At 43.2% G+C, this 72,089-nt stretch overlaps 1 protein-coding gene across 1 annotated transcript; it reads right to left on the reverse strand.

Moving 5' to 3' along the window:
* Positions 1-9,868: 9,868 nt before the first annotated feature.
* On the reverse strand, positions 9,869-39,986 carry TMEM254 (transmembrane protein 254). The gene is made up of 4 exons (XM_040320597.1): positions 39,803-39,986; positions 34,360-34,463; positions 23,256-23,315; positions 9,869-10,467 (listed from the first exon to the last, which is right to left on the reverse strand). Exons 1-4 carry the CDS (start codon positions 39,893-39,895, stop codon positions 10,350-10,352), a joined length of 375 nt encoding a protein of 124 aa, XP_040176531.1. The 5' UTR covers positions 39,896-39,986; the 3' UTR covers positions 9,869-10,349.
* Positions 39,987-72,089: the final 32,103 nt, after the last annotated feature.

Genomic DNA, 72,089 nt, shown 5'->3' on the forward strand with positions numbered 1-72,089 from the left:
ACGGAAAGAAAAGAAAAAATGAATACGGATAGGGTAGGCCTGGTGACTACCTATGGTACACACTGGAACTACCTAAAACAAACCTTAGGCAAACACTGGCATTTGCTTATGCTGGAAAACAGATTGAAACAAATACTGGGCTTTCGCCCTAATTTGATAGCTAAACGTGCACCCACTATTGGTGACACGCTAGTTCATAGCGAATACACTCGAAAAGACACAAAGGGCCAAACTACACTATCGTTTGCTAAACATATTGGAGGGATGCACCCATGTGGACATTGCTCAATATGTAAGCATGTCATGAAAACAAATTAATTCAAAGACTCCTCTGGGAAACATACGTACAGAATTAAACCTTTTGTGAATTGCTCTACCACCTTCATTATCTACCAAATTATCTGCCCATGTGGCAAGATCTATGTAGGTAAAATCATCAGGGAGTTTAGGAAAAGAATGGGTGAGCATATATCAAGTATAACCACTGAGGATGATACATCACCTGTGGCTATGCACTTCATGGACCATCATAAATCAGTGGCTACAGGAATGCAATGCATGGTGATTCACAAATTAGAATTATCCAATAGAAGGGGAGATTGGGACAAAATTCTACAGCAAAAGAAAGCAAAATGGATATTTCTCTTAGATACCATGACCCCCAAGGGGTTAAACAGTGACTCATCCTTACAGTGTTTTCTGTAAGATGTCTCCCTCCCTTCTCTCTTTTTCCGCCTCCCCGCATCCCTCCTCCAACCCTCCTTTCCCATAAGATGTATATCTGGTCAGCACAAAAACAATTTTGACACGCTCCATATGTGGGACTCTATGAGGAATCAGATGGGAGTTATTGCCTCATACGGATGGAAAGAGGGACCTGGGGATGAGGATAGACATAAATGCACACTCCTATACAAGTATAGCATACTTTGATGAAAAAGTGCTAGTGTATGCATGGGCATGACCTAGCACAGCTTGTGATATGTACATATGCTGCCTTGACTTCTATGTAAAAGATCCCATGCGATCGGATATGCATACCTCAACCACACTTAAAGCGGAAGTAAACCCATTCTTTTAACAGTTTCAAAAAACAGTTACATTTCCGGCACATGCCGGGAATGTAACACTCCCATTGGCTGCGCTCTCAACCAAACTGTTAAATCATCCAATGGCTGGTGTCATAACTGATCACATGTGCAGCATCATGGCAGTTGTAGATCAAACCGAGGCCAAGATGGCCACTTCCTTGGCTGTAAATGATGGGAGGGTTTACTTCCACTTTAAATACTGCTCTAAGCTTTATATACACTATACATACAGTCTGGATCTATATGCAATGTAGCCTATCCACACCTTCGCCTATGTCTCATATATATATTTTGACTGTGTCCCGTTTTTAGTGGACAACAGCAATATATATAACTATTTTGAATATTTGCTGGTATTTTGCGCTCTGCGATTTATCACAAAGAAAATTGGAAGGTATATGGACTCGCTGTATTGCTGATCCAATGTGGAAAATGCATAGACCATTTAGGGCTTAAAATTGTGTTACCCTCTGATACATCCATGCGATTAGATATGCATACTTCAACCAGACTTAAATATTGCACAAAGCTTTATATACACTGTACATATAGGCCTAGATTCACGTACGGCCGCGCTACGTTGCGCGGGCGTAGCGTATCGTATTTACGCTACGCCGCCGCAACTTAGAGAGGCAAGTGCCGTATTCACAAAGCACTTGCGTCCTAAGTTATGGCGGCATAGCGTAAATGGGCCGGCGTAAGCGCACGTAATTCAAAGTAGGCTGGTAGGGGGCGTGTTGTATTTAAATGAGGATTGACCCCATGTAGATGCATGGCCGAACGAACGGCGCATGCGTGCGCACGCTCAGTATCACGTCATATTTACGCCCAAAGATACGTCGGCTCAATGCCTGTGACGTGAACATAACTTAAGCACAGCCCTATTCGCGTACGACTTATGCAAACGACGTAAAAAGATACGCTTGTTCTGACGTCCATAATTTTCTTGGGCTGCACCACCCGGAGACATGCTTTAACTTTAAGCCTGCGTATGTCTTACGTAAACGGCGTAACTAATTGCGACGGGCGTACGTACGTTTGTGAATCGGCGTATCTTGCTCATTTACATATTCAACGTGGAAATCAAGGAAGCGCCACCTAGCGGCCAGTGTAATTATTGCAACCCAAGATACGACAGCGTAGGAGACTTACGCCGCTCGTATCTTGGCCAAATCTATGCGTAACTGATTCTATGAATCAGGCGCATAGATACGACGGCGGCCATTCGGACTTACAACGGCGCATAGATACGCCGTCGTAAGTCTTTGTGAATCTGGGCCATAGTCTGAATCGATATGCAATATAGCCCATGCACGCCTTCGCCTATTTCTCATAGATACATTCTGACAGTGGCCCGTTCAGTGGACAACAGCAATATATACAACTACTTTGAATATTTGCTGGTATCTTGTGCCCTGGGGTCAATCACAAAGTGAAAATTGGAAGGTGTATGGACTGGCTATATTGCTGACCCAATGTGGAAAATGCATGGACCATTTAGGGTTTAAAACTGTCTATGCGACTATCTATGCGATTGGAGATGCATACTTCAACCAAAATATTGCGCCAGGCTTCATATACACTGTACATACAGTCTGGATCTATATGCAGTGTAGCCTATGTACACCTTCACCTATGTCCCATAGATACATTCTGACAGTGTCCCGTTTAGTGGACAACAGCAAGATATACAACTATTTTGAATATTTGCTGGTATCTTGTGCGGTTAATCGCAGAGTGAAAACTGGAGGGTGTATGGACTGGCTATATTACTGACCCAATGTGGAAAATGCATAGACCAGTTAGGGTTTAAATTGTCTATGCGATTATCCATGCGATTGGATATGCATACTTCAATCAAACTTAACCACTTCCGGACCGCCGCATGTACATATACGTCGGCAGAATGGCACAGACAGGCACATTGGCGTACCTGTACGTCCCTGCCTAGACGTGGGTCGGGGGTCCGATAGGGACACCCCCCGGTACATGCGGCGGTTCCCGTGGCTTCAGGAGCGTACCGGGACGAGGGCGCGGCTATTCGTTTCTAGCCGCCCCCTCGCGATCGCTCCCCGGAGCTGAAGAACGGGGAGAGCCGTATGTAAACACAGCTTCCCCGTGCTTCACTGTGGTGGCTGCATCGATCGAGTGATCCCTTTTATAGGGAGACTCGATCGATGACGTCAGACCTACAGCCACACCCCCCTACAGTTGTAAACACACACTAGGTGAACCCTAACTCCTACAGCGCCCCCTGTGGTTAACTCCCAAACTGCAACTGTCATTTTCACAATAAACAATGCAATTTAAAGCGGAGTTCCGGCCACAATTTCACTTTTTAAATATAAATACTCCTGTAATACACAAGCTTAATGTATTCTAGTAAAGTTAGTCTGTAAACTAAGGTCCGTTTTGTTAGGTTGTTACAGCATTTAGACACTTTATAAAATAGAAATTGACTGGGGCCATCTTAAGTGTGGGCATCATGAAGCCAGACTGTATGACTTCCTGGATTTCAGCCTTGCAGATCTCGCACATGCTCAGTGCTGCACAAGCAGTGTAATGGACAGTACAGGTGCTGAAACCTGATCTGAAACCTAAGTCACATGATTCTTTGAGACTGGGGAGTGCACAGACTCCTGGAAAGTTACACCCACTACATTCCCAGGAGTCTGTGCTGTTTAGGTTAGGAAGCTTAAGCACCTAGATGCAGGAAGTGGGAAGATTAACTATTCTGCCTAGCAACAACACTTTGAAGGCATCTAAAAAAAAAAATGTTTCTTAAAGGACTAATGACATTCTTTTAAAACTACTGATGTAATGTTATATTTATGGGTGGAACTCCACTTTAAATGCATTTTTTGCTGTAAAAATGACAATGGTCCCAAAAATGTGTCAAAATTGTCCGAAGTGTCCGCTATAATGTCGCAGTCACGAAAAAAAATCGCTGATCGCCGCCATTAGTAGTAAAAAAAATAAAAATAATAAAACTATCCCCTATTTTGTAAACGCTATAAATTTTGCGCAAACCAATCGATAAACGCTTATTGCGATTTTTTGTTTACCAAAAATAGGTAGAAGAATACGTATTGGCCTAAACTGAGGAAAAAAAAATTATATATGTTTTTGGGGGATATTTATTATAGCAAAAAGTAAAAAATATTGATTTTTTTTCAAAATTGTCGCTCTATTTTTGTTTATAGCGCAAAAAATAAAAACCGCAGAGGTGATCAAATACCACCAAAAGAAAGCTCTATTTGTGGGGAAAAAAGGACGCCAATTTTGTTTGGGAGCCACGTCGCATGACCGCGCAATTGTCTGTTAAAGCGACGCAGTGCCGAATTGTAAAAACCCCTTGGGTCATTTAGCAGCATATTGGTCCGGTCCTTAAGTGGTTAAATATTGTGTCAAGCTTTATATACATTGTACATACAGTCTGAATCCATATGCAATGTAGCCTATGCACACCTTCGCCTGTCTCGTAGATATTGTGCTTTGCGGTTAATCGCAGAGTGAAAATTGGAAGGTGTATGGACTGGCTATATTGCTGATCCAATGTGGAAAATGCATAGACCAATTAGGGTTTTAAAATTGCATTACCCTCTGATATGTTTAAGATCATAAGATATGTGTCATAAGGGTGTATGAATGTATGATGTGAATGTACTCCATTAGGGAGAAGTTTTTTTATATTTTGTGTAGGGCAGTACACGCCAACACTGTCTTTGTTTTTAAATGGAAACTCTAAATAATAAAAATTCTGAGCACCATGTAATTCACAGGAAATGGTTAACAGGAACATAGGTCGGCAACACCTGAGTGTTATCCAGGTTGATTATAGGTAGCTCTAGCTCCCCTTTTTAAGGAGTGCAGCTCCCCAGTTCTGATGAAGTTCTGAGAGTAGCGGAACCCCCTATACATGTCTAAGCCTTGCTACCTTTCCCTTTGTTAGCTCGGTGACATTTGCACCTTGAGCTTTGTATGCAGCCATTAGAAGGATATCCTATGGAGACATGAACAATACATAGTGACTACAACTGCCATGCTCTGCATTGAGCTACTTTTTGAACTGGAGACTGAAGATTTATTATCCTATTCTGGACATTGGCACTACCAACTATCACTAGAGACACTGGACATCTATCACTGTCCTTCACTGGATATAAGATCTTACTATCACCTCTCCGGACAAGCACTTTTATAATGAGCAGCGCTTCAGGTACTATGGAGATATACGGATGGATGGTTTGGCTGCCCTTGACCCCTTGAGCAAACGTGATTATAGACTGGATGGAATAGCTACAATCTCGAGCTATCATTTGACAGCAAACAGTGAGTAAATCTTGTGTTACACTGTTGTGAAACATCGTTGCTAATACTGTCACTTACAACCATTTGTCTAATCACTAATTGCCTATCCAAACCTGTAAGCTGCAAAAGCAACACCAGGAACCACTTCAAGGACATGCTTGCCTAAGCAACCCAATGGACTATATCCACACTTTATGGGAATCCGTTCAGATATCTATCAGTGGTAACATTGTTGCACTCTCATTAAGTGCATCTCAGGTGAAATTGATTGTGTAGAAAAACTATAACTACAGTGCCTCTGCTATCTCTTCAATGTCTCCCTAATAACTTTCAATTAATGAAACCAGATTCACATGGAAGCTACATATGTTTCTAAACGGTGATCTTCATGAGAGACTTCCTCAGCTATTTCAGGCTCACGGTCCCTCTGGTTTTGTTAGTATTGATTACTTGGTTGGTCACCAGTCCTAGTGGAGGGGTATATTACCATATTACAGGAGAATTTTTCATGTCCTTCCTTTGGTTTCCCTCTTTGCTGCGTTCCCTCACATAGATAGTGGTAACTTTTACCTGTCATTTCAGGAAACCACTGTCCTGTGTGGGAACTATTAGGGATATATTGTATTAGCAATTGGGCTTTTTTATGTGGGGGGGGAGGAGATCTGTGTATTGTGTGAAGGGTGGGTGCGCTATTTATTTACTCTGACCCTCCTTCGGGAGGATCGAGTATTCCCTCATTCTAGTTACCAGTATATGCCGGTCTGTGGGGGGGGGGGTGTCCATTAGGGAATTATCTGGGTAGGTCCACCTATTTTTAGGGGACCCATTTTGTATGCCTGATACATGCGTGTTCTTTTTTGAGATATTTTGTTTCAATAAACTTGTAGTTAACTCTTTAGGGTGTGCAGCAGTCTGTCTCTTTTTTTTATTTTTGTTATATTGTACTTTTTGATTGCACCCCCCCGATAATATCGGTGAGTACTGCACTATTCTTAGGTGGGATTCCCATATTCTCCCCTTTTTTCCTATGATCTCTTGCACTCCCTGGATCTGCCTGCTTGTCTCAAGCTTACTAATATGCCTGACTTGGCGGTTATTTGAATAAAGGTAAAATAGGCTGCTTACCGTATTTATCGCGGTATAACGCGCTCCCGCGTATGCCGCGCAACCCTAAAGTGGCCCCGAATCCTGTGGAATTTTTTTTTTGTACTTAGTTTTGGTGTCTTGCGCGGCGTCGTCGGGTCCGGCGTACGTCTGCGGCTTCGGGTGTCCGCTTCGTCGGGTCCGGCGTCCTTCTGCGGCTTCGGGTGTCCTCTTCGTCGGGTCCGAGGTCCGTCTGCGGGCTTCGGGTGTCCTCTTCGTGGGGTCCGTCTGCGGGCTTCGGGTGTCCTCTTCGTCGGGTCCGGCGTCCTTCTGCGGCGTCCTCCCCGCTCGTTTCCTGCGCCGAGTTTGAATACTGCGCCAACATATACAGAGCGCAGTACACTCATGTATTGTCGGGCAGGCTCGGCAACAGTCCTGGACGTGAGCGCGGAAGGAGCCGAGACTGGCCGACTATACCCGAGTGTACTGCGCTCGGTATATGTCGGCGCAGTAACCAAAACTCGGCGCGGGTATCGGCGTATACCGCGCACCCACGATTTTTGCCCTGATTTTCAGGGCAAAAAAGTGCGCGGTATACGCCGATAAATACGGTACTCTGCAAGTGAAGTTTCACTTTGCAAGGACATTTTCCCCAGAGCTTAGTAAATATGGCGATATTTCACTTTGCAAACGACGTTAAAAGAGGAGCTCCAGGCTCCCCAAAAAAATGTAAAGTCAGTAGCTACAAATACCGTAGCTGCTGACTTTTAATATAAGCACACTTACCTGTCCAGGGATCCAGCAATGTCCTCAACCAAGTAAATTCTTCAAATGGCTTCAGGCATCAGCATTTTAAGTCAGGGAAACGAACTGTGAAACTTTGCGGCTTCATAGTTTGCTACTGTGCATGAACGAGACTCACTGCGCTTTGTGAATGGTCCTGCAGTATTCTGGGAGGTGTCCAAGAAGGCTGCAGGGAGGGGGGCGAACTTCTGGCAAAGATTACTGCTGCATATCTAACCAGAAGTGGGATTGGGTACCTGTCAAAACCAGATACCCGCCCCCCCCAAAATGTGCCAAATGTGGCATTGAAAGGGGGGGTGCAAACAAGTGGAACTTCCCTTTTTGAGTGAAGTTCTGCTTTAAGAATGATACTTTCCTCATTATGGGTATCCTTAAAGCGGCATTTCAATCAAACCCCAACTAAGCTTAAATCTATTCCCACATCTATTCAAATAATTTTTCATCTATACTGAAAAAAAAGATGTCTATACTTACCTATTCTGAAGGCGCTCTGGTTCAGTCATATGACCGGCTTTTAATACCAGCTTCAGTGTAGTGGAGAGGCAGCAACAATGACTGGGGGATGATGTCAGCTATAGGCTTACTATGGGGCAGCTGTTATTGTCTGTCCCTCCTCTACATTGAAGCCAGTACTGGAAGCCGCTCATGTGGAAAACCGGAGCAGCTTCAGAATAGGCAAGTATTGGCATCATTCTTTTACAGCAGTGGTTCTCAACCTTTTAGTGCCGTGACCCCTTGATAAAATTTCCCAAGTTGTGGGGACCCCTAACAGTAAAATTTTCATAGCGTGGGTTGTCCGCACCCAAGGCAAGACAAGTAATTTGCGCCCCTAACCCACAGAAATTTAGCGCTCCCTGAGTCCCCTCCACTCGTACAGTATTAAAACCTCATATGGTACATTTTAGGATGTATCACTCTTTCTTTGTTCTCCTCTTTTTATCTCTCGCTATCCTAATTTCTTGTTTTTTCCCCTCATCCCTCTCTCCAGCCGTCCTTCTGCTGTTTTTTTCTATTATTCTTTCTCTCCCTTATTCGTTCTTCCTACCCCTCTTTTCCTCTCCCTTCCATGTATTCTCTATTTTAATTCCTTCTCTTACTCCTTAGTGGGTGGGATCAGTGGCAATGCTGGGGGGAGTTCTGATCAGCCAACTTGGGTGCTCTTGATCAAGGTCATCTGCTGATCTGAGAACTGTAGTGGGGACTTTTAATGGCAACTATAATCACAGGTAGTGTTGCCCAGTGTGTCTCCGACTTTGTGGTGTCTCGTAGCAGTGACACCTATGCTGAAATCAGGAGATAGGGTCTCCTCCAGCCCCTCCCACCTCACAATCCTCACCAGTCAGCGGACCTCTAGTCTCTGCCCCCCAGCCATGCCGTGAACTGAATGGGCGGCTGCAAAGAGGCTGAGTGGGCGGCCTTGTGCTCCAGGAACATCCCAGCTGGGTGGCCACAGGCTCCAGAGACAGCTGCAAGAAGGCTGGGTGAGTGGTGCGGGCTTCAGGAACAGCCCAGGATTTAGTGACCCCTGGCAAATCATCATTTGACCCCCAGGTTGAGAACCACTGTTTTACAGGATAGATGTAATAGTCTTAGAATAGAGGTGGGAGTAGATTTAGGCCTAGTTAGGGTACGAGTGATATTCCACTTTAAAGAATATGTAAACCCAACATTTCATATTCCTGATTAGTGCCTGCTGTACCATATACTTGTATGAAAAAGTCTCCTGTTCTCTTTGTATTGCTTCCTTTGTGTGAAATCCCTGGTGTTCCTCCCAGTCCTTCTTCTTTTCTATTTAAAACTAACCACACTATGGACAGCATGGTCAGTTTTTTAGCTATGCTGGGATCACCTTGGGACCGATTTTTCTAAAACTGGAGAGTGCAAAATCTCTGCTTAAAAACCAATAAGCTTTCAGTGTTATTTTTTTTTGTCAAAGCTTAATTGAACAAGCTGAAGTTAGAAGCTGATTGGCTACCATGCACAGCTGCACCAGATTTTGAACTCTCCGGTTTTAGTAAACCGATCCCACAGTGCTCTCCTCCAATGATCAGACTTGTCCTGACACACAAACCTCATTCACAGCCTTTCAGTGTCCTGCTGTTTCTCCTCCCCCAGCTCTTTTGCAGCTGAGTACACAGGGAATGTGATCACTTAAAAAGAAAAAAAGGAGGTGTTTATAAAAAAATGTTTTATATCTATAGATAAATGTTTTGCCTTTCATTTCTATTTTAAACAGAAGGGGTTGTAAGGGTTTACAATCACTTGAAATTATTTAGGCACTACTGCCAGTGAGGATTAAGGCTGGGTTCACGTATGTGCGGCTGCAGGTTCTTGCCTGGGGTTCGCGCATTTCTGTTCACTGGTTCAGGTGCGATTCAGGTCTGCATTTTTGCCTGAATTTGCACCTGAACCGGACCCAAACACGCACAAGACCCTTTTTCAATCAGGATAGTGACTGCCCTGGACATGTGTGAACCAGCTCCATTGAGAGGCGGTCACACTCACATGTCTTTTAAAATAAGGGCTTTGCAGGCACGAAGATCAAGCATTACAAAATATAAAGGCATTAGATACTATAATGAACACAATGTTTTATAACCCTTTATTTAATGAATTGTAGTGTCCAGTTTAAAGCCTGCTGTGTAAATGGCTTTTTTTACTTGTATTGAACGCCTTAAAACAGAAAAGAAACTAAAATGTACAATAAGTTTGTACTGTATGTGTTTTCAATAACATGCTTACTGTCTCACTACAAGTCAGGTTTACTAAAAGGTGACCATTGTGGGTCATTTATTTTGTCTTCGATGATTTCCTTGGTAACATCATAGTTAAACAGGTTCTACCTAATTCATACTTTGACTTAAAATTTTCCCTATACATTTCCTGCTTGTGGTTTCTGAGGATAAACGGAGTCTGTATTATTAAAAAAGAGCCAGTGCACAAGAGTCTTTCAATTGATTTAAAAATCCCTGCAGCTTAAAGGTTTTTCATGAACATATACAACAGGTCAATCCAGGAAATCCATGGAAGCATGCTCGCCATACTGTCCTTTCATCTGCTCTAGCGTCGCTTCTTCACCGGCTTGTACGCAATAAGCAGAGAGAGAGAAGCGATTCCGAAAAGGAAGGTCTGGAGGACCCAATGTCTTCTGGCTGCCGAGTTTGTGATTCCTTTCGCACTGGAAAAAGTGTGTCATGGATTAATACACAGCATATAACCTTTCAAAGGCAAATGGAACTTGCAGTGTAATTAAGAATAAAAACACGACTTGCATTTTACAGATCATAATTGGTAAAAGCTGTATACTTTTCAAAGATGTCAAGACAGTTTACTCACAGATCTCTGGATGACTGAACAAATCTGCATTTGATTCTTCAGAATCCCATTTAAGACAGGAACCCTTTCAGAAACAGATCTTTATCTAAACCAGGGGTGTCCAAACTTTTTTTAAAGAGGGACAGATTTGATGATGTGAACATGCGTGAGGGCCGACCATTTTGCCTGACATTCTTTGACCCATTAAAATGCGGTCTAAGTGTGTTCGTCCCAGCACTAATACACTGCCCAAAAATAATTCCTCTGCCTTTGTGGCTGTGTGTGGTGAAGAGATGAGCTTGGGTGTGTTATTTGGATATACCGTATTTATGGGCGTATACGATGCACCTTCACTTTAAGAGGGAAGTTTCAGGAAAAAATCTTAAATTTTAAATAAAGAACTGTGAAGCAAAATAAGGGTTGGTGCCCACCTGCAGCACCCCAGTTGCCCAGAATGCAGCAGCACCCCAGTTGCCCAGAATGCAGCAGCACCCCAGTTGTCTATAATGCAGCAGCACCCCCGTTGTCTATAATGCAGCAGCACCCCCGTTGTCTATAATGCAGCAGCACCCCCGTTGTCTATAATGCAGCAGCACCCCCGTTGTCTATAATGCAGCAGCACCCCCGTTGTCTATAATGCAGCAGCACCCCCGTTGTCTATAATGCAGCAGTACCCCGTTTTCTATAATGCAGCAGTACCCCGTTATCTATAATGCAGCAGTACCCCCGTTGTCCAGAATGCTGCAGCACCCCCGTTGCCCTGAATGAGGCAGCAGCACCCCCGTTGCCCTGAATGAGGCAGCAGCACCCCCGTTGCCATAAATGCCATACCCCATTGACACGAATGCAGACTCACCATTGCCATCAGTGCAGCCTGATTCATTTCCATCTGCAGCCTTGGAAGAGACAGGGAGGGGGCGGGACGAGCTCCAACAAACATACAGGACAAACTTTTGTTTTCTCGGCGGCCTCTTTATTAGAAAGTCCCACCTCCTATGATGGACAGAACAGTCGTCCAATGGCAGGGACGGGGCTTCCTTTTATAGAGGTCGCCTTGTAAACAGGAAATACTCCTGTACGGCACCTGTCCCGCCCATTCTTTCCAGCAGCGTTATAGCTTTCTAGAGCAGCTGTCAGAGAGCTGCCTGCGGTGACTGTTGCCTAGCTGCTTGTATATCTTTTGTGGCCCCTGGCGCTTGGGGATTCGTTGGGGGCCACAAAAGATATACATGTCAAAATGACCAGGCAGGCCATCTGAAACCGGAACGCGGGCCGGACTTTGGACAACTCAAAATCATAGTCCTTATGGTTATGAGGGGGTACATGACTTGGTCCCTGCCAAAATACAATACAGTAATTGCAACACAAGTTGCTGAGATCAGAGTAAATGGTACATTTAGGCCCCCCCAAAAAAAAATGCTTAACACATGGCAGTCAGTTTGTCTTTCAATTCAAATTAAGTGAAAGGTTTGTTTGTTTTACACTTACAGGAAAGAGTTCTTGTTCAAATTTTCTGGAACTCATTTTTCCCTAGTATATTTCATACAGATTACTAAAACTGGAATGCATCTTGGTATATTTCAATTCCGTTTCATAACAAATTATAGAAACAACAAACCATATGTGCTGTGCTGGATATTTATACAGAAATCGCATGTTATAACAGAGAACGGGTCACAATACCTCCAGATTTAGTTAAATCACTGAATCACACAGAACATCGATTCATTTTAATCACATTGGGTTGCTATGGTGTTAACAAACATAATTATTATATGCAAACTAAAAAGATTGCATTAAAAAAAAAAAATTATGTTGTGGGGTCAACAAATGGTGTTTAAAAAAATCCATTCACAGAGCATAGTGCCATCTGGTGGATAAAATAGATATTCCAAACTTTAAACAAAAGAAGCCTTCAAACACAAACACTGAGCATCATATTCAAATAAAAACCAGCTCCCACTAAGCAATATTAGGAACCTTATTATACACATACACATAGGTGTAGTGGATAGCACTCTCGCCTAGCAGTAAAAATGGTTGCTGGTTTGAATCCTGACCGATACTACCTGCCTGGAGTTTGCATGTTCTCCCTGTGCCTGCGTGGGTTTCCTCCGGATACTCCGGTTTCCTCCTACACTCCAAAAGACATGCTTGTAGGTTAAATGGATCCTGTCTAAATTGGCCCTAGTATGTGTATGTATGAGAGTTATTGGCCCTAGTATGTGTATGTATGAGAGTTAGGGACCCAAGATTGTAAGCTCCTTGAGGGCAGGGACTGATGGGAATCTATATGTAAAGCGCTGCGTAAATTGACGGCACTATACAAGCACCTGGAATAATAATAATATATATACACACACACACCCATAAAAACAGTCTGGCATTTAACAAAGAATTATGAGCTTGGAGACATCTGCAGGTCCCCTAAGCCGCCAGGATCCATTGTGCTGTAGAATGGGTTCTAATTAGGCTCTAATTATTGTGCCATATCCTTCAATGCAGCACAGTGGTGTAGTGGTTAGCGCTTTCACCTAGCGGTAAAAAAGGTTGCTGGTTCAAATCCGGATCATGACACTATCTGCCTGGAGTTTGCATGTTCTCCCTGTGTCTGCATGGGTTTGCTCCAGTTTCCTCCCACACTCTAAAGACATGCTGGTAGGTTAATCAGATCCTGTCCAAATTGGTCCCTAGTATATGTATGTATGTATGTATGTATGAATGTGTGTTTGGGACCTTAGGTTGTAAGCTCATTGAGGGTAGGGACTGATGTGACTGTACATTGTATATGTAAAGCGCTGCGTAAATTGACGACACCATGCAAGTACCTGAAATAATAATAATATGCAAATACTTTAGAAGATAAAGGGTAAAGACTGGCTGGACCTTTTGAGGCACTACAAATTCTTTAAAAAAAAATTATATATATATATATATATATATATATATATATATATATATATATATATATATAATTATATATTTTTTTTGTCTAAAGAATTGTATTGTGCTTCATAGGGGTTGTTAGGGGTTGTTATATATATATATAACAACCCCTAACAACCCCTAACAACCCCTATGAAGCACAATACAATTCTTTAGAAAAATGACATACAAAAGAACAATGTAGTTGGGAAGTTATTAACCCATAACAATTTATAGCTATGATCTGTTTCAAGAAGTCCATCCAGCCACCTTTGACGGTTATAAACAGGCAAGCTTGGGCTCAATACGTTTCCTGGATTATAAGGCACCCACTTCATCAGGAGTGTTTGGAGTCAATACTATGAAAATATAAAGATTTAGCATTTAACCACTTAAGACCCGGACCAAAATGCAGGTAAAGGACAAGGCCCCTTTTTGCGATTCGGCACTGCATCGCTTTAACTGACAATTGCGTGGTCGTGCGACGTGGCTCCCAAACAAAATTGGCGTCTTTTTTTTCCCCACAAATAGAGCTTTCTTTTGGTGGTATTTGATCACCTCTGCGGTTTTTATTTTTTGCGCTATAAACAAAAATAGAGCGACAATTTTGAAAAAAATGCAATATTTTTTACTTTTTGCTATAATAAATATCCCCCAAAAATATATATATATAAAAAAAAAATTTTTCCTCAGTTTAAGCCGATACGTATTCTTCTACCTATTTTTGGTATATATAAAAAAAAAAAATTGCAATAAGCGTTTATCGATTGGTTTGCGCAAAATTTATAGCGTTTACAAAATAGGGATAGGGATAGTTCTATTGCATTTTTATTAACTATTTTATTTTTTTTTTTATTTTTTTTACTACTAATGGCGGCAAACAGCGTTTTTTTTTTTTTTTTTTTTTTTTCTCGTGACTGCGACATTATGGCGGACACTTTTGACACATTTTTGTGAACCATTGTCATTTTCACAGCAAAAAAATGCATTGTTTACTGTGAAAATGACAATTGCAGTTTGGGAGTTAACCACAAAGGGGCGCTGAAGGGGTTATGTGTGACCTCATATGTGTTTCTAACTGTAGGGGGGTGTGGCTGTAGGTGTGACATAATCGATTGTGTTTTCCTATAAAAGGGAACACGCGATCCATGACAGCGCAACAGTGAAGAACGGGGAAGCTGTGTTTACACAAAGCTCTCCCCGTTCTTCAGCTACGGGGACTGATCGCGGAACTCCAGCAGCAATCGGGTCCGCGAGTCCCCGCAGAGCTTCGGACTGGGGTCGCGGGCGCGCGCCCACGGCTGGGTATTTAACAATCACGTACAGGTACGTGATTGTGCCCAGCCGTGCCATTCTGTCGACGTATATCGGCGTTAGGCGGTCCTTAAGTGGTTAAAGAATTCATATATCACACAATAAATGCAAAATCTAAAAGTGATAATAAATGCAAAATTTAAAAGTGATAAAAGATGCATCAGGTGCAAGGAGAATCCAAAAATTGCCTAACTGACACTTTGTAATTTTGTACTAAGCTTATATGTCGCCTTATAGGCGATACAAGCTTATCATTACTACTATAGGACCAGATTCACAGATATCTGCGGCGGCGTAACGTATCCCCTTTACGTTACACCGCCGCAAGTTTTCAGCGCAAGTGCCTGATTCACCAAGCACTTGCGTGTAAACTTACGGCGGTGTAACGTAAAGCCGTCCGGCGCAAGCCCGCCTAATTCAAATGGGGCGTGTACAATTTAAATTAGGCGCGTTCCCGCGCTGAACGTTCTGCACATGCTCCGCGTGAAAATTTCCCGACGTGCTTTGCGCGAAATTACGGCGCCTCGACGTATTTTTTGAATGGCGACGTGTGTTGCGTCGTTTCGTATCTTACGTAAAAAAAAATTGAAATTCGACACGGGAACGACGGCCATACTTTAACATTGCTGTTCTAAATGTAAGCCGTGAAAAAGCAGGCCTAAGTTTGTGACGGGAAAAACCGACTAGCGACGACGTAAGAGATTGCAACGAACGCGCGCATCTTCGTGGATCGCCGTAATCAGCTAATTTGCATACCTGATGCTGGAAAACGACACGAACTCCACCCAGCGGCCGCCGGAAAATTACACCTAGGATCCGAAGGCGTACAAAGCCGTACGCCTGTCGGATCTTAGCCAAAAGCCGTCGTATCTTTTTTGTGAATTACAAATAAAGATACGACGCGGCAAATTTGAAAATACGCCGGAGTATCAGTAGATACTCCGGCGTATTTCCTCTGTGAATCTGGCCCATAATATATAAGATCATGTTTCTGAAACAGGCTTTTAGTTACCCACATAAAATGTGCCACAGGCCATAAAGATAGACCATTCTGACTGTGGCGCATTTCACGTGGTGTCTGGATAATTGGAACATTGGTCTATGCCCATGGTTAAGTATGTAATTTCCTGGAAAAAAAAAACGATAGAGCAGGGGTTGACAAATTTGCTTGGAATCTAGGAGCCAGCTAAAAAAGTTAGGAGCCAGAAAACGCACCCCGTCCCGATGAGCTTGCGCGCAGAAGCGAACACATACGTGAGCAGCACCCGCATATGTAAATGGTGTTCAAACCACACATGTGAGGTATCGCCGCGATTGGTAGAGCGAGAGCAATAATTCTAGCCCTAGACCTCCTCTGTTACTCAAAACATGCAACCTGTAGAATTTTTTAAACGTCGCCTATGAAGATTTTAAAGGGTAAAAGTTTGTCGGCATTCCACGAGCGGACGCAATTTTGAAGCGTGACATGTTGGGTATAAATTTACTCGGCGTAACATTATATTTCATAATATAAAAAAAAATGGGGATAACTTTACTGTTGTCTTTATTTTTTTATTAAAATTTTTTTAATTTTTTCCCAAAAAAGTGCGCTTGTAAGACCGCTGCGCAAATACGGCGTGACAAAGTATTGCAACAATCGCCATTTTATTCTCTAGGGTGTTAGGATAAAAAATATATAATGTTTGGGGGTTATAATTAGAGGGAAGAAGATGGCAGTGAAAAATGACATTAGAATTGCTGTTTAACTTGTAATGCTTAACTTGTAATACCAACGGCCACCACCAGATGGCGCCAGCTCACATCTGGTGGTAATAACTTGTAATACCAACGGCTCACCACCAGATGGCGCCAGCTCACAAAAAAAAAAAAACTTTTTTTTTTTTTTTTTTTTGCCCACCTTCCAAGCCAATTTGCCAGGACACTATTTCTAGTCGCCATGGCGACCTGGCGCCCGGGATTTGTCGATCCCTGCGATAGAGTAATAACTTGTTAAACATTGTTCTTTAGTTTTACATTTTTCTAAGGACATTTGTGCTTAATAATTTTATATAAATAAAATTTGTTATAGTTTTTAAAGAAATAATTTGTGAATTTGTAGTGCCTCAAAAGTCCAGCTAATCTTTACCGTTATCTTCTAAAGTCCTTGTGCTATAGCTGTAACTCACGCAGACACTAGAAGTGGCAAATGTGTGGTTAAGCACTTGCTAAAAAGGACTGTGATTTTTAAATGCAGAGCTACACAACAATCGAATCAATTAAATATAAAAAGGTCTAAAGCCAGCCATAGATGGTTCGAATCTCAGCTGTTTTAGCAGGGAGCAGCGGGATTTGAACCATCTATGGGCAGGCTGATTGTAGAGTGAGAGGATCAGCAACAACCACTGATCCGTGTGTTCTGATCATGTCCAGTGCTGCTGTCAGAATATAGTGTCCTGGCATTGGGATTAATTGGGATTCCTCCATTCAAGATTGTGCTGAGGTTTATACAAGTCTGAAACTCTTGATTGTGAGAGCAAATCAAGGCATTTTTTGGGGGGAATAAGAAAACTTGTTTTATTTAACCATCTCCATAAGGTTTTACCCTTTTCATGATGATGGTATTTGGGCATTCCTAGTCAGTACTGACAATTGCACAGTCATGCAACACTGTACCCAACTGAAAATGTTCACACAAATGGAGCTTTCTTTTGGTGGTATATGATCACCACAGGTTTTATTTTCTAATATATAAACAAAAACAAGGACAACATTTTTGTAAAACATAAAAAAAAAAAACACAATTTTCTAAATTTTATTATAAAACATATCCAATAAAAAAAATTCTGTTACATGTCTTTGGTAAAAAAAAATCCCAACAAGTGTATATTGATGGAAAGTTATTTACGCAGCTATAGACGCTATACTACAATGGCAGTGATCAGCGATTTATAGTACTATGATAAGGTGGCGGACACTGGCTGAAAGGGTCACCAACTGACACTAATACTGTACACTGACACTGTATTAATGAAGGGATTAACATCTAGAGGCAATCAAGGGGTTAAGGTCGGCAGGTGGTTAAGCTCCTCCTACTGTTAGCATAATTTGGCCACACCCAGTGTTCACCATGGCACACTGCGTGCGCTGCATTACTGCTCTGCTTATGGCAGGCATGTCCAAAGTTCGGCCCAGGGGCCAATTTCGGCCCCCGTTCCAGTTTAATGTGGCCCCCCTGGTAATTTGGATATATACTGTATTTATCGGTGCTGCTTTGGAGGGGACAGGAAGGGGCGGGGAATGAGTTCTGTCAAATTACATACAGGAGAATCTCCTGTTTACTCTGCAGCATCTGTAATAGAAAGTCTTGTCTCCTGGGTTGCCATTGGACAACTCCTCTGTCTATCATAGGAGGCGGAACATTGTATTAACCAGTTAAGCCCCGGACCAATATGCAGCCTAAAGACCCAAGGTGTTTTTACAGTTCGGGACTGCGTCGCTTTAACAGACAATTGCGCGGTCGTGCGACGTGGCTCCCAAACAAAATTGGCGTCCTTTTTCCCCCCACAAATAGAGCTTTCTTTTGGTGGTATTTGATCACATCTGCGGTTTTTAGTTTTTGCGCTATAAACAAAAATAGAGCGACAATTTTGAAAAAAATGCAATATTTTTTACTTTTTGCTGTAATAAATATCCCCCAAAAACATATATAAAAACATTTTTTTTCCTCAGTTTAGGCCGATACGTATTCTTCTACCTATTTTTAGTAAAAAAAAAATCGCAATAAGCGTTTATCGATTGATTTGCGCAAAATTTATAGTGTTTACAAAATAGGGGATAGTTTTATTGCATTTTTATTAATTTTTTTTTTTTACTACTAATGGCGGCGATCAGCAATTTTTTTTCGTGACTGCGACATTATGGCGGACACTTCGGACAATTTTGACACATTTTTGGGACCATTGTCATTTTCACAGCAAAAAATGCATTTAAATTGCATTCTTTATTGTGAAAATGACAGTTGCAGTTTGGGAGTTAACCACAGGTGGCGCTGTAGGAGTTAGGGTGCACCTAGTATGTGTTTACAACTGTAGGGGGGGTGTGGCTGTAGGAATGACGTCATCGATCGTGTCTTCCCTATAAAGGGAATGACGCGATCGATGCGCCGCCATAGTGAAGGACGGGGAAGCCGTGTTTACATACGGCTCTCCCCGTTCTTCAGCTCCGGGGAGCGATCGCGACGGAGCGGCTATAAACAAATAGCCGCGCCGTGGTCCCGGATCGCTCCCCGAGCGGACCCGACCTCCGCATGTAGCGGGGGGGTCCCGATCGGACCCCCCACCCGCTAATAGGCGAGGACGTACGTGTACGCCCATGTGCCTGTACGTGCCATATTGTGGACGTATATGTACATGCGGGGGTCGGGAACTGGTTAAAGAGGCTGCTGTGTAAACAGGAGATTCTACTGTATTTAATCTGTTGGCGCTTGTCCCGCCTCCCCTGCGAGGCTGCAGATGGGCATCGATCAGGCTGCATTCATGGCAATGGCAAGGCTGGTTTTATGGCAATGGCAAGGCTGCATTGATGGGCAATGACCCTTATTTTGCTTCACAGTTCTTTATTTACATTTTTTTCCTGAAACTTCCCTCCTAATGTTAAGGTGCGTGTTATATGCCAATAAATACATTATATCCAAATAATACGCCTGAGCTCATCTCTTCACCACACACAGCAAGAGAATTCTTGTTGGGCAGTGTATTAGTGCTTGGGCAAATACACTTAGACCAAATATTTTAATGGTTCAAAGAATGTCAGCAAAATTTTCGGCCCTTACGCATGTTCACTTCATCAAATCTGGCCCTCTTTGAAAAAAGTTTGGCCACCCCTGGCTTAGGGTGTCCAAAAGGTTCCCCAGGTCTTTTACAATCCTAAAAATACCAGTGGCTGACAGTAATGCCTTGTACACACGGTCGGAATATCCGATGAAAAAATTCCGTCTGACTTTTTTCTTCATCGGATATTCCGACCGTGTGTGGGCCCCATCTGACTTTTTTTTCCGTCGGAGTTTAGAAATAGAACATGTTTTATTTTTTTCCGATGAAAATTCCGATCGTCTGTGTGGAACTCCGATGAAGAAAAAAAACATGCATGCTCAGAATCAAGTCGAGGAATGCTCGGAAGCATTAAACTTAATTTTTCTCAGCTCGTCGTAGTGATTTACGTCACCGCGTTTTGGATGGTCAGAATTTGGTCTGACAGTGTGTATGCAAGACAGCTTGAACGGAATTCCGACGTAAAATTCCATCGAATTTTATCCCATCGAAAATTCCGATCGTGTGTACAGGGCATAAGACTCTTTAGATGAAACAAACTGTAGAAAACACTGATGTGCTGGAAAGATGGGGACATGCAGGTACACGGTCTTGATGTCTACCGAAGCTCGAAAGTCTCTCTGGTAAAGGGAGGCAATGACAAACCTGGTGGGTTTCATACAGAATTTCTAAGCTCCAAGATGAGGTGGATGCCCACTTTTCGGTTTTGAAATTGTTTACTGAATAGAGAAGAAGCCCCGAAACCAGGAACTGGGGCAACGACACCTTGATCCAGAAGGCTTGATAGAGATTTGCTAATTTGTGCTGTAACATAGGAAGGGTTGAGATGAGAACCCGAGGAGGGGTCAGAGAACAAAACTCTGGTTTGTAGTCCTTGGATACCACCTCCCATACCCAGGCATGTGAGATTCAAGCAGTCCTAGTGTTTGCAAAGTTAAACAAGCATCCCCCACTCTGGAACATGAGAGCACACCTTCATGCTGGGGAAGGTTTGTCTGAAGATTTACAGTACATAGCTTATAGACTTTGAGGTGCAGACTCTGCAAGTGGACAGAAAATTAGGCTTGGGGGGGTCTGGACATAGATGATATGGGAGTAGAGAAATGAAAGCGACGTTTCTTACCCGGCAGAGGCAGACCAATGCAGGAAATGAGACTGTACACCTTTCAGCCCATCATAACTGTAGGGTAAAGCTACAATTATTTTCCTCAAAGGTTCAATAACCAAGGGATACACCTTAGCAGTGGCAAGATCTGCTTTAGGGACTTTGACCAGTCAGGCAAAATGTGCCAAAATAACACCATAGTAGAGATGGGGTGAATAGCAGGGCTGTCTAACAAGAAAAAGAGCTCTACAGAGGGCATCCAACTGTTTATCCCTTAACGAAAGGTTCATTCTCCACTGGTATGGTAGTCACGCTGTAAAAAAAAAATTGGCATGTCCCAACGGTGTGCCACCTTAAGTCCTCTTAAAACAGGTTGAAGGCTAATAAGCACTTGAGGGAGCAAACATCCAGTTTCCATTCTTCATAGAAGACTAGGTATAGCAGATGCAATGGGAGGGTTTTCAGACTTGTAAAAGCAACATGGTTATGGTCTATTTTGAGGTGTGCAGCTCATGAACAAGAGGGAGCAATAGCAGAGGACTGAGACTTCCCAGAGGCAAGCTCATCAAGTAAAGTTGATTTGGGCCAAAAAGTTTTTTATTACTCTGGAAAAACCTTAGTTGAGAAGGCATACACCGGCGACACTCAGCAGAGCTAAGGAAGACTCTGTCCATAGGGCAGACTCTAGTAACAGAGGGCAAAATGAAAACAGACATCAGCTAAATAGGTAGGTGCACTGTAAATAGCCCCAGGGCCAACAGTAGAGTGTGGATTGGGGACACCATGTACAGTGGGGATGCCTTCTTTATCACCTATCCCTCTGTGTCTAGAATCAAGGGTATGAGGCAAGGTCTCGGGTACTCCTGAAACCCAGAGAGCTGGTAGCAGGTGAGGATCAAAGGTGACCAAAGTCACTGTAGGTACACAACAGGAACCAACCAGAGATTGAAGTTCCACATGGCTTTTTGCAAAGTAGGAGCAGAAGCAGGGAGATGCTCTCTAAACATTGTATGGTGAGAGAGTGCAGACACTCCACCAAGTGGATGACTTCAGCAGCTCACAGACCCTATGCGGAACCCAATGCCTGGAGGTCTATGCTATTCCAACAAAGTCCAGTCCAGCATGGTCCGGATGTGGCAAACCAAAGGCCAGGCTGAGGCTGAGGCTGAAAAGGCTATCTGCAATTGGAGAGACCAGCTTTGGCAGCAATGTAGAAAAGCCTTATTTAAAGAAACAAACAATTTTGAAAGATATAAAAAAAAGTGCTAGTTTTTTTTTTTTTTTTTTTTTTAATATTATAGGTTAGTCTGCTGATAGTAGGAGGGGTTATCTTGAGCTGGCCTAAAGTATTTGCCAATGTCCAATCCTCCTGTATGCAACAGTATAACCAGAAGGTGAAAGACTCTTTGTGCCTCGTAAATGAAGTATAGGCCTCCAATGATTTAAGGCATTTAAAAAAAAAAAAAAAAAGAAGTATAGAGGGGTACCACCATCATCCTAATAACAGTAGTCGACATGAAAGCTTAGGGGCACCTCCACTATGCCCCCAGCAGGGAAAATTGACTCCCGGTACCCAAATATTACAAAAACCTAAAATAATGTAATTGTATTGATACAAAAATGAGATATAGATATATATACACATACACATCTTTAAAGCATATATTGCTCCAAGCAAAAACATAATGTCCTCAGGTAGACCTAAGGGCATACAATATAATTATAATGTACACTGGATCCTCTACATGTTTTGCAGCAACAGCGGCTTCTTCAGGAAGATTTATATAGAGATCATCTAAAACAGAACAACAGAACATCACATCCATTTAGCAAAACTCATAAAAAGGGGAATAAGGAAAGGGGGAGGGAGATTATCATTAAATTGCTTACCCAGGAGAAACCAACATTCGATGGCAGCGATAAGGGGCACCCGAAGATACTACTTGTTCTGTTATAGATGATCTATATACAATTCCTCCTGAAGAAATGGTTGTTGCCACGAAACATGTAGAGGATCCAATGTACATCAAAGAGAAATTATATTGTATGCTCTTAGATCTACCTAGGACATTATATAACCGGTTTGGAACATTATATGCTTTGAAGAGGTTGCCCTAAATGTTTATTTTATACACGTCTTTTACAATATTTTTGTATAAATATAATGTCATTATTTTTATTATATTTTTTGTATTTCTTAGGTACTGAGATAGTCAATTTTCCCTGCTGGGGGCACAGTGGGGGTGCCCCTAAGCTTTCATGTCATCTCTCTGTCCCTCATACTATATATTTTAGTTTTGGGCTAACCGTAAATGTAACCACAGAAAAAATAAAATTAATAGTTTTAGTGGCATATTTATAAAGCAATGAATGTGACATTCACCAAACATTAACTGTAAGTGAATCAGTCACTGAAATGTAAACCACATTCACCAGAAAGACACAACAGATAAGCTGAGAAGTGAAAACCATTGTAAAATAAAAGTAGTATATACTAACCTGCAGAGTCGTAAACTATAAGCAGCTTCAGCGACATGTATTAACCACGCCACCCAGAACCTGGCAAGATAAAAATTGATAAAATAGAACGGATTTACTTATTGCAAGCAGCATGTAAATCTAATACTTCTAGCATAAGCAACAGAAGGAAGGGGGTGTTACGGTTCATGACTGGCTGCCCAAACGTCAATGGCTCTTTTTGGTGATATCAGATTAATACGTTGATGCATTTAATGATACAGATGGACTCAAAGGTTCCTAGCAAAGCATTTGCGATTTCTCTCCAGTTTTACACTTACCTTTTTTTTTTTTTTTTTTTTTTTTTTTTTGCTGACTTTTTAAAGCAGTTGTAAAGAAAAAAAAAAAAACAATTTCCTAAAATAAAAATAAAAGATGGTATACTTACCTGCTGCTCTGTGCAATGGTACTGCGCAGAGTGGCCCTGGTACTCCTCTTCTGGGGTCCTCTGTTGGTGCTCTTGGCTCCTCCTCTTCTCTGTGCACCACCATAGGGAGTTGCTTCCTATGGGGACTCATGTGCTGACTCGCTCCCGAGCCGGACTGAGTGTCTATTGACACACACAGCACGGCTCAGCCCTGCTCTCTAATAGATTGACAGCAATCCTGCCGATGCCTCTCTGTCCTGTAAACTCAGGAAGAGAGAGTGAGGACCCCTGATTAATTTATAAAGCGAGGGGGCGATACTTGTACTGAAAACAAAGACCGAAAATTTGGAGAAAAAATAATTAAACTTTGCATTTTGCAAACAGATGATTTTTCTCCTTCACTGATGTGCACTGATGAGGCTGCACTGATAGGCGACAATGATAGGTGACACGGATTGGCAGCACTGGTGGGCACTGTTGGAACTGCACTGATAATCAGTGGCCATGTCCCTTTCACACAAGCCCATTAAATCGGCTCCTCCTCTCGGAAAGGAATGCAGATAACCAGTTTTACATCGTGATCACTTTAACGTAGGGAATGCCTTAAAGGGGTGTTCCAGACTTTTTTTAAGTTTATTAAAAGTCAGCAGCTACAAAAAGTGTAGCTGCTGGCTTTTAATAAACAGACACTTACCTGCTCCACGGTTCCAGTGATGCGCCGGCCGGGGCTCCGCTCCTCGCCCCCCCCTTCATTCCTAGTGTGGGCACCCGGCAGTGACAGCTTTCGGCTTCACGGCCGGGCACCCGCGGCACAGCGGGACAGGCGCTCGCCTACAGGGAGGGGCTGCAATAAGGCGATTAAGCTAATCGCCTTACCAGCCCCTCGGCGGAAGTGGGACAGGAAGTCCCACTCCTCCTGACCCCCACCCCCAAAAAAAATTACATGCCAAATGTGGCATGTAAGGGGGCGAGGAGTGGATTAAGCGGAAGTTCCATTTTTAGGTGGAACTCCGCTTTTAAGGTAAAAATCTCTAGCCTTTACAACCACTTAACTTAACAGGTTCTCCAAATTAATAAAGCATTTCCAAAGTTTTTATGCCATTTACGACCCTCATGTAAAAAATGTGCACAGAGTGCAGTAAATTAGTGTTGCTGTCTGAAAACACTGCCTGCATGGTAACAGTGCTTACATGACTCCCCTGCTGTGGGCATAGCTGTGACTGTGGACGAACAAAGCACGGTGTAGACATTGGGAAATATATATTTTTTTTAGCAGATTCGGATTTAAAGCAATGGGAGGAGGAGTGGAAAAGGGCTGGCTTAACATTTCACTTAATTCTACTCAAAGAGGTGCAGTGCTGGTGACAATTCCTTCCATCGCCCCAACATGAAATAAGACAAAAAATATGTACCCTCCCTGAGCTTAGAAGCACAACGCTGGAGGTGGTGGAAGGCCAGTGTAGACATGCCAAGACTCCTCGTTATCTGGCAATGCTCTAGATCAGGGATCTTCAAACTATGGCCCTCCAGCTGTTGCAGAACTACACGTCCCATGAGGCATTGTAAAACTCTGACATTCACATACATGACTAGGAATGATGGGAATTGTAGTTCCTGAACAACTGGAGGGCCGTAGTTTGGAGACCCCCTGCTCTAGATACTGGAAAACTGGATCTGATGGAGTCAAAATTGTGATATTCTTGAAAGGTTCCACTGGAAACTAAAACTGGCCATACACTATGAGATTTAATCCAACAGGTTCCTCCATCCTCACTACACAGTGTGGATGGATGAATCACTGTGCTGGGCTACTTTAATAGGTCAAACAACTACAGCAGCTGTCAGAATACCCAAACAATGGAGACAGCCACTGTATGGCCGACAACTCTATTGGGCTCTTTTAAATTCTAAAATCAAAGCGTGTCAGTCAAAAGGGAGCCCAACAGGGCCACCTACTGAGTGAGTGTTGTCTGGTTCATCAGAAATTGGATGAAATGTGTGTGTGTGCGCGAGATAGAAATAGATAGATATCTATAGATCTCTATATATTACACACTCACCTAGAGGGATGCGGCATCTGTCCCCCACCGGCTCCAAGACTGGGTAATCACATTACTGCTGATTGCTCAGTTCTCGAGCTCCAGTGAACAAAATGTGGTGACTGTCACTGGAGCAGTGTTTCTCAATCTTGGCACCTTTAAAATGATGGACAGTCTCGAGGCACCCCATTCTAAAATGTAAAAAACAAATCTAATGCCGCGTACACACGACCGTTTTTCATGTCATGGAAAAAAAATATGTTTTTCCTCAACGTGATTCCTCTCAAGCCTGCCTTGCATACACACGATCGTGATAAAAAATGCTCACGCAAAGCGCAGGGACGTACAACATGTACAACGGTACTATAAAGGGGAAGTTCTTTTCAGTACCTAGTTTCTAAACAGGGATAGATAGATTCTGTGCAGAAATTTGTAGGGTATCAATCTCACCCCTGCCAGGTTGGCTCGAATGTTTGGGACTGGGCACTCGCAGTGCTGGAGATGTGCGGCGCCCATGGCTGGCTTTCTGCACATCTTTTGGAAGTGCCCATTAATACAATCCTACTGGCACGCTATTGCCTCCTGTATCAGGGAAGTCACTTCCATCTCTATCCCCACGTCCATAGAAGTAGGTCTTTTGCACATAGTGGAGCCCTTGGCCACTACCAGAGCTATACGAACCCTCCTTACCCTGTTACTATTCTATGCCAAAAAAACTTATTTTAGCACGAAAGAGCAATGTAGCGCCTACTATGGAGTCCTGGAAAGTATTGGGCAATAAGGCTGTGCCTTTCTTTCAAGGCTACGTACTTGAATAGGGGGGCCCTAACTAAATTTGATAAGGTTTGGGGGGGGGTGGTTGGCTTCCATCGATACAGCGTCTGATTGAGCGAGTGCTGGCGGAGTGTTTTTGCTAAAACTCTCCAATTCATTAAACCATCTCTTTGTTGGGGGGGGGGATGGGGGTTCCTGGGAAAGTAATCTACATGTACACGTACATCAGGTTTGAAAAAAAAGGGGAAGTTCAATTCGAATGGCCCAACCTTTGGGCTGATTATGCTTATTTCCTGTCTCAAATCTTGCTTCTGAGCATGCATGTTTTTTTCCCCGTCGTTAAAGTGGAGGTTCACCCAAAAACCTTTTTTTTTTTTTAACATTAGATTGATGCTCATTTTGTGAAGGGAAATCGGGTGTTTTTTTTTTTAAATCGAAGCAGTACTTGCCGTTTTAGAGAGCGATCTTCTCCGCCGCTTCCGGGTATGGGCTGCGGGACTGGGCGTTCCTACTTGATTGACAGGCTTCCGACGGTCGCATACATCGCGTCACGATTTTCCAAAAGTAGCCGAACGTCGGTGCGCAGGCGCAGAATAGAGCCGCACCGACGTTCGGCTTCTTTCGGCTACTCGTGACGCGATGTATGCGACCGTCGGAAGCCTGTCAATCAAATAGGAACGCCCAGTCCCGCAGCCCATACCCGGAAGCGGCGGAGAAGATCGCTCTCTAAAATGGCAAGTACTGCTTCGATTTTTAAAAAAACACCCGATTCCCCTTCACAAAATGAGCATCAATCTAATGTTAAAAAAAAAAAAAATTTAAAGCGTACACAAAACGATGAGAAAAAGTAGAACATGTTCTAAACTTTTAATGCCTCGTCGAGAAAAATGCTCTGGAGCCTACACACGACCGTTTTTAACGACCAATTTAAAAAAATGTTGTGTGTACGCGGCATCATAGTTTTACACAAAGCAGCAACATCCACACGCAGGATACCCAACGTTGGAGGCAATTTCTTCTTTTCAAAGCAAATACACCTTTGCACACTCGTACAGACTAGTATTCCAATGTTTCTCTTCTCCCTCAATTTTACTCAATCGGTCAGCTAATGTGACCCCAGTGCTGAGGGAGAGAGGTGCAGGAGGGTCAAACAAGGATGTTGTGGAGGCAACAGGCATTCTTCTTATCAATGACGTCATTGGTTGTTAGGATGCCAGTGTCTAGAAAGCTGTAATGGTGCAGAATGAAAACCCATGGCTTTGTGTAACTAAAAGGCAGGCTTGATCCACCTGCTGGGCTTGTATACAATTTTTTGATACATTTTCAGGCATTTTTCCAATGCACCCCTGAAGAAACCTGAAGGCACCCTGGTTGAAAAAGGCTGCACTGGAGCACCGGGCTGTGGAGGGGACATAATTGGCTGGCTCAGTCTCCCAGCGACAAGAGGCTCCGGCAGCTGCTGGTCAGGCACCTGAGTGGATCCCGACAGTAGTCAGGATCCCTCCAGAGTTTGGACCACCTTAGAGACATCAGCAAGCTTTAGCCCGCTGTCAGCTGAATATGGGTCACAGCATTGCAGAAAGAAGTGCACTCCTCTCACCCACAGGAGAAGGACAAAAGAGCTTTGGCTGCACGTCTCCTTTAGGTTTTTAGATCTGGGAGGAAATCTCTGTAATGTATATAGCAGGGATATGCAATTAGCGGACCTTCAGCGGTTGCAAAACTACAAGTTCCATCATGCCTCTGTTTCTGGGTGTCATGCTTGTGGCTGTCAGAGTCGTGCTATGCCTCATGGGACTTGTAGTTCTGCAACAGCTGGAGGTCCTCTAATTGCATATCCCTGGTATATAAGATCTTTTAGTCAGTGTTTAGAATTTTCTTTCTTCCTGGAATGCTGAAAATGAACCCATCTTGGAGTTCAGTCATTTGTGTCCAAAGGTGAGGAGCGCTTTGTACAAAACACTCACTGAACTCTTAGATCTGCCTTCCTATCTGATTTTACTAGAAGAGGGTAAAGAGCACTTCTATTTGTATGAATTCTCTACATCACCGTTGCCACAAAAACTAAGGGAGGGATCTTTTACTTCTGAGCACACCAAATTATAATATGCTGTATGTACTTTACAATTTATGTAATCTAAACAAACATTTCAGGGAAAAAATGATAACTGCCAACACAAATAAAGCGGGCAACACCTTTTCCTTAGCAGTCGGATAGCTTCCCCACCCATATCAATGGCGCTGTGACCCAGGCATATACCATCCTAACACCTCACCCCCAAACCCCATATACTGTGCGGTACTCATACAGAGATAGCAGTCATTGGATACACGGTTTGGCCATGCTTCACCAGCTCCAGATCAAGCCTCTCCAGCTACCCACTCAAAGGTGTGTGGAATTTAAAGCTGAACTCTGGGCACACAAACGTTTATTTAAATGCATTTTCTTCAATGGCAACAAAAGATCTAAATCCACTATGTGTGCCCCAAATACCTTTTAGCGATAATTGCAAGAGAATCTGTCAGGCTGGTTGTACCCAGTTGATCCATCGAGGTATTTGCACCCACTTCCGGGAGTCCTCAATGTGGGGATTTTGCGGGTAGTTGCGTCACTTCCCACCCCCACCCGCTGTGTTCTGGGAAGCACTCGGCTCCCAGAACACAATGGGGGCCAGTAAGGATGGCGCTGCGCGACTCGCGCATGCGCCGTAGGGAATCAGGCAGTGAAGCCGGAGCGAATTCACTTCCTGATTCGCTCCCAGAGGATGGCAGTGGGGGCAGCAGAGTGACGAGCGATCGCTCATCCACTGCTGCCGACGTCGCTGGACTCCAGGGCAGGTAAGTGTCCCAATATTAAAAGTCAGCAGCTGCAGTATTTGTAGCTCATAGCTTTTAATATTTTTTTTCCTGGCGGAGATCCGGCTGCATTCACACCTGAGCGTCGGTCGTTCGGTCGTTTTTTCCGGCGTTTTGTCGCACGTATTCATGCTTGTTTGCATACAGCGTCGTCCGACGTTTTTTATTTTAGCCAATAGGAAAAATTTTCATCTTTTCATCACTTGTTGCCATGTTAGATTTTTTTATCTTCTGCCTGGGTGAAATGTTCTATTGATTAAAGCGACAAAACGCCCGTAGCAAACGCTCGTTGTTGCGCTAGTCGCTTGAATCGAGCGTTTCCATTACTTTCTATGGGAAATGGAAACGCTCAAACGACCATTTTTTGCTAAATAAGTTTTGCAATGGTACTTTTTTAACTATACTTTTAGTACTGTTATACTTTAGAGAGACTCTGTTGCCAGACCCTTCATTTCATTATTAAAATCTTATCATTAGACAGGACTATATTTGCACTTAGGCTGCATTCACACCTGAGCGTTTTGTCTCCCATAGAAAGTAATGGAAACGCTCAAACGCTACTTTCTATGGGAAATGGAAACGCTCAAACGACCAAACCGCCCGATACGCGCGTTTTTGAGCGTCGCGCTTCAGGCGACAAAACGCTCAGGTGTGAATGCAGCCTAAGTGCAAATATAGTCCTGTCTAATGATAAGATTTTAATAATGAAATGAAGGGTCTGGCAACAGAGTCTCTCTAAAGTATAACAGTACTAAAAGTATAGTTAAAAAAGTACCATTGCAAAACTTATTTAGCAAAAAATAAAATAAATCATAATGATATATATACATATACACATACACACACACACACACACTTTTCCCATGACAATGAACATTGCCCTGTTGCAGATAAATCTCCCAGATCAAAGTGGAACTTCACTCTCTCAATCAACATGAACTACTTTGAACCCTTATGCTGCTTGTATTAGTAAAATCAATAGGAACATTTTATGCATTTACTTTAAAAAAAAACTTTTTTTTTAGCCAAATGATGTGATACACCCCAGAAGTCTTCTGGAGAAAAGAAGGGGAGTTCTCAGTTTCTCGGCTAAGCACACCCTCCTGTGTCAATGCCTGAGATAAGGGCAGATGAATTCCAGGAAGTAAAAGTAAATGCTACATAAATCATCTGCCCTAACTCAAGATGACTGCGGATAGAAATGCTAGGGGGGGGGGGGGATGGGGGTTCAAAGTGGTTTCTCGTCAAAATAAAGCGTTGTGACATGGATGTACATGAATATCAAAAATGTATTTAATTGTGTTTTTTGGTTTGTGGTGTTCAGATGCATTGTAGTTCCATTTTAATTTTCAAGGCAGGGTCATAATAATGTAAACCTCACAACAGAGAGAATTATTGGTAGCGTACGCTCTCAGTACATGTTGCTGCAGACGCTCTCAGTACATGTTGCTGCAGAGAGTCTTGCCTCAGTCACCCACAACCTCCCAACATTGGTATGCAAACAGAGTTACTTCACATTGCCATTTGCATTGGCAAGCCTCCTACTAAATACAAAACAACACAAATACAAAACAGCGTTGAAATAGGATTTTATAAAAAAGCCTTGATCTACACTAGACTCCAGGAATCTGGCTGTAATATTTTTATCCCGTTGGTACTATTTTCCAGCAAAACTCCACAAAATGCTCACAGGAATATCCCACTGTGCTGGAGATGCTCTATATTTGAAGACTCCAAAATTTTGGAAACAATCATACAACCCCACTGTTAGAGCTGCACGATGAATTGTTAAAAATCGAGATTGCGGTTCTTTGCCACTTTCGGTCTTAAAGCATTTTCCAATTCTAAGCAGAGTTCTCTGCTCAAGTATACAGCTGTCAAAAAAAAACAACCCCACACACAGGCAGTCTAGTCTGCCAAGTTTCACAACATTCCTTCACTCACCTTGTGACTGAGCTAACTATAAACATTGTAACATTTTGTTCTTTAGATCAAAGGAATAAACTTCGGTCTGTAAATGAGGGAAGTTTAACAACTTAAAGACTAAACCTTTTTCGACACTTGTTGGTTTCAAGATAAAATATACAGTACAGACCAAAAGTTTGGACACCTTCTCATTCAAAGAGTTTTCTTTATTTTCATGACTATGAAAATTGTAGATTCATACTGAAGACATCAAAACTATGAATTAACACATGTGGAATTATACATAACAAAAAAGTGTGAAACAACTGAAAATATATTTCATATTCTAGGTTCTTCCACCTTTTGCAGCAGACACATCTCTAGAATTGTTAAGAGGAGACTGTGTGAATCAGGCCTTCATGGTAGAATATCTGCTAGGAAACCACTGCTAAAGAAAGGCAACAAGCAGAAGAGACTTGTTTGGGCTAAAGAACACAAGGAATGGACATTAGACCAGTGGAAATCTGTGCTTTGGTCTGATGAGTCCAAACTTGAAATCTTTGGTTCCAACCCCCATGTCTTTGTGTGACGCAGAAAAGGTGAACGGATGGACTCTACGTGCCTGGTTCCCACTGTGAAGCATGGAGGAGGAGGTGTGATGGTGTAGGGGTGCTTCGCTGGTGACACTGTTGGGGATTTATTCAAAATTGAAGGCATACTGAACCAGCATGGCTACCACAGCATCTTGCAGCGGCATGCTATTCCATCCGGTTTGCGTTTAGTTGGACCATCATTTATTTTTCAGCAGGACAATGACCCCAAACACACCTCCAGGCTGTGTATGGGCTATTTGACCAAGAAGGGGAGTGATGGGGTGCTGCGCCAGGTGACTACCTCTTGAAGCTCATCAAGAGAATGCCAAGAGTGTGCCAAGCAGTAATCAAAGCAAAAGGTGGCTACTTTGAAGAACCTAGAATATGAAATATATTTTCAGTTGTTTCACACTTTTTTGTTATGTATAATTCCACATGTGTTCATTCATAGTTTTGATGCCTTCATAGTCATGAAAATAAAGAAAACTCTTTGAATGAGAAGGTGTGTCCAAACTTTTGGTCTGTACTGTATATTTGATAGAAAATTACTTAGAACCCCAAAACATTTTATATATATTTTTTAGCAGAGACCCTAAAGAACAGAATGGCGGTTATTGCAATATTTTATGTCACCTTGGGGATTATTTACGAAAGGTAAATCTTTTTAGGGAGGTTTTGGGGCCTATGCATTAAGGTGGAAAAAAAACCTGGCAATAATGGCCCCCCTAGACCCCCATTTTACTTACCTGAGCCCGTTTACCTGCTGCGCTCACCCCCGATGTCCTCTTCTTCATGCAGTCTGGCCATTGATTGGCTAGATTGATAGCAGCGCAGCCATAGGCTCGCGCTGCTGTCAATCATATCCAATGACGCGGCGCGCTGGAGCGGGGCCGAGTGATACAGTCTGTGGCTTTATTTATAGTACGATTTTATTTTTATGTGTAAAGGTCTGGTAAGGCTGCATTCACACAGTTCTAACTGCATGCATGGTAAGGCACACACATTGGTGTGAATAAGCCCATACAGTTTCCCTTTGCCTTTCACACCAAACTGCAGCACACGGATGTGAACCAGTCCCACAGGAAAGAATAGAATTTCTTACTTGACATGCATTTTTATGCAGCAAAATTATGCTCTTTTCTGAAACAAAATGGAACTTTGTGCACAGGCCCTAGGTGGCACCATCTTATTACCATGCCACTGTACAGCCCATAGGAATAGTTGCCTATATTGGAAATTCAAATAAGATTTAGTAAACTAATAAAATGAGCAACATTTCGAAGAATTCAATAAAGTTCTAATAATGACGATTATCTAGCGTTGGTTTACTTAGGCTTCATACAGTACAACTCCTAAACTTGAGTTTAAAAAGTTTTGGCTTTTTTTTTTTTTGCCAAAGCACTCAACTTCATAAAAGCCTATGTGTCAATGTACATATAGGCTTTTGCAAGAGTTTAGAAGCTGCTGCGGTTGGGCGGATCCTCAACTTCCCTCTCCTGAATGTGGTAGAATCGTGTTAAGGATAGAAAAGTTTTGACCGCCAGCCGCAAAACTGTAGTAAAATCATGGCGCGACTTCGCGTGTTTTGCTTTTTCCCGTGGTCAAAGTAGACTATTGGCCAGATTAATGTACGGCGGCTTAAAGTTGTGCGGGCGTAGCGTATGTAATTTACGTTACGCCACCGCAAGTTAGAGAGGCAAGTGCTGTATTCACAAAGCACTTGCGTCCTAAGTTGCGGCGTAGCGTAAATCTGCCGGCGTAAGCGCGCCTAATTCAAATTGTGAAGAGGTGGGCGTGTTTTATGTAAATAAAGCATGACCCCACGTAAATGATGTTTTGAGCGAACGGTGCATGCGCCGTCCGTGGACTTATCCAAGTGTGCATGCTCCAAATTACGCCACAAAGACTCATTGGTTTTGACGCAAACGTAAATTACGCCCAGCCCCATTCACGGACGACTTGCGACAAACGAAGTAAAACATGAAAAATTTGACGCGGTTCCGACGTCCATACTTAACATTGGCTGTGCCATCATTTTGGTGGTTTATCTTTACGCCTGAAAACGCCTTATGTAAACGGCGTATCTTTACTGCGACGGTCGTGCGTACGTTAGTGAATAGGCGTATCTCGCTGATTTACATATTCTAGGCGTAAATCAGCGTACACGCCCCTAACGGCCAGCGTAAATAGACAGCTAAGATACGACGGCGTAGGAAGACTTGCGCAGCTCGTATCTTAGCAACATTTAAGCGTATCTCAGTTTGAGCATACGCTTAAATGTAGGACGGCGCGGATTCAGAGTTACGACGGCGTAGCTATACCTGAATCTGCCTATATGTGTACATCAAGCCTTAACCACTTGTCGACCAGCCGCCGTCATTATACAGCGGCAGGTCGGCAAGATTCCATGAACCGCCGTAGCTGTACGTCAGTCCCGTTAAGCAGGATAGCACGTGTGCGCTTGAAAATTAAGTTACCATTCCAGGTAAATCTTGTTAGCAATACCTCTGGTGAGAAATAATGGTATTGAAAAGATGGCTGTGAAAGGTTACCCGTTAAACAAGGTGCTATAGTGATTCTTCACCAGATACTGGACGAATGATCCGAGAGGTCCAAGATGCTCATATGGAACCTTCGTTGGCCAGAATACCGTCCACTGAAAAATAAATAAAGGAATCTCTTAGATCTTATTTGTGTGTGTTAAATAGGCAAGCACATTACAAGTCATTTTTATTTACCAGAATTATTTTATCAAAAAAGCCTTAAAGTGTTACTAAACCCAGGAGCCTGCATTCACTATATCTGGTCTCCCACAGTACACAGAACCTAGAACACAGAAATGCAATTATTTTAGTAAATATAATTAAGGCTGCAACTGACGATTATTTTCATAATCGATTAGTTGGCCAATTAATCGGTTATGACAGGGCTTGACAAATTTGCTTGGAATCTAGGAGCCAGCTAAAAAAGTTAGGAGCCAGGGACGCGCCCCGTCCCGCCGAGCTCGCGTGCAGAAGTGAACGCATACGTGAGTAGCGCCCGCATATGAAAACGGTGTTCAAACCACACATTGTGAGGCATCACTATGATTGGTAGAGCGAGAGCAATAATTCTAGCCCTAGACCTTCTCTGTAACTCAAAACATGCAACCTGTAGAATTTTTTTAAACGTCGCCTATGGAGATTTTAAAGGGTAAAAGATTGTCACCATTCCAAGAGCGGACGCAATTTTGAAGCGTTACATGTTTGGTATGAATTTACTCGGCGTAACATTATCTTTCACAATATATAATAAATTGGGCTAACTTTACTGTTGTCTTATTTTTTTTTTTTTTTTATTAAAAAAAAAAAAAATTCTAATAAAAAAAATATTATATATATATATATATATATATATATATATATATATATATATATATATATATATATATATATATTATAAAAAAAAAATCCCCAAAGAACTGCGCTTGTGACAAAAAGTATTGCAACGACCGCCATTTTATTCTCGAGGGTGTTCGAATAAAAAATATATATGTTTGGGGGTTTTAATTTCTAAGTAAAGGGAAGGAGATGGAAACAGCCAAGGTGGTTCCATTAGCATTGCTGGTTGTCTTGTCATACAAACGGCCACCACAAGAGGGCGCCAGATTCCAGAAGGAACCATAGGACTGCAGAAGGCCGCCGCCTCAATTACCGGCCGGCGCACGGAGACCGGGTACCCCAGCTGTGCCGCCCCAGGTCGCTAATTCTAGTTGCAATTGCAACCTGCCGCCCGGGGTTTCTCGAGCCCTGCCCCATGAAGTGGCAAATATTAATAACCAACTCTATGGTTAGGGAGCAAAATCTCTAATCCGCTCTGAGAAGAACCGACAGAAGAGATAAACTGTATATACTATTAGAGGGTGAATCTGGTAAATATCAGACTCGGATCAATTTTTTTTATTCAAACAGAGCTGTAATATATTACATGCTGGCCATACAAAGTCTTCCTTCTAAAAAATAAATAAAAATTTGAAGAATGTTCGTTCGATTTTCTAATCGTCAGTGGGGTCAAGTCAACGTTCGGTTTCAACCAAAGTGACGGGAAAGTTTAGAAATAATAGAAAACTTCTTGGTCAAAGGAATTTTCAGACGGTGTGTGTGGTTTTCTTTCAGAAATTACATTCATTTTAATACTGAAGCAAGTGAAAATTATGAACAACATTCTTTCATTCAGCGAATGTACAATTTTTCGTATTAATATAATATTAACAGTAGTTATTTGTTCTTTTTGTACTATAAAGGGTAAAAAAATCATTTTTTTAAACCCCATTGTGTTACTGGCTGATTAATCGATTAATTTCATAATCGATTTGTTTCGGCCCTAAATATAATCAACTGAAATATGATTATATTAATGAACAAAGTATCTCAATGCCACCTAATAATGCCAAAAGATGGATCATGTTCTGCCCTGGCCGATTGATTCAGTCTGATTGGCATTCCATCGAAATTTAGTCCAATAGGTGGATTCATAGAGAGTCACGCCGGCGTATCAGTAGATACGCCGTCGTAACTCTGAATCTACGCCGGCGTTAATTTAAGCGTATTCTGGAAACCAGATACGCTTAAATTAGGCCAAGATACGAGCGGCGTAAGTCTCATACGCCGTCGTATCTTAAAGTGTAATTTTTAGGCTGGCCGCTAGGTGGCGCTTCCGTTGAGTTCGGCGTAGAATATGTAAATGACTAGATATGCCAATTCACGAATGTACGCTTGCCCGTCGCAGTAAAGATATGCCGTTTCTGTAAGAGATACACTGCATAAAGATAAAGCTGCCCCTAGGAGGCGTAGTCAATGTTAAGTATGGCCGTCGTTCCCGCATCGAAATTTGAAAATTTTACGTTGTTTGCGTAAGTCGTCCGTGAATGGGGCTGGACGTAATTTACGTTCACGTCGAAACCAATACGTCCTTGCGGCGTACTTTGGAGCAATGCACACTGGGATATGTACACGGATGGCGCAATCACGTCGGGTCACGAGTAATTAACATAAAACATACCCCCCATCCTCATTTGAATTAGGCGCGCTTACGCCGGCTGAATTTACGCTACGCCACCGTAAGTTAGGAGGCAAGTACTTTGTGAATACAGTACTTGCCTCTCTGACTTAAGGTGGCGTATCGTAAATACGATACGCCGCCTTAAATTTGCGGCGCGGTCTTTGAATCTAGCCATAAAGCTCTGTTCAAACTAAAATGCGCCTTCCAAGCATGGCAAAAGTGCATGGAAAAATGGTCCCCTTTTAGGCTCGATTCACACCTATGCATGTTGCTTTTGAGCGTTTTTGCAGTGCTTTTTGCGTTTTTCGACACGCGTTTTTACCCCAGGGTTTTTTTTTTATATAATGTTATCTAATTTTTTTTTTTTTTAGCCGCCATTTTTTTTTTTTATGTTTCCAGGTAAAAAAAAAAAACGCAAAATCGCGGTTTTTGGATGCGGGTCCATTGGATTCTATTACATGCAAAACGCTGCTTTTTGCGGGGGGAAAAAAAGTCCCCGACCCTTTCCAAAAACACAGAGGCACAAAAAAGCATTGATGTGAACATGTTCCATAGGAAACCATGTTAAAAAATTTCCCTGCATTTCTGAAAATTCCTGCCCTGTTCGAAAAACTCCCCTTCCGTTATAGTCAATAAAAATGCACCAAAAACGCACTTTAACCAGTAAAGAACCTCCCCATAGCAGATATACTGCTACGGGGTGACCTTCCTGTGTAGAATCACGTGTGTGTGTGTGTGTGTGTGTATAAATGTGTATATATATTATATATAGGGCTCGACAAATCCCGGGCGCCAGGTCGCCATGGCGACTAGAAATAGGGTCCTGGCGACTTGGCTTGGAAGGGGGACAAAAATTTTTTTTTTTTTTGTGAGCTGGCGTCATCTGGTGGTGAGCCGTTGGTATTACAAGTTAAGCATTACAAGTTAAACAGCAATTCTAATGTCATTTTTCACTTCATTTGCTATCTTCTTCCCTCTAATTAGAACCCCCAAACATTATATATATTTTTTATCCTAACACTTTAGAGAATAAAATGGCGATCATTGCAATACTTTCTGTCACGCCGTATTTGCGCAGCGGTCTTACAAGCGCACTTTGTTGGGAAAAATTTACTCGTCTTATTTTTTAAATAAAAAAAAAAAAAAAACAGTAAAGTTATCCCCATTTTGTTTAATATTATGAAAGATAATGTCACGCTTCAAAATTACGTCCGCTCGTGGAATGGCGACAAACTTTTACCCTTTAAAATCTCCATAAGCGACGTTTAAAAAAATCTACAGGTTGCATGTTTTGAGTTACAGAGGAGGTCTAGGGCTAGAATTATTGCTCTCGCTCTACCAATCGCGGCGATACCTCACATGTGTGGTTTGAACACCGTTTACATATGCAGGCGCTGCTCACGTATGTGTTCGCTTCTGCGCGCAAGCTCGTTGGGACGGGGCGTGTTTTCTGGCTCCTAACTTTTTTAGCTGGCTCCTAGATTCCAAGCAACTCTGTCAACCCGTGTGTGTGTGTATGTATGTATGTATGTATGTATGTATATGCGATTCTGCACTTCTGTCCAGGGGGTTTGTGCCTGCGTGCAGGTAGCTCGCTTCTGATGCGATTACTCACAGCAGAAGCCGATCTGTGAGTGCCAGGCACTGGATGTCCACCAGTACCTGCCGATCGTTGGGCAGAGACACAGAACAGAGCTCTGCCTATGTAAACAAGGCAGAGCTTTGTTCTGACAGGGAAGAAGTGATGGATTTTATGAAATCCATCTTTTCCCTTAGTAAAAGCACCTCACACAGTACACAAGCACTGGCTAGGCACACATGTAAATCGAACCTTCAGTCATTTATTTTATCTTTTCATCTATTAAATCTTCTGCCCTTGTTGTTTTAACTTTGGATAGTAAAACATTTTTTTTCTGCCAGTAAATACCTTCTACAGCCCATTTTCTGTTTCTTGTCTGGTAAAAAATCCTAGGCTTAGGACATCATGCGCAGCTCTCACTCTTGTGAGAGTGTGCCAGGAAGGGACGGGCGTGAGCCATAAGAGGGCCAATGAGAGCTGCAGGGCTGGAGGTGTGCCTCTGTGTAAATCCAGGAAGTGAACAGGCAGCAGCTTCAGCTGTCCACAGTTGAAATGGATCCAAATGCATAGCAGGAGATTGGTTCACATATCTCCGCAAATCAGGCGAAAAATACCGCTTTTCGAAATGATTGTATGATAATCGCATCGTTAGGACACAGCTTTCGAGAGCCAATCATGGCAGTTCATTCAATATTATCTGATCAGACAAGCACAACATTTTTTCTTATATGGACACCAGATGGACGATGGCTGCAATCAGCGGCGCATTGCGAGGGGAATATCTCCTAAACCGTACAGGTTTAGGAGATATTCTTTATACCTACAGGTAAGCCTTATTATAGGTAAAAGTCCAAAAAGTGGGGTTTACAACCACTTTAAAGCTGACCATACACTATGCAACCTGATTGGACAATCTTCTGAAAGCTGTGTATTAGCGATCCGATTAGCGTTTGATTGTTTCGAAAGTGGTATTTCCTGTGATTTCCGGATCGTGTGTGCGGCCCTTTAGACTGTTGCAATGATGTGCAATTCTCCTGGGATGAGATGGATGTCTCATATAATAATAATAATAATTATTTATATATATATATATAATATCTCATACACGCATTCGCTGCCTGTCACTATAGAGACATTACATAAAATACCAATGACAACACCCTGATGAGAGAAATGTCACCCAGTGTGTGGGGTCACCCAGCTCCCACCTATAGAGATACCCCAGGTATGTCATGATCTGTGATGACATAGTGTCACCTATTCCTGGTAATCCTAGGAGTCCTATGGTGGAATGTCATCACGTGACCCCCCCAGTACACACAGTCTCCAATGTGCTGACCATGGACTGATCGCACACCACCCCTTCCCCCTCTTACTGCGAAAAACCCCATAGACAGGGTGATGACCGTCATCCACAACAGGCTGGCTCTCTGGAAGTGGGCAGAGGCAGCATTGCCAGCCGATGCCATGATGCCAGGACCGTGCACAGCTCCGATATCCACGGGATCCTACACACAGCTTCCTTTGTGACAGCCAATAGGGAGACGCATCGCTGACACTGAGCCAATCGCTGTGCGGCCCCGCCCCTTGCCTGCTTCTGTATTCATGTATCTCTATTGTACCATGACCCCGGGGAGGAGGACCAATTATCCTCATTATTGTTTGTTTAACCCTCTGGCTGCCACAGACATGTTTGTTACCTTTGTACACAATAGTAGTGCAAATTTCCAGTAAAAGTTCACCTGAGGGCACACCACCACAGTACATTACCCAATGTTTTGTAACATAGAAGTGCTTCCAAAGTTATTTTTTATTTACTTTAAAAACCACTTAAAGACCTTAGGTGTTTTTCAGATTTGGTGTTTGCAAGACTAAAACATTTTTTTCTGCTAGAAAATTACTTAAAACCCCCAAACATTATATATATTTTTTTTCGAACACCCTAGAGAATAAAATAGTGGTTATTGCAATACTTTTTGTCACACCGTATTTGCGCAGTGGTCTTACAAGCGCACTTTTTTGGGGAAAAATTCACTTTTTTGAATTAAAAAATAAGACAACAATAAATTTGGCCCAATTTTTTTATATATTGTGAAAGATAATGTTACGCCGAGTAAAATGATACCCAACATGTCACGCTTAAAAATTGCGCCCGCTCGTGGCATGGCGTCGAACTTTTACCCTTAAAAATCTCGATAGGCGACGTTTAAAAAATTCTATAGGTTGCATTTTTTGAGCTACAGAGTAGCTCTAGGGCTAGAATTATTGCTCTCGCTCTAACGATCGCGGCGATACCTCACTTGTGTGATTTGAACACAGTTTTCATATGCGGGCGCTACTCGGGTATGCGTTCGCTTCTGCGCGCGAGCTCATCGGGATGGGGCGCTTTAAAAAAAAAAAATGTTGTTTTCCTTTTTATTTTTATTTATTTTATTACTTTTTACACTGAAATAAAAAAAATAAAAATTGATCACTTTTATTCCTATTACAAGGAATGTAAACATCCCTTGTAATAGAAAAAAGCATGACAGGTCCTCTTAAATATGAGATCTGGGGTCAAAAAGACCTCAGATCTCATATTTAGGCTTCAATGCAAGAAAAAAAAAAAAAAAAAAATGTCTCTTTAAGACGCTGGGCGGGACTGACGTTTTGACGTCACTTCCGCCCAGCAAAGCTATGAGGACGGGTGGGGGGCATCTTGCCCTCACCGCTCAGGCTGCAGCATCCGATCTCCTCCGCCGCTACCGACGGCTACGGTAAGCGGCGGAGGGCGCGGAAGAGCGGCGGGAGGGGGGGGGCCCTTCTCCCGCCACCGATAACGGCGATCTCGCGGTGAATGCGCCGCGGAGACCGCCGTTATCGTTAAACACGGCCAACCGCTGAAAAGATGGATATCTCAGTTGTGGCAGCAGCTGCTGCCGTTACTGAGATATCCATCTTTAAAAAAAGGACGTACATTTACAATACGCGGGTCGGCAAGTGGTTAATAAATTATATGCATTCATGTACAAAACCAGTCCTAGCCCACCTCCCCCAGCACCTAAATACTTACCTGGCTCCTCCACCAATCAGCTGCAGCACTGCCCCTCTTCACTTCCTCACAGGAGACACAGGCAGTAATGGGAGCCATTGGCTGCTACTGCTGTCAGTCAAACTCTTGTGAGGAGGGAGCAGGGGGAATGGCCTACCAGCACTGTGAGGCCCGAATTTCACGTACGAGTTACGCCGGCGTATCTCCAGATACGCTGTCATAACTCTGAGTCCGAGCCGTCGTATCAATGCGCCTGATTCTTAGAATCAGTTACGCATAGATTTGTATTAGATCCGACCGGCGTAAGTCTCTTACGCCGTCGTATCTTGACTGCATATTTACGGTGGCCGCTAGGGGCGTGTACGCTGATTTACGCCTAGAAATATGTAAATCAGCTAGATACGCAAATTCACGAACGTACGCCCGGCCGACGCAGTACAGATACGCCGTTTACGTTAGTTTTTTCCCGGCGTAAAGTTATCCCTGCTATATGAGGCGTACATGCGGCGTACCAATGTTAAGTATGGACGTCGTTCCCGCGTCGAATTTTGAAAATTTTACGTCGTTTGCGTAAGTCGTTCACGAATAGGGCTGGGCGTCATTTACGTTCACGTCGAAAGCATTGGCTTCTTGCGGGTTAATTTGGAGCATGCGCACTGGGATACTTTTACGGACGGCGCATGCGCCGTTCGTAAAAAGCGTAATTTACGTGGGGTCACATTCAATTTAAATAACGCACGCCCACATCTACCACATTTGAATTAGGCGGGCTTACGCCGGCCTATTTACGCTACGCCGCCGCAACTTTGGTTTGAGAATACGGCACTTGCCTGTCAAAGTTGCGGAGGTGTAAAGTAAATAGGATACGTTACGCCCGCACAAAGATACGCGCATCTATGTGAATCCGGGCCCGAGTGTCTATGGAGGCACAAAGCCCAGTGTTTTGACGAGAAATGACCCGTCGAATAATGCCCGCCCTGTACTATGCAGGCGCAGCGCTTGCACAGTACAGAGGACAAAGGAGGCGCCGAAAGTCTCCAAACATGAACAGCTGTTGATCAGCTGTACACCGCGCCTGCGCAATTAAGACTCCATTGTGCTACACGCTCCCGATGCTTATGCAAGGGGCCGGTGTATTATTCATTAAACTCTGTAAGGGGCGGATGCCTACAGAAGAGGCCTTATTGTATCACGATGGGCAGAGCTCATAGGACAGGGGTCATTTCTCAAAGGGACGGATGTATTATTGAGAAATGGCCACCATCGTATGAGCTCTGCCCATCGTGATACAATACGAAGTGTTCTGACGAGAAATGACCCCCAACATATGAACCCTGCCCATCATGATACAATACAGTGTTCTGACAAGAAATGACCCCCCATCGTATGAGCTCTGCCCATCGTGATACAATACGAAGTGTTCTGACGAGAAATGACCCCCAACATATGAACCCTGCCCATCATGATACAATACAGTGTTCTGACAAGAAATGACCCCCCATCGTATGAGCTCTGCCCATCGTGATACAATACAAAGTGTTCTGACGAGAAATGACCCCCAACATATGAACCCTGCCCAACATGATACAATACGGTGTTCTGACGAGAAATGACTCCCATCGTATGAGCTCTGCCCATCATGATACAATACGGTGTTCTGACAAGAAATGACCCCCATCGTATAAGCTCTGCCAATCATGATACAATACGGTGTTGTGACGAGAAATGACCCCCTTCGTATGAGCTCTGCCCAACATGATACAATACAGTCAGGGCCGGACTGGGAATAAAAACCAGCCCTGGAAAAAAATTTATACCAGCCCCACAGCATTTTTATACCAGCGTAACAGCACAGCGTAATTTTCTTGTTCATGAAAGGGAAAACCATAAATTTTAAAGCACATTTGAAGAGTGTATTATATATAGAGATAAGACAGATATGAAAGCACGGAGGGCTTTATACCTATAAATGCAAATTCCAGGTAAAAGTGGTCAATCGTCAAGGGGGACCCCAGGAACTCAGAATGTGGGGGATCACCTTCCGCAGAAAGAATACGGTAAGGGTAGTGGGTTACTGATATAAGGGGAAAATATTTTTATCAGTGCCCCCTTACATTATTGTATTCACTTCCCCTTTACATCAGTGACCCCCTCAGACTGGCCTAACGGTGCTGTCACTGACCTCCTCTCAGGTGCACCATGCAGGGCTCAGTCAGTGGGCTCCAGCTTTGTGGCGCTCCCACTCTTGACTCCTCTCCAGACTCCCCTTTAGAGACTGCAGACACGATACAGGAGATGGTCAGAGGCTGCAGACATGATACAAGAGCTCAATGCAGCCTCATCAGTGCCCATCATTGCAGCCTCACTGTGCCCATCATTGCAGCCTCACTGTGCCCATCATTGCAGCCTCACTGTGCCCATCATTGCAGCCTCACTGTGCCCATCATTGCAGCCTCACTGTGCCCATCATTGCAGCCTCACTGTGCCCATCATTGCAGCCTCACTGTGCCCATCATTGCAGCCTCACTGTGCCCATCATTGCAGCCTCACTGTGCCCATCAAATGCAGCCTCGCTGTGCCCATCAAATGCAGTCTCACTGTCCCCATTATTGCAGCCCCTCCTGTGGCCCATGTCCCAGTCTGCAGTCCCTGTCTGTGGGAAGGTGTGTTGTTGATGCTCGGTACGATACCTTCCATGTCAGCCGGATATCCATGATCGCCATCAGCATGCAGGGTCTGTTCTCGTCTTGGATGGGGACAGTGCTCCTTCCAGAGGATCTGTTTGTTGTGAGATGGAGTGGTCCCTGGCCACCTGCACCTTCAGCCGTCCTCATTTTCTGCTCCCAGTCAGCCTGTCCTCTGATCCTGGGGAAGTGAGAGCACTGGGTGGGAGCTGGAGAGATGGGAGAGCGGAGAGCACTGGTGGGGTTGGAGAGCACATGGGTGGGGGCAAAGAGCAGGGGGGAGTGGAGATCACAGGGGTGGGGAGCGGAGAGCGCTGGGGGGCTTGAAAGAACTGGGGGGGAGCCAAAAAGAACAGGGGTGGAGAGCATGGGAGGCTGAGGGGGGGGGGCTGGAGAGCACTAAGGGGGGATCTTGAGAGCACTGGGGGGGCAGAAAGAACAGGGGTGGAGCGCATGGGGGCTGGAGAGCACTGTGGGGTACAAAGAGCAGGGAGGGAGTGGCGAGCACTGGGGAGTGGATAGCAATTGGGGGAGCTTGAGAGCACCAGTGGGGGCCAGAAATAACAGGGGTGGGAAGTACGGGGGGTTTGGGCGCACTATGGGGGGGGAGAGCACTGGCGGGGTTGGAGAGCACATGGGTGGGGGAAAAATGCAGGGGGGGAGTGGAGAGTACAGGGGCGGGGAGCGGAGAGTGCCGGGGGGGGGGGGGGCTTGAGAGCACTGGAGGGGGAGCCAAAAAGAACAGGGGTGGAGAGCACTGGGGGGGCTGGAGAGCGATGGGTGGAGCTTGAGAGCACTGGGGGGGGGAATGAACAGGGGTGGGTAGCACTGGGGGGGAGAATAGGGGCAGAGAGCACAGGGGGGGGAGAATAGGGGTGGAGAGCACTGGGGGGGGGGAGAACAGGGGTGGAGAGCAGAACAGGGGTGGAGAGCACTGGGGGTAGAACAAGGGTGGAGAGCACTGGGGGTGACAGGGGTGGAGAGCAATGGGGGGGGCAGGGGTGGGTGAGCACTGTGGGGAGGGTACACTGGGATGGTGGCTGGAGAAAGATGGGGTGATCAGGGGGGGGGCAGAAATAACAGGGGTAGAGAGAACTGTGGTGGGGGAGGAGAACACTTCGGGGGTGGGGGGCTTCAAGGAGAACCTGATGGAAGGAGAAGCAGGGTAGCTACTTATAGATTAATTGAGCTGTCTATATTCCTCCATACAGCCGCGGAATGCTTGATTCTCCCCCTCTCCCTCCTGCAAGCATTCAGTGGCTGTATGGAGGAATATAGAAAGCTCAATTAATCTATATGCAGCCCCCTGCCGAATCCGATCCTCTTATTAAGCACCTCGGCGGGCTGTGTGGTGGGGCATGACATCTCCTGTGTGTATCATCACTGAGCTGGCCTGGCTACCTGGGTCTGTGTTCGGCGATGACGCTGTAACACGGTCCCGCCCCCCTAGACCGGCTCGTGTGATAGGATGAAGACTGGTTCTATCTACTATCACATGACCCGGTCTAGGGGGGCGGGACCGTTCGTGTTACAGCGTCATCGCCGAACACAGACCCAGGCAGCCAGGCCAGCTCCGTGATGATACACAGGAGAGAGTGGACAGAGAGCGCTGCAGCCCCCGCAACTGAAACCGGCCGCAGGACAGGCAGTCTACCGGGAGATCGGGAGACTGACTGACTGAGCCATGCATGGTGCATCTGAGAGGAGGTCAGTGACAGCACCGCTAGGCCAGTCTGAGGGGGTCACTGATGTAAAGGGGAAGTGAATACGATAATGTAAGGGGGCACTGATATAAATATTTTCCCCTTATATCAGTAACCCACTACCCTTACCGTATTCTTTCTGCGGAAGGTGATCCCCCCACATTCTGAGTTCCTGGGGTCCCCCTTGATGATTGACCACTTTTACCTGGAATTTGCGTTTATAGGTATAAAGCCCTCCGTGCTTTCATATCTGTCTTATCTCGATATATAATACACTCTTCAAATGTGCTTTAAAATTTATGGTTTTCCCTTTCATGAACAAGAAAATTACGCTGTGCTGTTACGCTGGTATAAAAATGCTGTGGGGCTGGTATGAAATTTTTTCCAGGGCTGGTTTTTATTCCCAGTCCGGCCCTAAAGGCATGTAATGATGTTACATAGAAGACTGCATTGACAATTCCAGCATGTTTCGGAGTAATCTTGACTCCTTCCACAGGGATAGTCTTTTTCAATCAATGTATGTGTAGTCTACCAGGCAAAAAGCTAATTTACAAAAAAACTTTCTTTGTTTATACAGAAAATAGTGGAGTGGAGTGGAGTGGCGGATATGATACTCACGATGTCTTGAACCCATAGCTCAACATCGGTCAGCAAGTTTAAAACAAAAGAGATGTGGTAGAATGACCACCATAGAGAGAGAAACACATGGACAGCTGAACAGACGCTCAATCCCTGTACACACGGCCCGGATTCTCATCATAAAAACATAATTTTCCTGACAAGATTCATGGCAAGATTTTCTTGCCAGCTGAGTGTACACACGTACGATTCAAAAGAACCGCCGTTCTTTTGAATGGCACGAACGCGGTGACGTAATCGAATACAACGAGCATGCGCTTGTCACATTCGATGCCGTCATCTTGCTTCACCCTACCTATGCCTTGGAAGCTACCGCGCATGGGTCAAAGTAATTTCGAGCATGCGCGGGTTTCCATGGAGACAGGTAAGTATACACACACTCGGGTTTCTTGGCAGGAAAATGCTGCAGAGAATCTCACGGCGAGAAAATAGAGAGCAGGTTCTCTATTTTTTCTCGTCAAGATCCCCCGAGAGGCAATCAAATTTTCCTTGGATCAACTTTACCTATAAATGTTAGTACCCAGTTATATTATGTACATATAGGAAAGTATCCAGACCTTTCTTAAAGAAATCTACTGAGCTGGCCAGAACCACCTCTGGAGGGAGTCTATTCCACATTTTCACAGCTCTTACTGTGAAGAAACCTTTCCGTATTTGGAGATAATCTCTTTTCCTCTAGATGTAAAGAGTGCCCCGTTGTCCTCTGTGATGACCTTAAAGTGAATAACTCAACACCAAGTTCACTATATGGACCCCTTATATATTTGTACATGTTGATCATATTCCCCCTTAATCTCCTCTTTTCAAGAGAGAATTAGATTCAGTTCCTCTAATCTTTCCTCATAGCTGAGCTCCTCCATGCCTCTTATCAGTTTGGTTGCCCTTCTCTGCACTTTCTCTAATTCCCTGATATCCTTTTTGAGAACTGGGGCCCAAAACTGAACTGCATATTCCAGATGAGGTCTTACTAATGATTTGTACAGGGGCAAAATTATATCTCTCTCTCTGGAGTCCATACCTCTCTTATACAAGAAAGGACTTTGCTTTCCCAGTATGCACTGAGACCAAATGGCATCCCTAGGGGGGAGATGGAGAAGTTTACAAACTATATATGTAAGCAACAGCGCAGTGCCCCCTCCCACCTATGGCCTCCCCTCCTCCCATGCTCTACCACAGGGATCCTCAAACTACAGCCCTCCAGCTGTTGTAGAACTACACATCCCACGAGGCATTGTAACACACTGACATTCACAGACATGACTAGGCATGATGGGAATTGTAGTTCCTGAACAACTGGAGGGCCGTAGTTTGAAGACCCATGCTCTACCACATAGATTACCTGTCACCTGCTCAATGCTATCACATAGGGGTTTATTAACCGCTTGTGATAGCAATCAAGTAAAAATAAATAAATAAAAGAGCAAAGTAAAAAAAAAAAACATGTAGCCCTGCACACCTGCGCAAACGCAAGCCGGGGTGTGCACGCTTATGTAAACCGCAGTTGCACCACACGTGCGAACGCCAGAGTGAGAACAATAATTCTAGAACAAGAGCTCCTAGTTAAATTTGAGCTGTAAAGGCTTTTATATCACCTATAGTGATTTTTGGACACCATTGTTTTCGGCAATATCGCAGGCACACACAATTTTAAGACATGGAATATTTGGTATCTATTTACTTGATGTAACCTCAGCATTTATATTTTACACAAAAATGGGTATTATATGATGTGGTTTTGCACTAAAATGAATTTTAGCATATTTTTTCTTCAGAATTTGTGTTTAACCACTTCCAGCCCAATGTCGTCAAATGACGTTGTCGACTTTGGGTGGGGATATCTGAATGATGCAGCCACAGGCATCATTCAGATATCGTCTTTTAAAACAGGCGATTCCCTGCACCATAAGAACAATTATAGCGGCTCTTCAGCCGCTTGATCATTCTTACAGGCAGCGGGAGGGGACATCCCCTTCCTCCTGCCACCCTCTGGTGCTTCTCCCGACTCACCGGTACGATCCGGGAGCCAGAGAAGGAATCGGTCCATGCTGGAAGTTTACCATAGAGAATCCGGCAGGCCAGATGGCCCCCCAGCATCTCTATGATCGTTCTGAGGCCGGGCATGATGTTTTGACGTCACACCCGGCCTCTGCATTCGGCTGGGAAGCCAGAATCTTTTTTTTTTTTTTTCTTCAAGCTTCCCAGCCTAGAGGCAAGATCTGGGGACTTATTGACCCCAGATCTCGCTGTAAAGAGGACCTGACCCCAGATCTCGCTGTAAAGAGGACCTGACCCCAGATCTCGCTGTAAAGAGGACCTGTCACGCACCATTCCTATGGGGATGTTTACATTCCTTGTAATAGGAATAAAAGTGATTGAAAAATACAATTTAAAAGAAAGTGTTAAAATAGAAAAATAAAAGTATAAATAAACAATAAAAAAAAAATTCAAGCGCCCTTGTCCCCACGTGCTCACGCATAGGTCGCGCCCACATATGTAAACGACATTCAAACCACACATGTGAGGTATCACCGTGAATGTTAGATTAAAAGCAATCATTTTAGCACTAGACCTCCTCTGTTACTCTAAACAGGTAACCTGTAAAAAAAAAAAAATTAAAGCGTCGTTTATGGGGATTTTTAAGTACTGAAGTTTGAAATTGCGCACACTCGTAGAATGGCGCCAAAGTTTGACGTGTTAGGTATCTATTTACTCTGCATAACATCAACTTTCACATTATGCAAAAAAATTGGGCTAACTTTACTGTTTTTTCTTTTGGTTTGTTTTTTAATGCATGAAACTGTTTTTTTTCCCCCTGAGTAATTTTCTAGCAATTTTCTAGCAAAAAAATATGATTTTTACATGTAGGAAGCGAAGCGTCAGAATTGAGCAAGTGGTTACCATTTTATTCTACAGAGTGTCTGCTTTCAGAAAATATATAATGTTATATAATAATTTTACTGCCAATAATTAAGATTTCTACATGTATGCAAAAATAAAAACTGGATAAGCATGGATGCTTGACCAAAATAATTGTGCATTTTTGTGCATATTTTGTAAGAAAAACCTTACAAAGGCCATAAACACACACACCTGCCATTTAACACTCATGCGCGTACACACGATCATTTTTCGGCATGAAAAAAAACTACGTTTTTCAGCATGTAGAAAAAACTGTTTTTCCAACTTCATCATTAAAAAGACGTTGCCCACACACCATCATTTAAAAAAAAGCTCTAGCAAAGCGCGGTGACGTACAGCACGTACAATGGCACTATAAAGGGGAAGTTCCATTCGCCTTTGGGCTGCTTTAGCTGATTCCATGTTAGTAAAAGACGATTAGCGCTTTTCTGTCTGTTGCAGCGTGATGAATGTGCTTACTCCATTATAAATGGTAGTTTTACCAAAACGAGCGCTCCAGTCTCATAACTTGCTTCTGAGCATGCGTGGGTGTTTAACGTCGTTTTAGCACACACGCGATCATATTTTACAACATGAAAAACGACATTGTTTAAAACGACGTTAAAAAATGCAACATGTTCAGGAAAAAAAAATGTCGTTTTTCCCCTAATCGTCTTTCAGGACAGCCACCTGAGAGACCTTGGCTCCTCCCCTCTGTAGGAAACACCGCGCCAGCTTTCTATAAATTTCCTCCTCCCCTGCTGGCTCCACAGTTATTTGTGTTTCCTCCAGAGGGGAGACACCAGCAGGAACCTGCCAGGAGAGCCAGGGAGGCTCAGGTAAAGACTTGTCCAGAAAGGAGCAGGGGCTTCCAGGGACAAACAGGTTACTAACCTGTTAGATGTTGGCCACCCGCGTATCCCTGAGTGCAGGTGCTGATCGAGGGGGCTCCATTTCTTCACCGAGTGCGGTGAGGGAAGTGTGCAGCCGGCGTTCCATAGCAGGGCAGCGCGAGATGGGGATCTCAATGCGCAGCCACGCCGGGTATCGAAAACGCACGTCGCCGAGGGCGGGTGACGTCATCACGGCGACAGGGGGCGTACACTTCCGGGGTCACGACTTCCGGTTCTGTGTACTAAGAAATGGAGCCAGGCAAAGGCTGGAGGAGCTGCGCACGCTGTAGACAGCACAACGCACCCTGGTGACACAAGGAATGTCGGAAGCGGACGGAAGAGGGACTGCTCCAGCAGAGACCAGCTCCAGCCATGAGAAGGTAAGGGGAACCTAGGGTGGATCTCCCCAAACCTGAACCCACCACCCCTCCTCCCTCTCCTGGGTCCCAAAGGAGGAACGGATGACCAACTCCACAAGACGGGCCTTATGGTTAAAGACATGGCAGGGGGACTGCGCGTCTAAAACCAAACTATGTGGCATCCCATTCACAGGGGAATTGCTTTTCGGCCCAGGGTTGGAAAAGGTGCTAGATCGGACAGCGGATAAGAAAAATGCATTTCCGCTGAAACGCAAAGCACCCTGGAATCTGCCTCAACAAAACAAGAGACAGAAAAGTGCAACCTGGACCCCCAGAGGTCCTCGTTACACTACTCCCAAGGTAGACAACCAAAAAAGGCCTTGGGTCCCGAAAGGGAAAGGTAGAGGAGGAGCGTTTTTTCGTCCTCCTGAACAAACCTATGACAAAAAATGACGAAATGATCAAGGTAGGAGGAAGACTGGGGGACTTCCTACCACAATGGGAAAAAACAACTTCCAATCACTACATTTTGAGAACGATAAAGGACGGATACTACCTAGAGTTCTCAAAACCACCCCCAAGCAGATTTTACGTAACCACGCTTCCAAAAAACAAGAAGAAAGCCGACGGCCTAATGAGGGCCATAGAAGATCTCAAAAGGCAGGAAGTAGTGATAGAGGTGCCAAAAGAGGAAAGAGGAAAGGGGAACAGGGTTCTACTCCTATATGTTCGGAGTAGTGAAACCCACCGGGAAGGTCAGACCAATCTTAAACCTCAAACCCCTGAATGTGTCCATAACATACAAACGGTTCAGAATGGACTCAATTTATTCCGTCAAGGCCCTACTACCACCAAATTGTTTTCTGGCTTCCCTAGATTTAAAGGACGCTTATTTACACGTCCCAATACACCAAAACTGCCAGAAATTTCTCAGACTGGCAATAGAAACCAAAAACAAAATCAGACACCTACAGTTCCGAGCCCTGCCCTTCGGCCTTTCTTCTTCACCCAGAATATTTACGAAGATTCTGGCAGAAGCCTTGGCACCCTTACGAGTCCAAGGCATATCGATTATTGCATACTTAGACGATTTACTACTATTCGCAGAAACTCCAGAAAAATTATGGAGAAATCTCGAGATCACACAAATATTTCTAAAAAATCTAGGTTGGTTAGTGAATTTGGAAAAATCCAATCTACAACCAACACAACAATTAATCTATCTGGGATATGTACTGGACACAGTCCAACAAAAAGTATTCCTGCCCGAAGAAAAAATAGCAAAAATACAAAAGGAGATAGGTACACTACAAACAAACTCAACATGTACCATCAGAAAACTAATGTCAACCCTGGGGCTATTAACATCTGCAATCCCAGCGGTACAATGGGCATCCTTACATTTCCGTCCACTACAGATGTTTTTACTAAAAACATGGGACCACAAGCAAGAGTCCTTGGACGTCAAGGTTCTTATACCAACCAAAGTAAAGAGAACCCTGTGGTGGTGGAGGACAAAGGAAAATGTAAACCAAGGTCGACTTTGGACACTGCCCATTTCCAAAATCCTGACCACAGATGCAAGTGGCACAGGTTGGGGAGCGCATCTAGGCTCCCAAATAACACAAGGGACATGGGGAAAAAAGAGGAACGGATGAGATCATCCAATTGGAAGGAATTAAAGGCAGTAGGGTCAGCACTTCAATCCTTCCAAGAAGATCTAAAGGCTCATCACCTACAAATCAGATCCGACAATGCCTCAGTAATAGCCTATATAAACAAACAGGGAGGAACAAGGAGTGGAACCCTGTGGGCACTTGCACAAGAAATCCTGACATGGGCAGAGAAGAACACACTCTCGATATCAGCAGTCCACCTAAAAGGGGACCTAAACAGAGTGGCAGACTTCCTCAGCAGGAGGCAAGTGAAGGAGGGCGACTGGGCGCTAAATCAAGAGGTGTTCAACCAGATCACACAGAAATGGGGAACACCTCAAGTAGACTTATTTGCCTCGAAAGAAAACAGAAAAGTCAAGCGATTCTATTCTCTAAAGAGGGAGGACGGGGCCCTAGGGGTGGATGCGTTGACACAGAGCTGGGCATTCAAGATGTGCTATGCCTTTCCTCCTCCAGTACTGATACCAGCAGTAATAAGGAAATTGCGCATAGAAAAGACAACCCTAATCCTCATAGCACCCCATTGGCCCAGGAGACCATGGTTCTCTATGCTAAAAGAACCCCCCTGGCTGCTTCCAGTACAGGAAGATCTGCTCTCCCAGGGACCAGTATACTGCCCCCAGGTCAAAAGGTGGGACTTGGCCGCCTGGTGTCTGAGGAGCAGCTACTGAAAGCTAAAGGTTTCTCAAACCACTTAATAGCAACACTGCTAAAAAGCAGAAAAGTGGAGACACGCAATATATATCAAAGAGTATGGAAGTGCTTTAATAACTGGTGCACAGAAAATATTTTCAACACTCAGAGCTCAGTAGCAGTCTTAGAGTTCCTACAAAAGGGTGTAGAGAAAGGACTAAGCATCAGTACCCTGAAAAGCCAAGTCTCAGCTCTATCAGTTTTTCAAGAAAGACGTCTGGCTACTGACCCATGGATAGTCAGATTCTTTAAATCCCTGAGCAGACAAACACCCATACGATGTACAATTTTTCCAAAATGGGATCTGTCACTAGTATTACAAACATTGACAGGAGACCCCTTTGAACCATTAAAAAATTGTAGCCTAAAGACATTGAGGTTAAAAACAGTCTTTTTGGTAGCAATTACGACAGCTAAAAGGGTCAGTGAGATAGAGGCGTTATCTATCAGACCCCCCTTTTTTCAGGTTTTTGCAGACCGCATTATTTTCAGGATGGATCCGGGCTTTCTGCCGAAAGTAGTCTCGAGATTCCACAGAGAACAGGAAATTGTGTTACCCTCATTTTGTCAGAATCCTGCTAAGGAACAAGAGGTTAAATATCATAATTTAGACGTCAGAAGATACGTTTTACATTATTTAGAAGTAACAAAAACACTCAGGAAGACAGATTCCTTATTTATTTTACACACTGGAGCTAGGAAAGGGCACAATGCCACTAGACGCACCATAGCCAGATGGCTAAAGGAAGTCATTGAACAGGCTTATAAGTTAGGAGGCATACAGATCCCAGAGGGCATCAGAGCGCACTCCACAAGATCAATGGCAGCCTCACAGGCAGAAAGAGCTGGAGCAACGCCGGAACAAATTTGTAAAGCGGCAACATGGTCCAGCTTCGACACCTTTGTGAGACACTACAGGGTGGATCTCTTATCAGCGAAAGATCAGACCTTTGGACGTAAGGTCTTACAAGCTGTGGTCCCGCCCTAAGGGTAAGTGCTCGGTTATCCTCTCAGGTGGCTGTCCTGAAAGACGATTAGGGGAAAAACGAAGTTACTTACCGGTAACGTTCTTTCCCGTATTCTTTCAGGACAGCCGGGTAACCCACCCAAAAGTAAGTAAAGAATTTCCTTGCAGGAAATGTGATATAGTTAACTATTTGTATCATATATTCTTGTGTCTCCCCAGAAACTGGAGGTGCTCTTTAAAGAACTGAGGAGCCAGCAGGGGAGGAGGAAATTTATAGAAAGCTGGCGCGTTGTTTCCTACAGAGGGGAGGAGCCAAGGTCTCTCAGGTGGCTGTCCTGAAAGACTACGGGAAAGAACGTTACCGGTAAGTAACTTTGTTTTTCAGAACCTGAAAAATGATGTGAAGCCCACACACGATCATTTTAAATTACATTTTTTTAAAACAATGTTTTTTTCATGCCGAAAAATGATTGTGTGTACGCGGCAGCAGAACTGGATAATGATAAGCACAAGTGGTATTTTTTTCGTTCACTGATAATAATCAGTTCATGGGCAGTATTATGGGTGTTTAGGAGAAAACAGTATATTTTAACTGATTGCCGACCAGCCGCCGCAGTTATATGGCGGCAGGTCGGCTCCCCTGCGCGAGACTACGTAGCTATACGTCGGCTCTCGCGCAGGCCACTAGGGGCTCCCCGCTCGCCCCCGACTCCCGTGCCCGGCGGGCGCGATCGCCGCCGGGCACACGTGATTGCTCGTTACAGAGCGAGGACCGGGAGCTGTGTAAACACACAGCTCCCGCTCCTGTCAGGGAGAGAAATGCTGATCTTCTGTTCATACAATGTATGAACAGAAGATCAGTCATTTCCCCATGTCAGTCCACCCCCCCTACAGTTAGAACACACCCAGGGAACATACTTAACCCCTTCCCCGCCCCCTAGTGTTAACCCCTTCACTGCCAGTGGCATTTTTATTGTAATCCAATGCATTTTTATAGCACTGATCGCTATAAAAATTCCAATGGTCCCAAAAATGTGTCAAAAGTGTCCGCCATAATGTCGCAGTACCGAAAAAAAATCGCTGATCGCCGCCATTACTAGTAAAAAAAATATATTAATAAAAATGCCATAAAAATACCCCATATTTTGTAAACGCTATAACTTTTGTGCAAACCAATCAATAAACGCTTATTGCGTTTTTTTTTGTTTTTTTTTTATGAAAAATATGTAGAAGAATACGTATCGGCCTAGACTGAGGAAAAAAAATGTTTTTTATATATTTTTGGGGATATTTATTATAGAAAAAAGTAAAAAATAATATTAATTTTTTTCAAAATTGTCGCTCTATTTTTGTTTATAGCGCAAAAACTAAAAACCGCAGAGGTGATCAAATACCACCAAAAGAAAGCTCTATTTATGGGGAAAAAAGGACTTCAATTTTGTTTGGGAGCCACGTCGCATGACCGCGCAATTGTCAGTTAAAGCGACGTAGTGCCGAATCGCAAAAAGTGCTCTGGTCTTTGACCAGCAATATGGTCCGGGGGTTAAGTGGTTAATAAACATAGAAATTAGTCTAAAGTCACAAAGCAATGTGAATTTAAATACCTTTTCATTACCCATTATTACACTGTCCAGGCTGCAAGCCTTAAGTCTTGCCACTCCTGTGTTTGCATTTACTTGGCCCAGCCATTTTCACACCTCTAGTAGTAAGGACAATGCCGATTTTCACGAAGTGTTTATTCACACTGTCTAGATGGCACACAGCAGCAATGTTGTCTGGAGACACCCATTACTCACTACTTAGTTAATTGATTGTCAGTCATTAGAGCTCATTAACAGATGTTTTCAACTTTGATACCTCTTAATCCATATGTTTGTATGGAATGTAATTGATGCCGAATATCATACTCAAAAGTCAGAATAACTATAACATTTATTTATCCAATATACAATATATACAGAAATGCACACAAATCACAGCAGTAGTTAATTTAACAAGCATGGTTTGTAGTAAAGAGTATGGTTTGTTTAAAGTCAATAATTGGCAAATTAATTACCATTTAATATGTCTAATGACTTTATTATCTAATTATCTAAGTGCTTAACAGTGTAATGATTTTTTAGAAAGTAAGGTTTAAAGTACAAGCTTTTATTATCAATCCCTAGTAACATGCAAAATAGTTAATATAAATACATAAAAAAAAAATACAAATAAAATGTATATAGTACTAAAAAAGAGAGCTAGTGTGCCATTGCCTAGGACAGTGATGGCGAACCTTGGCACCCCAGATGTTTTGGAACTACATTTCCCATGATGCTCGTCTACACTGCAGAGTGGATGAACATCAGGGGAAATGTAGTTCCAAAACATCTGGGGTGCCAACGTTCGCCATCACTGGCCTAGGATGTTAAAAACATAGTAAACTATCATGTGCAGCCCATTGACCAGATCCTTAGGTAGATTAAACGATTTCATTGCTCAATATATTGCTAAAATGTAATGTCCAGTACTAAAAAAAAATCAAAAGAGCAGGTCATCACTAACACCAATAGAATTGGTGACAGCTTCTGTCCAGCATGGCTGGAACTCATCTAGGAAGTTTTGCAATGAGAATTCCTGATCGACACTTGTACCAGACTCAGAGGCACAAGCAGATGTGGGCTCTGTGCTATGTGTCTCTGTGGGGCTTACGGCATGGGGCAGGTTACTTCTGGTAAACCATTGTGGTTTTATATATGGCTGGAGCTGTGGTTGAGTGATGTCAAAGGAGTTTTGAAAATAGGATGGTGCTACAACACCTGTTGTCTGACAATGATTTGGCCACATATAACTGAAAGGTTGGGGACCTGCCAAATTGTTCATATGTAAGCGACTCTGTGTCTGCAGAGGAAGGGCGCATGTCTTGTAGGTATCTTCATATTTCTCAGTATATTCCACCCCATAAAGTTTTTTTTCTGGCTGGGCTACTTGTCCTTCTTGAGAGATCTGAGTAAACTGTGGTCTTTCAATATAATGTTGCCAATTCTCTTCTTCTGGAGTCATTTTGTTATTCTTCCTGGCCCTTCGGTTCTGGAACCAGACCTACAAATATAAAAATAAATGGTTTATTTCTTCCTTCAACACAGAATGCATCAGCAGTGATGAGGAACATTGGGTAGAGAATTGCTAGCAGCTGTTAGGGAAAATCCCACAGTCCATACTTAAAAGGAAAGAATGGTCACAATTTTTTTTACGTTTTGGATAGAGTGGAGAAAGATTTAGTGCTGGATGTGTCACTGTTGCAAAGACTAAAGAGTTCACCACTGTCACCAGCACATGAAGTGAGGAGAAATCTAAACTTTACTGAAGTAAAGAGGCAATTTTTCCAATGGGATAGCTTTGGAAGGTAGGGTGACCTCATCCTGTTTTGCCTCTGGGACAGGAAGTAAGGGAAATAAATCACCTATGTCATAGCCTGCACTAAGGTAATATTACTTATAAAAGACCAATGATTATGGATTATTGTCATGCATCATAAAACATCAAACTATTAAATCAATGGAGCATGTGCACTAGCACAGATCTGCAAAATTCCGCAGCACTAGCCCATGTTGTTTTCATTATTCTAATGCCAGCTTAATTCTTGGTTATTACAATAGAAGGCTGTAATGAAAATCCATGGTTCAACAGAACTGTAGCACTATTCATTGGATGGAGCCATGTGCCTTTGTGTGTTTCTGTCCACTGAAGAGTCTTCCAGCACTGGTGACTATTTTTACACAGCAGCAAGCATCAGCACTGTGGACATAAAATAAACTAGTACTGTAAAAAATATGGAGGTTTCCATTATTCCCCTTCATCTGAAAATGCTAGCCTCTGATATAGAAAACTCTGTCACTGACCTGGATCAAGCATGCAGCAAGCGGTGTCAGAGTAGTCTGAAATCATTAACTACCGACTTATTCTGGGTAAATGACTTAAAGGGGTTGTAAAGGTTCATCTTTTATTTTCTAAATAGGTTAATTTAAGCTAGTGCATTGTTGGTTCACTAACCTTTTCTTTCGATTTCCCTTCTAAATGTTTTTTTTCTGTTTGAATTTTTCACTTCCTGTTTGTCCTCAGTAAGCCTTCCACCATCATCCGAACGGTGGAAAGTCATTTAGAACAGCTTACTGAACACCTTACTGAGGAGGAACAGGAAGTGAGAAATACAGACAAAGAAAACAAAGAAAAAAAACATTTAGAAGGGAAATCAAAGGAAAAGGTAAGTGAACCAACAATGCACTAGCGTCAAGGAACCAATTTAGAAAATAAAAAACAAACCTTTACAACCCCTTTAAGATATTGACGCCAAATGAGTAGCAAGTCAGCTAAAACACTCACATTTTTGGGAAAAGTCGGCAATGTCAACTTCCATATTTAGCTTAGCACAGGTTTCTGTGAAGAGGTTGCTGTGTATTGGGCCTTTAAAGAAACTTTGGCTAAATGGTGTATATCTTATCCAATCAGCTGAACCTACAGAAGGTGTAGCACATTTAAGTAGCTACAAATATTGTCATTGTAACATTTATCCTGATTGCTAATTTATCATAAAACATAAAGTCTTCCCGAGCTTGCACTAAAGAGGATATAAATCTGAGCTCCATACCTGAATTCTGGATTCATGTACACCTGTGAGTTGGGACAGCTTCTCCCTCACCGAGATGCCTGGATAGGGGTTGGTTTCAAAGGTTTTGAGCAATAATTCCAGATGGGATTGGCTGTAGACAGTACGTCGTCTCCTGACTTTGCCAGTGATGGAGCTGGTGCCATTTGCCAGAACACAAACCTTATCTAAAACAAAGCAAATACCAAGTTACACTAGAAAAAAAACAAGTAATATTCATGTAGAAGTAAAATGCAAGCAATAATAAAAAATAAAAGCCGTTTGGACAAATCAGATTATTTATATCTGACTTTTATTTCTGCAATGAACTCAACTAAATTAAAGCTTTTTAAACTCCGTAAAATGTATAGGAAAAAAGAATGGTTTTCATTAGGACCTGTTTACACCAATGTGTAGAAGTGTACTATAAAAAAATACTTGTGCATTCAATAAAAGTAATAATACAAATAAGAAATTTGTATAGGACCTATATATATATATATATATATATATATATATATATATATAATGTCCTATACAAATTTCTTATTTGTATTATTACTTTTATTGAATGCACAAGTATTTTTTTATAGTACACTTCTACACATTGGTGTAAACAGGTCCTAATGAAAACCATTCTTTTTTCCTATACATTTTACAGAGTTTAAAAATGCATGGAAAAGCATTTGGTATGAGCGATCCCTAAAGTTGGCCTCATAGCCATAAACATAAGAGATGGGTTGGGTGTGCTGCCTCATTTCATGTTCCAACAATAGTGATATTTATAAGCATGCATACTCCTATCGTTTAACCATGCACATTTATATGCTTGGCAGAATACACTAGAGCCAACAATAGCATTGGCCAGTAAAATCCATCCTGAGCAATCTACTGACCCTAGAAGATCTGCCTGGAAGTGTTTCAAGATACTCAGAGAAATAATCATGGGCCAATGTAGATGAACTTGGACAAATCATGCGACCGTCACTGTACACGTGACCTGGCCAGCTACGGTCATCATGTCAAGCTAGGGCACATGGTGCCACAACAGCAAGAGGGCTGCCAATTTGTAAACCTTTGAGGTGAGCACAGCCGCAGTAGTTTATGTCAACGTTGCAACTTAGAAATCAGCTTCACCTCAAATTGCTTCAAGTATTTAAAAAGGTTTGGGTAATAATCAAAAACAAGGCTTAATGGTGCCACTTACCTTTAGTTTTCTCCAGCTCTGTCATTTTGATCTCAGCAGATGATACCCAGGTTAAAGCTTCCATTAAAACTGACAGAGAAGGAGAGGACCACTGTTTTTATACCCTCAACCTTCCAGCTAAGATATGTAAATGTAGAATGGAATGTGTCTGCTGCTGGCCTATTCATAACAAGGTGTGGAAGGGTCTGCAGGTGACAGTGACACCAATGTCTCCTTTTCCCTGCTATGTTTTGTGCTGTGCAAGACAATACACAAGTTGGGGACACTCAAAAGGCCCCTAATTAGCACATTTGTCTACAGACACTGCCAGCTCAATACACATCCAAAATGTCTTGAAGAGTCAACATAGTAGGTAAAAGGGAAAGTAGTTACAAGAAGCTCAGAATAGCAAAACAAAGAAGTGCAATTTATTAGTAAAAAAAAAAAAAAAAAAAAGTTTAAATTCAAACATATGTACTTCTAAATTGTGATTGCTATACTATAAACAATTTCACATAAGTGTATTGCAACTGGGCATGTCTAGTTTTAACTACAAAGTGAAAATGAACTACTGGTTGGTTGTTCCTATCACTACCACATCACATTTCAATCTTTACATAATTAGAAATAAACACCGGTGTACCTGCTCACATTTTGAAATAAAAATTGTTCCATTAATATTGAAAGTTATTAATGTCCCATTATTGCGGAAAGCTCCTCTCCCCTTGCCCTACCTCAGCCCCTGAGTCTACAGGCTCAGGCATTCCGCACTGACCCCCGGCCCGCCCAGAGGGTTGTTAGTCTATAATTTATATCCTATACTTTGTATTTTTATGTGAACTTCTGTCTTATGCTTCACGCTTATATTCCCTGCGTGGGAATTTGTTATCTGGTTTTCCTTTTTATGTCAATAAAAACATGGTACCAGAAATTTATTTATATGAATCAGGTGTCCAAAAACAAACCATAAGTCCTAATAACACAAATCAGTACTGCTAGTGGAGAGAATTCTTGTAGAAAAGACTGACCATCGGCATTACACACCCACCTGGAAACCTTTCCCTAAAGCCCCATACACATGATCAAAATATTGTACAATAAGGCTCCATTTACATCTAGGCAGACAAATTCGCGGAGTTTTGTCCCGCGAATTGCGGCGACAAATAGCGGCGTTTTGTACCGCGATTTGCGGCGACAAAACGCCGCGATTGTCCGCCTAGATGTGCCCCAAGATTGTCCCTCTATGGAGATGGTTCCCATCTCCTATGCCGAATGCCGCCTGAAAAAAAGGTCCGGGACCTTTTTTCAGGCGGCAGGCGTGGAGATGTGAACCATCTCCATAGAGGGCAATGTTAAATCATCCCTCTGGCGGCAGCGGCGTCACACTACAGGCGACAAAACGCCTAGGTGTGAATGGGGGCTAATACTGTTTTTGAAGAGATCGTATGATAATCTGATCGTTGGTACACAGCTGTTGTCCGAAATTTTCAGAAGGGACAAACACGAAAAAATTTCTCGTACAATACCAGATCGTACTGTTTTTCGTTTAATCAGCACAGTTTTCGTCCGAAAATACAATACAAATACATTACATCACTTCCGAATTTTTATTTTGTCGCACAAGAATTTTTGTACTTTAGTAACTTATTTGTTTTCTATATGGAGAATGGCATCCAAAACAAAAAACAGACGATCATTCGTCTGATAATCTCATAGGGCCAGATTCACAAAGAGTTACGCCGGCGTATCAGTAGATACGCCGACGTAACTCGGAATCTAAGCCGTCGTATGTTTAAGTGTATGCTCAAACTGAGATACACTTAAACCTACCTGCGCCGTCGTATCTTAGGGTGCAATATTTACGCTGGCCGCTAGGTGGCGCTTCCATTGAGTTTGGCGTAGAATATGCAAATGAGTAGATACGCCGATTCACGAACGTACGCTTGCCCGTCGCAGTAAAGATACGCCGTTTCCGTAAGAGGTATGCCGGCGTAAAGATAAAGCTGCCCCCTAGGTGGCGTAGTCAATGTTAAGTATGGCCGTCGTTCCCGCGTCAAAATTTTTATTGTTTGCGTAAGTCGTCCGTGAATGGGGCTGGACGTAATTTACGTTCACGTCGAAACCAATACTTCCTTGCCGCGTACTTTGCCGCAATGCACACTGGGATATGTACACGGACGGCGCATGCGCCGTTCGTAAAAACCGTCAATCACGTCGGGTCACCATTCATTTAAATAAAACATGCCCCCCTCATCCTCATTTGAATTACGCGCGCTTACGCCGGCCTCATTTTCGCTACGCCTGCCGTAACTTAAGAGGCAAGTGCTTTGAGAATACAGCACTTGCCTCTCTGACTTAAGGCGGCATAGCGTAAATAGGATACGCTACGCCGCCTCAAAGATGCAGCGACCTACGTGAATCTGGCCCATTGTGTGTACTAGGCTTAGGACATCTGGTACAGTGTACTTTAAACCACTTGTCAGTGTTGCCAACCGTCAGTATTTTTACTGATAGCCAGTAAAAAACAGGCACCTTTCTCCTGCCAGTAAATGCCAGTAAGAGGAAAAGATTACCAGTACAAAATATGGCTGTGACGCTTGGCTTGGAACTGGGCATACACAGCTCGGGTCCGGAACTAGCCAGGACCATCCAAGTGCCTGCTACAGTGTGTTCAGGTGGTATCGGCGGGGGGTGGGTCTGGCGAAGATGGTGCCTGAGCATGTTGTGTGATGTCATGGTGAAAGGGAGCCAAGTAGAGCGGCCAGTGCCTCATGTGCGGGTCTGTGAGACAGGAACAAGGCAAGTCAGGAGTGGGACTGTCAGTGCTGTTTGGATTGGGGGGGGACTGAGAGGACCACCTGTCACGGACAGAGACTGTCACTGTGACTCAGGGTGGGAAATGTCAGTGATCTGTGCCGCACACTGCTGTCAGTGTCACTGTGAGAGTCCATTTTATGTGTGTGTGTGTCGCCCATTCTAATTTCTTCTGCTCCTGTCCCTGAGCCACTTACTTACTTACTTTATTGAGAATAAAATGAAAAATATGCTTTTTGCCTTAATAGCTACCTTAAATCACATTGCTAATTGCATATTGTACTTATTTGTAGCCGAAATTCTGAAATCTGCACTTACAACTGTAATTTTGTAACTTTTGGAAATGCCTTTAAAAACGTGGCTGTGGAAGTAAATTTCAATCTGGCAGGTTGACAACACTGCCACTTGTAAATCGGCATTTGCAGTCAATGCAAGGATTCCATTTGCACACACACACACACACACAAAAAATATATATATATATATATATATATATATATATATATATATATATATATATATATATACCGTATTTATTCGAGTATAACGCGCAAAATTTTATACCCCAAAAAAAAATCAAAGTTTGGGTGCGCGTTATACACGAGGACTGGGGTGGGGTGGCAGTGGCGTTCCACTTTAAACCTAGCCTTTTGTATCACCTTGCCCCCCCCCCGCCGCTGCCGCGACCGAAGCCACCAACGCCGCTACAACGTTAATCACCGCGGCGCGGGGAACATTGCAGACAGCTTTCGTTTGAATAGCTGTTTTCCCCGCCGCGCGTAGACACTCCCCCTTGGACGGATCTGTCCAATCGCGAGCAAGGGGGAGTGTCTATGCGTGGCAGGGAAAACAGCTGTTCAAACGAACGCTGTCTGTAATGTTCCCGCACCGCAGTGATTAACAGTAGGTGGCTGCATATACAGGGGACATGGCTGGACATACAGGGACATGGCTGGTTATACAAGGGACATGGCTGGACATACGGGGACATGGCTGGTTATACAGGGGACATGGCTGGACATATAGGGGACATGGCTGGACATACGGGGACATGGCTGGATATACAGGGGTCAATACATTGTCAATAAATGATTTTTGGCAATTACAATGATTTTATACCGATTTTTGATCGAAAATTAGGGGTGCGCGTTATACACGTGTGCGCGTTATACTCGAATAAATACGGTATATATATTTTGAATGCACATTTAGGCTTCATGTGCACTCTTGCTGGTAAACAGACATTTAGGAGCGGTTGGGCGTTTTTTTCAACTGCCCCTGAATTCTCCTCTATGCTATCTTATCAGTACATGCACACAGGGTTGTTTTCTAGTAGTTTCTAGGCAGTTGAGTTTAGAAGAATTTTTTGGAAAGCAAAAAAATGTGTTCGGGACGGAAAGCCAAATGCCGGTAACACATTTGGCCATGTTTCATTTACAGCTTTTTTTAATGGAGATACATTTTTGACTATTTAAAAAAAAAAAAACGATTCTAAACACAAACGTGGCTAAGCGTGGCATACGAACACGGCAAAACTGACGTTTTTTAAACGTGGGATAAGTTAAATCATTCAGAAGAGGTTTTAAAATGTCCCGTGTACATTAAGCCTTAAAGGGGTTGTAAAGGTAAAACATTTTTTTTCCTAAATAGCTCCCTTTACCTTAGTGCAGTCCTCCTTCGCTTATCTCATCCTTCGATTTTGCTTTTACATGTCCTTATTTCTTCTGAGAAATCCTCACTTCCTGTTCTTCTGTCTGTAACTCCACACAGTAATGCAAGGCCTGGTATAGACTGGGGGAGACCCCACGCCATTTTTGTGTGAATTATTTTAGCCGGCAATTTTTTTATTTACATTCAGCTGTCAGCGGGGAAGCTCGCTGACAGCTGATGACTCATCCATTACTAAGGACGCGGTGGCCAGCTTCCTGACCCCAAAAACGCAGAATGCACAGCAAAAAGAACATCCGATGCATTGAAAAGCAACATGCATAGATGTGAATCGAGCCTCAGAGTTCTAAGTAGGGTACCATGGGCAGGCTAGGGGATTGGAATAGGCCTTTGCCACAACAATTCTAGAGCCAACGGCATCTCCTTCAGAGGTCCAACAACTTGCGAAATAAAAATCAGCCGGAAGGTAATAGTTGATCTGGGGTGTCCAGATTCCTTTACATTTATAAACAGAGGCCTGGATTCAGATACATTTACGTATCTTTCGGCGGGCGTAGCGTATCTCAGATACACTACGCCGCCGTAACTTAGGGCGCAAGTTCCGTATTCAGAAAGAACTTGCGCCCTAAGTTGCGGCGTAGTGTAAATGTGTCGCCGTAAGCCCGCCTAATTCAAATGTGGCTAGTAGTGGGCGTGTTTTATGTAAAACTCTCATGACCCCACGTATTTGACGCTGTTTTCGAACGGCGCATGCGCCGTCCGTGAAAGTTTCCAAGTGCGCATGCTCCAAATTACGCTGCAAACTGTCAATGCTTTCGACGTGAACGTAACTTGCGTACAGCCCTATTCGCGAACGACTTACGCAAATGACGTAAAATACGACACTGTTCGGTCGTTTCCGACGTCCATACTTAACATGACTTGCCCCTGCTTTATGAGGGGTAACTTTACGCCTGAAAAAGCCTTACGTAAACGATGCCAAAAAATGCGTCGGCCGGACGTACGTTTCTGAATCAGCGTATCTACCTAATTTGCATATTCCTCGCGTAAATCTACGGAAGCGCCACCTAGCGGCCAGCGTAAATATGCAGCCTAAGATACGACGGTGTAAGAGACTTACGCCGGTCGGATCTTAGGGAAATCTATGCCTAACTGATTCTACGAATCAGTCGCATATATACGACCCCGCACAATCAGAGTTACGACGGCGTATCCGGAGATACGCCGTCGTAACTCCTATCTGAATCCGGGCCAGAGTCTTTAAGGGGCACTGGCATTTTTCATTATAACACAGTTCACTTTTTATTGAGTCATTTTAGGAGTAGACCAACACCACACTCTAGCAAGAACTTGTTTGGCTTCATATATTTCACATTTATAGGCTAATAGGCAGTTTATTCTTCAGGTCCAACACAGAACATACAGCAGCTGGTCCATACCAATCCAAAAATGTATTTTCGTCTAGCTTTAACGTTGCACCACTTGACATTTAGCTCCATTAACAAAAATATAAAAATGTAAGAGTCAGAAGGGTTGTACTATACATGGCACTGATGATGGTTTGTCAGTCCATCTATTCCTATTGTGGACACTGACAGTGTGACATCTAAACCTGGCAAAGTGTCAGATACCTGTAAACTAAACATGTCCCTACATGCCCAATAAGGCAGAGGCAAGACAATGTAATTAAAGGCTGTTTCCATTTATTAAACTGGTGATTGCCGATTAGATTCGGCAGACTGCCTATCAATGTCTGTATGCTCTATCATATCAAGTCACTAATCAAAAAAAGGAAGTGTGGATACACAACAGTTCATTTTATATTTAATTTGTCAACAAGAACATGTGTTTTAGAAAGGCATGACTCCCCTACCCAAATGCTATCCATTTGAATATTGTTTGGGGGGGTAGACTTTTTCCAACAATTGTATTTAGCTATGTGTACATTTGTGTAGGGGGCGAAGTGACCAGTTAATACAGATTTGTTAAAATCGTTTGAAGATCAAGACACCCATTAGGCATTAGCAGATCTGAAGCCCAGATTTATATGAATATATTCAGGTCACATGTGGCCATACAAGAAATGATGGGGCATGTCTTGCAATACCTACTCAGCGTACTGAATTGTGTGTACATAATGACTTGGGCAGCATCCATTGCACATTGGATTGTGAAGGTTGGGAAATTCATCCATTTTATTTTGCTGTTGGATCAGGCAAATTAGGCCTGTTTTGAAACCAAACTCCTCTGTCCCCGGTCCCTCCACTGGCTGCCCGTACAGGACCGGGTGACATTCAAGACACTCTGCCTCACCCACAAATGTATACAGGGGAACGCTCCCCAATACTTAAGCAATAAAAACCTACGCCACCAAGCGCGTGCTCCAGTCAACCAACCAAAACCTTCTCCAAATTCATAAATCCCGCTACAAATCGAAGGGAGAACGTAGATTTTCGGTCCAAGGACCACGGCTCTGGAATGCTCTACCCACTACCATCCGCTTGGAGGAAAACCATCAGGCCTTTAGGAAAAAATGAAAGACCCACCTCTTCTGAAAGACCGGTACGATGCTGGATGCCAAGCGCCTTGAGGCGATTAAGTTCGCATTTATTGCGCTATACAAGTTACTCACTCACTCATTCACTCCTGCTTTCCTCCACAGTTTTCCCTCTTTTTGTACAGGCAGGTGTGGAAAAAAGGAAGGGTAAGGGCAAAAAGAATAGTTGCTGAAGCTATACTTAAGGACATGCCCACCCAAAAGTTTGTGGACTATCTCGGTACTGATAGAAAGCAATAAAGGTTGTTGAATTAAAAAAAGATTTATTACAAAATAAAAAATACAGAACAATCATACAGATCAAAGATTTGGCGAAGTCTCAACTAGTTTCGCGGGTGTACCGCTTCTTCAGGAGAGCCAATCTATAAAATACATAACAATATAAAACTATATAAAATACAGTTCAGCAGAGAAATAAATAAAAAATAAATAAAAATATTGGTAGCTTACCTGATTGGTAGTAAAAACACATGTAGAAGCACGTTTTTAATGACATTACTTTTTTATTATCTGAGGCTATACTCCCCCTTTTTGTACAGGCAGGTGTAAAAAATGCACTATTTAAATAGAGTTATACTACAGCAGGGCTTTTTTTCAGGGGGAACTTGGGGGAACTCCACCGGCTTTGGCTCAGACGCTTTGGTGCCTGCTCACCACAATCACTTGTAAACACAGAAGTCTGGTTTCTGTGTTTACAAGTGACAGCTCTGCACTCTGTGTGTAACCCCCCTGAACTCTGCACCCTGTATGTAATGCAATCCTGGTATTTAATGCCCCTTTAATACCCTTCCACTGTTTGTGAAATCTGAACGGGGTCGTGGTTGAGTTCCTGCACCTATTTTCTGAGAAAAAAAGCTCTGTACTACAGTAAACCTTTCATCCAGCCTCGAAATGTTTGCTTTTGTTACTAGTATAAAGGAAACGTAGTTGTAAAAAGCACTTGTTGATGTATCAGGTTATTTTCTTGCATGCTAATTCTTTATGATCCTCATGGTATTTGTCTGTATGCTCTATCATATCAAGTCACTAATCAAAAAAGGAAGTGTGGATACACAACAGTTCATTTTAAATCATGCCACAGTCATGGTATGATTTAAATAGTTAGGACATGCAATCTTATTTGTTGTCAATCTCTACCGAAAAAATAAAGTAGAGATGAACAATTATAATCCTGAGCTGTAATGGAGGGTGTGATTAATTGTCTTCCAACAAACTGTTCCCTATGTCCATAGGAAACCGTACAGTAAACCTGTCATAAAGAAAATGTTATCAATCTGTTATCAGGGCCGGCCCTATGATGGGACCGGGTGGTACCATGGGTACCAGGCAGCACTTTTAGGGGGGCAGCATACTGATGCCCGTCAGCCTGTTCCGCTACCCAAATAAAATTGATGTCCTTTTTTCCCACAAATAGAGCTTTCTTTTGGTGATATTTGATCACCTCTGCGGTTTTTTATTTTTTGTTATAAATATATATATATATATATATATTTAACTTTTTGCTAAAAAAAATATCCCCAAAATTTAGAAAAACAAACTATTTTCTTCAGTTTAGGCCAATATGTATTCTTCTACATATTTTTGGTACCAAAAAAAACCCACACAATTAGCGTATATTGATTAGTTTGCGCAAAAGACATTGTGGCCGCCGGCAATTCACAGGTCCTTTATACTCCTGGATACATGTCAGAGCCATGGCAGGTCCTTTTTATACATGTATAGAGCCATGGCAGGTCCTTTTTATACGCCTATATGCATGTACAGAGCCATAACAGGCCCTCTTTATACATCTATAGAGCCATGACAGGCCCTCGTTATACTCCTTTATACATGTATAGAGCCATGGCAGGTCCTCTTTATATTCCTTTACATGTAAAGAGTCTCGACAGGTCCTCTATATATACATGTATAGAGCCATGACAGGTTCTCTTTATACATCTATAGAGCCATGACAGGCCCTCGTTATACACCTTTATACATGTATAGAGCCATGTCAAGTACTCTTTATAGTCCTATATACATTTATAGAGCCATGACAGGTCCTCTTGATATTCCTTTACATGTAAAGAGTAATGACAGGTCCTCTATATACATGTATAGAGCCATGACAGGTCCTCTTTATACTCCTATACATGTATAGATCAATGACAGGTCCTCTTTATACTCCTTTATACATGTATAGAGCCATGACGGGTCCCCTTTAGTTATCATGATATAAAATAATGAATGTGGGGGCCTTTTGGTTGGCGTGATTTTTTTTTCTGGGGGGGAGGGGGCAGCATTTCATTCTTGGTCCCAGGCAGCACAATGTCTTGGGCCGGCACTGTCTGTTATAATACGATGAAACCACATATTCCTCTGTTCAGTCCCCAAACGACAAGATGCTCAGTATGAAAATACTGACTTCATCCCAGAGTTGGAGCTCTGGAAGTTTCCTGCTGCTACCCTGGTTCCTTTTCAGTGGGATGCACATTGCATTGTAGTATGTGTGCAGGATCTCCAAAACATAGAGAAATACTGTAATTGCATACTGAGTGCCCCAGTTTGAAGGTTCCTGGAGCTCTCAGAGTAAAGGGTAAGAACTCTTACACCCCCAGATGATCATCTCATTAGATGAAACGCGTTGGGAGGAGCCCTTCTGATTTCATTGTGTTACCCACAAACCTTATATTTTCAAGCGCTTGATCCATTTTCTAAATGTGAGTGTTTCCATTTTTTTTTGTAATTTCTATGTTTATACAGATTCACACTCACACTTTTTTCTTTTTTGGTCATGCTATTTTGAACATCTGAGAGGATTTGGTCTGACAAGTTGGCTGCTTCTGAGGACTGCTTCTCTGTGACATCTCTTGACCAATTGGACTATCGTCCATCTTGATCTGGAGCCCAGACATGGAGGTCCCATACCTTGTTGTTTACACTAGGGTTGTTCCGATACCACTTTTTTTTAGGACCGAGTACAAGTACCTATACTTTTTTTCATGTACTTGTCGATACCGAATACCGATACTTTTTTTAAAATGTGTCCCCAAATGCAGCCATGTCCCCCACAAATGCAGCCATGTCCCCAAAGAGAAAGCCAACCCCCCCCCCTCCGCCGTCGCCTAGTTGATCAGCACAGGGAACATTACAGCTTTCATTTGAATAGCTGTGTGTTCCCCCGCCGCGCCTCGTCATATATAGCCCCTCCCCCTTGTCCGGGCACTTTGATAGACAGATCACCCATCAAATCCTGGGACGGGTGCTTTGTCTATCAAAGTGCCCGGACAAGGGGGAGAGGCTATATATGACGAGGCGCAGCTGGGGGAACACACAGCTATTCAAATGAAAGCTGTATTGTTCCCCGCGCTTATCAACTAGATGGCGGCGGGGGGGGGGCTTGGCTTTCTCTTTGGGGACATGGCTGCATTTGTGGGGGACATAGCTGCATTTGAAGGGGGGTCTTGGCTTTCTCCTTGAGGACTGCTCTGCTCCGCTCTCCGCCCCCTCTCCACCCGCTCTCTCTCTCTGGAAAAAAGGTATCGGGCAAAGCATCGTGAGCATTTGCGCGAGTACAAGTACATTAGCGCAAATGCTCAGAATCGGTCCCGATACTAGTATCGGGACAACCCTAGTTTACACCATATGCGCAAAAAATTAAAAACCGCAGAGGTGATCAAATACCACCAATAGAAAGCTCTATTTGTGGGGAAAAAAAGGATGTAAATTTTGTCTGGGAGCCACGACCGTGCAATTGTCAGTTAAAGCGATGCAGTGCAATCGCAAAAAGTGGCCTGGTCTTTGACCAGCCAAATGGTCCGGGGCTGGAGTGGTTAAATGTGACCTATTACAACCCAGTGACAGACAAATTAGTTAAAATAGGAAATGGCAGTTTTGGTCGGAAGTCTTTGAGGTTATCAATGGCCGACTGCAGCTGTCCCTTTCGTCTCAAGAAATAGCGCTGCTAGGCATACAGGATGATGATCAGAGACCTCGCTGTACTAAATTATTGGAATCCTATCTTTTGTACTATGCCAAAAAAGCAATACTATGCAAGTGGAACGCACCCTCCCCTCATCGGTGGTCTCGTGGGAAAATTCAATAAATGCTGTCATACCTATCTACAAGCTGACCTATTTGAATAGGAACTGTCCTAAGAAATTTGACAGGGTTTGCCAGCCATGGACAGCTTAAAGAAATAATTATTTTGTTTTGATGTCCTTTAATCGTAGAATGTGGGTTTTTACTTTACTTCTTGCTAACATCAATATTGTGCCTTTGGAGGATGACGTTTGATGTATCTACTTTGTCAATGTCCTTGACTTTACTGTACCTTCAGGTGCATGGATTATTTTTTTTGTCCTTTATCCAACACCCTGTCTCATGTTGTACATGTACCATGCCGATGTTTGCAATAAACTACCATTCTGATCGTTAGACATCTGTTGCCTGCTGCATCCTATTTTTTTAAGGCTACCTATAAATATACAGTTGCCACAAAAAGTATGTGAACCCTTTTGGAATTATATGGATTTCTGCACAAATTGGTTATAAAATGTGATCTGATCTTCATCTAAGTCACAACAATAGACAATCACAGTCTGCTTAAACTAATAACACACAAAGAATTAAATGTTACCATGATTTTATTGAACACACCATGTAAACATTCACAGTGCATGTGGAAAAAGTATGTGAACCCTTGGATTTAATAACTGGTTGAACCTCCTTTGGCAGCAATAACTTCAACCAAACGTTTCTGTAGTTGCAGATCAGGCGTGCACAACGGTCAGGAGTAATTCTTGACCATTCCTCTTTACAGAACGGTTTCAGTTCAGCAATATTCTTGGGATGTCTGATGTGAATCGCTTTCTTGAGGTAATGCCACAGCATCTCAATCGGATTGAGGTCAGGACTCTTACTGGGTCACTCCAAAAGGTGTATTTTCTTCTGTTTAAGCCATTCTGTTGTTGATTTACTTCTATGCTTTGGGTCGTTGTCCTGTTGCAACACTCATCTTCTGTTGAGCTTCAGCTGGTGGACAGATGGCCTTAACCACTTAAGCCCTGGACCAAAATGCAGGTAAAGGACCAGGCCCCTTTTTGTGATTCGGCACTGCGTCGCTTTAACGGACCATTGCGCGGTCGTGCGACGTGGCTCCCAAACAAAATTGGCGTCCTTTTTTCCCCACAAATAGAGCTTTCATTTGGTGGTATTTGATCACCTCTGCGGTTTTTATTTTTTGCGCTATAAACAAAAATATCCCCCACAAATATATAAAAAAAAACGTTT

Source organism: Rana temporaria, chromosome 8, assembly GCF_905171775.1.
Source record: "Rana temporaria chromosome 8, aRanTem1.1, whole genome shotgun sequence".
Taxonomy (NCBI): domain Eukaryota; kingdom Metazoa; phylum Chordata; class Amphibia; order Anura; family Ranidae; genus Rana; species Rana temporaria.

Excerpts from the sequence above, each read along its gene's own strand:
- TMEM254 (XM_040320597.1), bottom strand. The coding sequence starts at position 39,895 with ATGGCATCGGCTGGCAATGCTGCCTCTGCCCACTTCCAGAGAGCCAGC. Across the intron at positions 34,464-39,802 it reads TGTCTATGGGGTTTTTCGCA|TGGACGGTATTCTGGCCAAC; the intron begins GTAAGAGGGGGA and ends TTTATTTTTCAG. Across the intron at positions 23,316-34,359 it reads TATAGCACCTTGTTTAACGG|GTTCTGGGTGGCGTGGTTAA; the intron begins GTAACCTTTCAC and ends TTATCTTGCCAG.